This window comes from Arvicanthis niloticus, chromosome 3 (genome assembly GCF_011762505.2).
Source record: "Arvicanthis niloticus isolate mArvNil1 chromosome 3, mArvNil1.pat.X, whole genome shotgun sequence".
Classification (NCBI taxonomy): domain Eukaryota; kingdom Metazoa; phylum Chordata; class Mammalia; order Rodentia; family Muridae; genus Arvicanthis; species Arvicanthis niloticus.
This window is the reverse complement of record NC_047660.1, coordinates 102958148-103030236: the sequence shown is the minus strand read 5'-3', so window position 1 is coordinate 103030236 and position 72089 is coordinate 102958148. Positions and strand designations below refer to the sequence as shown.

Below are 72089 nucleotides of genomic sequence, written 5' to 3'. Positions count from 1 at the left end.
AGAAAGGTAGCTGAGCAAGCCAGGAGAAGCACACCAATAAGCAGAGTTCCTTTGTAATTGCTGTTTCAGTTTCTGCCTCCAGGGACCTTGCCATGGCTTTCCTTAATGGTGTATTGTAAAGTGAAAGATAAAACAAACTCTTACCTTCCCAAGTTTCCTTTGGTCATGGTGTTTATTATAGCAATGGACCTAAACCAGAATATATATGTTCTCATTGTCATACCTAAGAGAAATGTCATTCTCTGGGAGGAGATTCCTTTGTTTTAGTACTATTGGTTATGAACCAGGCTCCATGAACTTCTAGACTTTTGAAATTAGAGAGAAGCAATATATTGCAGAGATATCAATGAATAGATAACCAAATGAGTAGGTAACCCAGTGAATGGGTAGCCAGGTGGACAGGTAACTTATTGGATGGTCAATCAAGTAAAGAACCAAATGGATAGATGCACCGTGAATAGGTCACCCAGTGAACTGGTACCCACTGAACCGGTAACCCAGAGAGGATAAGTAAACCAGTGGATATGTACTCAGTGGATAGATGACCCAGTGGATAGACAGTAATCAAATAAATAGGTAACAGGTGAATATGTAACCCAGTGAATATTGCCCAGTGAATAGGTAACACAATGAATAGGTACCCAGTGAATAATGTATTCAGTGAATAACTAACCCAGTGGATATGTAACTCACTGAACAGATTACCTAGAGGATAGGAACCTTTGTGGCTGTGGTCTTGTTTCACTGTGAAGCATGTACACACTTCTTCCTGGCTTTTGGAAGCTTATTTCATCATGTTTTCTCAGAAAGGCTGTTTTCATCTCATTTTCAAAAGCGTTGTCGTCTTGTATTTCCCTTATTTGTGAAATAAATGAACAATTCACTGACATATATACAGTACTCTATACTTATTGGATGCTTTTAGCTATTTAAAACTTGACAATTTTAAAGACATTGTATTTACACTGAGGTTGCCAGGGATGATACAAGAATGTCTCCTCTATTTGCAGTCTCAAGAGAAGATTGTTTTCATGAAGTAAGAGAATAGAGACAGGAAGCTTCTCTATATCTGTGAGGCTTCTTTGACCTTGGCACTTAGCAGAAAGATGAAACAAAATTTTCTATTAAAAGCAATTTGTAACAAATCAGTTACCTTGAGATAACAGTATAAGCCCAGCAAACTGGCAAATTAGGATATAAGATTTGTTGCTTATGACAACACAGCCATTCTGTACTCCTGTATCAGTTATGATGTGGCGGTTGCAAGTGACAGTACTAACTACCTTTTGAATGTATTTGTTCCTTGCTTCCCCTTTGTTCTGGGAGATAAGTCTAGAATGTTCCTTTCTGAAGGTTGTCAGAGGATCATGTGTGATAGAACATTCAGGAGTCACTTGGTTTTCTGTGGTCCTGAGAGTGGTCAAGGTGCTTCATGGTGTGGGAAGGGACAGATACTAATACTATATCTGTATAGTATTAGTATACTATACTAGTATAGTATTAGTATACTATAAATACTAATACTATATCCTGAGGTCCAGCCTCAGCATTAGGAGAGTCCTGAGAAGGCTGGAATGGGAATGACATTGATTCAATAATGATTCAGACTCAGTAGTAGATGCAAGCTGTCAGGCCAGGTACTCTCTCTATTCCCTAAAGATTCTCATCTTTCTTTATTCTTTTCCTTTCTGACCAGAGAGCCTGAACCCAGTCTTTTATTGACTAAAGTTACATCATCAGATCTTTGATCATTGTTATTAATTTTTAAAAAATTATTAAATTTACATAAATTCTATCAATCCCAGATCAATGGTCCCAGTCCCCATTGCTTTAGAGCATAAACTAAACACAAAGCAAAAGCACATTTCTTTACAGGTTTACACCACCTGTTCTTCATGGTAAGTGGGCACAGCTCTTGTGGTTTCCTGATACAACAGACAGCAGTCCTTAGAAACTATTTTCATGTAAAAAACAGAAAGATGACAGACTAATAAAGTTAAAATGATTTCATACAAGGTTTTGAAATTTATGTAAGTAAAGCAGTTGGCTCTCTCTAATATCTTTCCAGGAATTATCATCTCCAATTCTTCAAATAGCTAAGAGAACAAAGTACTAACTTTTCTATATACTTCTATATCATCTTTTAATTCTTTAATCTTTGCTTCTTGATCCTAGCAATTCCATAGCATCCTGTACTCTCCTTCTAATGTGATTTATTCCTAAATCACATATAAATTCATATTTTGCTATCCATGCCTTTTCCTCTTTAGACCACTTTAACTCTTTATCCTTGATGTCCCCAAATTCATCCTGGCTAATTAATGCAGCAGTCATTGGAATGGAGGGTACATATGTCTTTTTGTAATTCCAAATTTTAAAGACAAGTCTAGCAATGAATTATTCCTACAAAGGACCATGTAGGCTTTTGTGGCCTCTGTGGTTATGTTGTCTAGACCCTTTCCCATGGCCTTGAAGGTGAAGCAGAGAGCTTGTTCCTCATCCTCTACAGCCTCATAACCATCTCCATTTCTCATTCCTGAGAACCACATCTGTTTCATTTATTATGGCGTGATTAGCTCTGAGTAATGGGGTAAGTATAGTCCCCAGAAAGAAAGATTGAAAGTAACATAGTAAAGACAGCAGATCAGCCTTTCTGACCTGTGCCTTCCCTGGAGCATATCGTCAGTTTGTCTGCTCCTCTGAAGACCATACAGTCTGACAGCCTCCCAGGAGATTAGAGGCACACAGGGCAACAAGCAAAGGATTCTCCCAAACAACCACAGAGCTGGAAACCTCAAAGAACCCAGCAGACTTGGGACCAGTCCCTACCCCTTCCCCTGCTCCAACTCCACCCCCTTCCTGGCCTGAGCCTTCCCTGGAGAGCATATCATCAGCTTGTCTGCTCCTCTGAAGACCTCACAGTCTGAAGGCCTCCCAGGAGACCTGCAGCAACCCAGGGACACAGGAGGCAGGCTCCAGACAAAATCATTCAGGCTAGGTAACACCAGAGATAATCAGATGGTAAGAGGCAAGCTCAAGAACATAAGCAAGAGAAGCCAATATACTTTGGCATCATTAGAACCCAGTTCTCCAACTACAGCAAGTCCTGGATATACCGACACACCTGAAAACCAGCCGGCTGACCTAAAATCTTATCTCATGAAGATAATAAAGTCCTTAAGGAGGATATAAATAACTCACTGAAAGAAATACAGGAAAACACAGGTAAATAGGTAGAAGCCCTTAAAGAGGAAACAAATCTCTTAAAGAAGTGCAGGAAAACACAATCAAACAGGTGAGGGAATTGAACAAACTGGACCAAAACCTAAAAATAGAAGTAGAAACAATGTAAAAATGCAAATGGAGGCAACTCTGGAAATGGAAAACCTAGGAAAGAGGTCAGGAGCTACAGATGCAAACATTGACAACAGGATACAAGAGACAGAAGAAAGAATATCAGGCAAAGAAGATACCTTAGACGATATTGACACAATGGTCAAAAAAAAATTAAACAGAAAAAAACTCCCAACCCAAAACATGCAAGAAATCCACAGCACAATGAAAAGACCAAATCTAAGAATAATAGGAATAGAAGAGAGCAAAGATTTTGAGATCAAAGGACTCCAAAAACGCCTTCAATAAAATCATAAAAGATTTCCCTAACCTAAAGAAAGAGATGGCCATAAATATACAAGAAACCTATAGAACATCAAATAGAATGGACCTGAAAAGAAAATTCTCTTGTCATATAATAATCAAAACACTAAATGCACAGAACAAAGAAAGAATATTAAAAGCTGTAAAGGAAAAAGGCCAAGTATAAAGGCAGACCTATCAGAATTACATCAGACTTCTAAACAGAGACCCTAAAAGCCAGAAAAGCCTGGACAAATGTCATACAGATTCTTAGAGAACACAAATGCCAGTCCAGGCTACTACCCAGCAAAACTCTCAATTATAGATGGAGAAACCAAAATATTCCCAGGCAAAACCAGATTTAAACAATATCTATCTACCAATCCTGCCCTACAGAGGATTCTAGAAAGAAAACTCAGACACAAAGAAGGTACCTATACCAAAGGAAAAAAAACTAGATACTAATCATCTCAGAACAAAACCAAAAGAAGAGAATCACATACACTAATGCCACCTATAACAACAAACATAATAGGAACTAACAATCATCTGTCTTTAATATCTCTCAATTCCCCAATAAAAAGACATAAGCTAACAGACTGGAAACACAAGCAGGATTCATCATTTTGCTGCATAGAAGAAACACACTTCAATGACAAAGACAGACATTCCCTCAGAGTAAAAGGCTGGAAAAAATATCTTCCAAGCAAATGGTCCCAAGAAACAAATGTCAGTTGCTATTCTAATATCCAGTAAAATAAACTTTAAACTAACAGTTACCAAGCAAGATAGGAAGAATCTCAAGATCCCAAGAGAAATCTCAATTCTGAGCACTTTTAAACTGGTGGACTATGAAGAATAGATTATCCTGTTAACATTGGGCATTTTCTACATAAATTGCTACTTCATTAATTTTATTCTAAACAGAATAATTTTTTCTTCTTTTGATAAAAAAGTCAACTGGTGGAGCAAGATGTAAATTGGGTGAAACTTGCTAAATAGGAAGGGCCAAGGACATCTCAAAGGTGAATTTATAGACTAGTAAAGCACCTCAGATTTACTCAAAAGTTTCCAACTAGCACCTGTATTTATGAGAGTCATAAGTATACTCATTTTTTGTGGCTTCTCGGACTAAGACATGGCCAGATCTCCCTGTCTGTTTTGGCCAATAGACTTTCCTTTTAAGATTCTATAACTGAACCCAGGCATCATGCATTCTTGGATATAAACCTGACATCTTTTTATTTCCTTTCTCTTTCTTGTTTGTTTGTTTGTTTGTTTGTTTTCCTTTCAGAGGCTTGTTAAGTTGCACAGACTGAGCTTGAACTCATTGTAGTTAAGGCAGGCTTTGAACACGTAATCGTCCTGTGTGAGCTTACTGGCCTATGCCATGAGGGCCATATAATCCTACTAATTCCTTCACCTTCTCTAAGTTATTTTGTCATTCTTTACTTCATTCTACTTATTGCTTGTCAATGCTAATACTGGCTCTTGCCCCTTCCATTTTCAGTTGTTGTTATCTTTTGTTGTTGTTGTTGTTTCTTTATTAATCTTAAAGTTTAACACATTATTGGAGTTTTGAAATCAGCCACTGTTCACAGAGAATTGTATAAGAAGTCTTCATGAGCCTCCATGATAGCCTGTAAATTCACACTAAGAAAAAAGAATTGGGCAGCCTCTTCCATTGTCTTGGCTTATATACCCCCACTCCCCAGTTTCTTTTCATTGTTTCACAAGGTTCTTACTGGACACATTCAGTCCAGGGTAAGGTAGATGGCATCATTCCACATAACATAACTCCCTCTAGCTGGATCTTCCAGCACGGCCTTCCTGTGCATGTCAGTCCATTTAAATAAATCTATAAAAAAGACTTCATGGCTACTGACCATGCCATGTATATTCTTTTTACTCTTCAGAATTTGTGAGACTTTAAAACTATTATAATCCACTAATGTTCATCAGGAATAGATATAGAGAATTCATAATGACTTAAAATAAATAAATATTTAGTATCAGAATCTATGTATTCCTGCTGCATATCTTTTGATGACATATCTACAGATAATTACATGTCATATCAGAAAAATTGTATCTGCCCATGCACTAAATTCATTTTGGGTGTTCCTGTTTTTTCTAAACAGAGTTTGGTGAATCAATCAACTCATGTTGCCAATATATTTTCCCAAGAATTTTGATATAATTTATTTAAATGTCAAAACCAGAATAATTGATAGAAAGTTCAACTAAACAGGCCGTCATGAACATGGGTCAGATAATATGTCTGCATCAGTCTACTTAATTATCCATACTAAGTTTAGGGACCAATTTATTGGGCAAACCATTAATCAATTGGCTGAATTAGATTATTTTCATCACATGGATGGCCTTGGAAAGTAGATTAAGTGATAACTGGCTTATTCACAGGAGTGAGGTAAAGGAAGACAGCAAAAATCATGACAAACTGAAGAAGGATGGTACTAAACAAAGCTTACAGCCACCATTCTGGATGTCCTTTGGAAGTAGGAAAATTGCTTTGCCAAACTTTTAGCTTTATCAACAGCCAAAAATTTAGTGTTTAGTTAAACCGTGTCAAATTTCGAAGTAGTTAATAAATTTATAATTTTTAAATTTTTGAGATGGTTCAACAAATAAATGGCTTATGATCATTTTTGCCTTTTTGTTTGTTTATTTCTGATGAGGAAATAACCAGTGGCTTTGCCAATAAACATATTAACAGTGTGAGCATGTGCATTTTCAATAATTTTATCTGTACTATAAAGAAAATATAACACAATTCTAAATGGACAGTATTATGGCTCGAGAGGGAAAGAAAGAACCTGTCAACAAGGCTGATGAACAAAATTTATTCCTTGGGATTCATGTAGTATAAAGACAGGGCCAGCTTCCATGAGCTATCACGTGACTTCTATCACATGGTTTGACATGAGTTCCCAAATAACGAAATAACAATTAAATAAATGACATTCAAAAGAATCTTAGTATGAAGGATGTTTACATGCATATATATATATATATATATATATATATATATATATATATATATCATGTACACATGAAATGTACATTCATGGAAATGTATATAATTCAACCTTTACCATAGCCAGAAAAGGAGTGAATACAGAGGGTAGCTCAATTAAACAATATATGATTCTTATCTGGCAGTAATAAGCCATGTAAGCTCTTTATATAGCATATATTATATTCCAAATTTTCTTATCACAGTCTTTTAATATCTAGTTGCATATATTGTCCCATCCTTCTTTATCCCCTTTATTATAAAAAGGCTACGATTCTTATTGAAGTATCTTATGAATCTAGTGGAGCTGGCCAGGTTTTCACCCTGCTCCTTTGGTCATAGAGCACAGCATTTGAAATAAACACCCTGTATGACACCAAAACAGGTGGTCCACCAGCACATCTGACAAATGCAGTGTGTGATCCTTCTATTTCTTGCCCACACATCCTACTTTCTTGTGCCCATTTTCATGCCAACTCCCCATCCTGTAACCTGAGACTCTTGTCTTTTCCCACTTTGTGTAATTCACATCTGTGATTTCCATGCCTCGTCTGCATTTCTTTACCTCTGTGCCTCTGACAGCATGCTCTGCAGCTAGGTCTACCAGTTTCAGTCTTCCTGAGTAGACTAGTTGCTTGTTTGTTTGTTTGTTTGTTTTGTTTGTTTTCCCTTATTCTATTGCACCCTTCTGACAATCAGAGGTACCCCTGATTCCTTACTCCTGCAGTTCAGAGATGAGCCACATCCCTGGGCCTCTTTCTATTTTCATCCAGTTCATTTGAACTCTCCAGGCTATGGGACAGTTCAGCCTTCCCTTTTACAAAACAATTGCAACAAAAAAGAAGCACCTCCGCTTTGCCTAAGCCCCACAGCCTAATAATAATGCTGCTAATTTTACCAACCCAGGAAAAAACTTAAGAAATAGAGAAAGAAATGTTACCATTAACTATCATGTACATTTAAAATAGCTTATTCTCACTCCACTTTTTCCCATAATTTATTTTTATTCACATTACATGCCAATCACAACCCCCTTCCTCCCCTCCTCCCAGTCCAGCCCTTGCAAATTTCTAACCCTATTACCCACTCCCCTTCTTCTCAGAGAAGGAAAAGTTCCCCCTCACAGTGCATGTGCATACCAACCCACCCTAGGACATCTAGTCTCAGCAGGACTAAGCACTTCCTCTCCCACTGAAGCCCAGCCAGGCAGTCCAGGTAAATGAAGTGGATCCAAGGGCAGGCAACAGAGTCAGAGACAGTCCTCACTCCAAATGTTAGGGGATCCATATGAAGACCACACTGCACATCTGCTACAGATGTGTGTAGAGCCTAGGTCTAACCCCTGCATGCTCTTTGGTTGGTGGTTTAGTCCTTATTAGCTGCCATGGGCCCAGGAAAGAGCTAAACCAAAGGAATGTGTCCCAAGTTGGGCCAGTCAGTGGTTAACCATTTCCGCAGACTCTGCTCCATTTTTATTACTGCACATCTTGTAGACAAAAAAAAAATGGGTTGAACGTTTTGTGGGTAGGTTGATGCCTCCTCTCCTTCCACTGGAAGTCATGCCTGGCTACAGGAGGCTTTATCCCCCACTAGCAGTGAAGACCCTCCATACTCGGGAGACCCTTCCTCAAGTCTCAAGAAATCGCGACCACCCAAAGATCACAAGAAACCATACCTGGATGCAATCAGCAGAGGTTTATTAGAGAAGAAGCCTGGCAGCCATCGATCTCACCACGCATTCCCGCAGGAGTGGGGTTCGACCCCCACATCCAGTCCGTGAAGCGTTTTAAAGAGAAAAACCACAAACCAGGGGAGTGGGACGGGGGTGAGGGGGTTGCCAAGGATACATAACATAAGAATAGTGAAACATTCCAGAGAAACCCACCCTGAATGGTTTACCATGTTACTGTGTCCCACCCTGTCATTTATCAACTATTTCAGATTAACTATCTTTACTTCTTCCTGCTATAGCCCCACCTAGGTGGCAGCATCTTTATCTGTAGTCAGGAATGCCTTCCTGCCTTGGGCCTCTCCCACCCATAGGTGGGAGGCTTGAGGCTTGAGGAATGTAATTTATCCAGCAAGTGTCCTGGGGTAGTGAAAATCTTACATTCAGTTCCTCTTTCTGGAACTTACATTCTTGTTCAGGTATAGGATAAAGGAAAAGCCTGTATATATAATTTTTCACTCTACAGCAGGAATATCAACTATGTCCACTACTGCCCTCTCAGCCCCCAACCCCATAGACTCCCTGTAGCCTCCCTATCCCAGTTGGTCCCAGAAATACTGTGCCGCTGATTTCCGTTCTCACTCACAGTCCTCTCCCACCCCCTCCTCACACATGGTTGCCATCCCCATACCCTTCCTCACCTCCTCTCCCACCATATTCACTCTCTTCATCCACCTCTCACACAGCCTCGCTTGGATACTCTTTATACCCAGTTTCTTTGGGTCTGTAAATTATACCGTTGCTGTCCTGCATTTTATGGCTAATATCTGATTATAAGTGAATATCCATCACACCTGTCTTTCTGGTACTGCACTACCTCACTCGGGATGATATTTTTAAGTACTGTCCATTTGCCTGCAAACTTTCTGATGTCTTTGTTTTTAATAGCTGAATAGTATTCCATTTGTAGAGTGAAAAATTATAAAGACCATTTTATAAAATATATACAGGCTTTTTCTTTACCTCTAGACCTGAGCAAAAGAATGCAGGTTCCAGAAAGCGGAACTGAATGTAAGATTTCAGGCCTTCACTGCCCTAGGATACATTCCGGGGGAGTACATTATCCCTGAGTCAGAGGACATTTGCTGAATTAACATTCCTCAAGCCTCAGGGAAAAGAACCCACCTGTGGGTGGGGAAGGCCCAAAGCAAAGGAATGTGTATTCCTGAACACACACACAAAAAAGATGCAAGTCATCTAGGTGGGGCTGGGAAGCTAGTAACCACGATGACAGGGCAAGTGACAGGGCACCAACTGAGAAATAGTTGAGCAAGTGACATGACAAGACCATATTTTTTAGAGAAATGGGTATACAGAGTGTTTCCCACATGACCCTGATTCACTTAGGTTGCATTCCTCCGGAATTCTCCATTATTTTTATTGTTATATTTCCTTAGTAACCTTTCACCCCCTCCTCACTCTCCAGGTTTATGGTTTCCTCCTTTAAAACCCTTCTCAGACTGACTGGCTTTGTCAATTCAGCTACTGCATGAGTGAACCAAATTGACCTTGGCTAGCAAACTCTCCCTAATAAACCTCTGCTGATTTCATCCAGGAAAGGTATCTTGCGATTTTTGGGTGGCCGTGATTTCCTGAGACTTGAGTAAGGGTCTCCCGAGTTTGGGGGTCTTCACAGTGTGTAAATGAACCACATTTTGTTTATCTATTCTTTGGTTGAGGAACATCAAGGTTGTTTCCAGTTTCTGGCTATTATGAATAAATCTGTCATGAACATAGTTGAGCAAGTATTTTGTGGTAGAGTGGGGAATCTTTTGAGTATATGCCCAGGAGTAATATAGGTGGATCATGGGATAAAACTATTCCCAAATTTACTAAGAAGTGACCAAACTGATTTCCAAAATGGTTGTATAAGTTTGCCATGCCACCAGCAATAGAGGAGTGTTCCCCTTGCTCCTTATCCTCACCAGCTTGTGCTGTCACTTGAAGTTTTTTTTATTATTATTTTAACCATTCTGACAGGTATAACAATTTCAGAGTCATTGTAATTTGCATTTCTCTAAACTAGGGACATCAAACATGTCTTTAAGTACTTCTCGGCCATTCGATATTCCTCTGTTGAAAAGTTTGCTCTTTAGCTCTGTGCCCCATGTTTTATTTAGGTTACTTGGGTGGTTGATGCCTAATTTCTTCAGTTCTTTATATATTTTGTATCTTTTTCTGTAGGACACATGGACTGTGCTATCAGACAAGCATAAGAACCGATGAGGTGGGGCATGATCAAACTCTGGGGATCTCAGAGATCTGAGATGGCAGGAGTGGAGCTACCCCTTCCCAGCCTCTAATTCCGACTCTGGAACACATAACCATGACTACAAACTCAGAGAACCATGGGCACTCAGTCATACAGCACAGCACCTGGAGCTCTTCTCCATGCTAATGAGGTATATAGATAGCCTTCGCCTTCAGCCAATGATCTTCCTTCCTGAATATTCTGGCAGCCTTCCCTCAAAAAGTATATAGTACTTGCTTTACCCTGAACAAAGTGTATGTATCCATGTCCATCCCAAATAAAGCAATATGAACTAACAAAGATAGTCTCAGAGAGCCAGTTCATTAATGATCACCATTGGGAAGTGTTAGACATCCACGCATGGCTTAGAAGAGACCAAACGGTTCCAAGTGGGGTTTATTCAGGAGATAGGGCAAAGATGAAGGGCAGAGAAAAGTAGAGGAAGAAGATGGAAGAGGAAGAAGAGAGCGAGGTCAGGGAGTTCTGCCTGTTTTATATGGGCAGTGATGTAGCCTCTCCCAGGTAAAGGTGATGTAGCCAGGTGGATTCTGGGAATGTATGTCTGTTGCCTTGGCAATGATGTAGGGGTTGCATAGATGTGATGTCACTGGTTTCAGACCCTGATACCAACATACTTCCCCTTTTCTTATTATAAAGAGAAGAAAAGAAGGGGAGGGGAAGCTGATGGTGAAAGGGGAGTCGGGTGCCATGTCTCTTAAACTATTTCCTGCTGTGTAGAGATGTAGTCCATTTTGGGGTGTAGCTGGCTTTCACAATCAGGATCCACTTGGTAGATATGTGTATCAGGTTCCTCTGTAGACAGCGGCTTGTAATCCTGTTATAGGAACTGATTAATAGTTTGGTTAGAAATAATAACACCAGGAGGATGACTAAAAAGGGTGTTACAAAGAGAGTATCTACTTTTATATGTTTTTTTTTTTTTTTTTTAAGAAAAAAATCTCAGAACTGGAGGTCTCATGTTCTGTAAAAACAGCATTCTTCTTAGAGGAACCTACAAAGGACCTTCTTCTTTTGCTGTCAGGACATCTAGCCCCCATCCGTTCTGAAGCACTGAAGCTAGAATCCCGCGGGTCTTGTATGTAGAAAATTGTCTTGTGGTGTTGGTAGAAAAATGGTTGGTCTGTGATCCTAGCATATGTATCTGACAAGACCAATATGGGCAGCTCCCATAATCATCTGGCCAGTTTCTACAATAATCTTCTATCTGGTAGAGTCCAGTAACTGGATGACAACACAAGAATGATGTTTAGCAACAGAGGGGTTCTGGATTTCCCAAACTCGGGGGTCCACCTGAGAAGCTGGCAAGAGAAATAACATGTTAGTGTTAGATGTGATATCACTGGGTTCGGAACCTGGTATCAACAGGAAGGCCTTTGCATAAACAAGCTTTGCCTAAATAACATGAAGACTCCTGAATAAGACATTTTTCTTCTCCTGCCCCTCAAGTATTCAGCACTTGCTCCCAACTGAACCAGATCCTGCTCTTCTCAAGCCATTTTCTCTCTTTAGGTCTGGCATGTAGCTGCTGTCTCATACCTGGAAGGACAACACATGACCCTCCATTCCTGACTGCTTCTCCAAGTGATACACAGGCAGCACCCAGATAGGAGACAGGGAACCACAGCATTTGTCCCAGGCTCTGCTTTCCTCTCCAGGTCTTGTAAGCAGTGGCCCAATGTAAATGTCCAGAATAGAAAAGCAGGCTGAAGACTCTGCCTTCTTCTCTCTGAGCGAATAAATGGCAAAACACAGATATCACTGAAAAGAAAAGAAAAGGAAAAATAGAGGCAGAACACAGGACCCACAAAGAATGTGTTGCTCACATTTTTCCATTCTGTAGGCTCCCATTTGTTCTATTGATGATGTTTTTAGCCTTGTAAAATCTTTTCAGTTTCAGGAGGTCCCATTTATTAATTGTTGATCTTAACACTTGAGCTGTTGGTGTTCTATTCAGAAAGTTGTCTCCTGTACCAATGAATTCCAGGAAGTTCCCCACTTTCTCTTCTATTAGAGTGAGTGTATCCACTTTTATGCACTTGGATTTGAGTTTTATGCAGGGTAATAAATATGGATCTATTTTCATTCTTCTACATTCAGGCATCCAGTTAAACCAGTACCATTTGTTGAAAATGCTTTCATTTTTCCATTGTATGGTTTTGGCTTCTTTAAGAAATATAAGATATTCATAGGTATGTGGGTTTATTTCTGGGTCTTTGACTTTATTCCATTGATCAGCCTTTCAGTTTTTATTCCAACACTATCCACTTTTTATTACTATTCCTCTGTACTATACCTTGAAATCAGGGATGATGATTTCTCCAGAATTGGAGGATTGTTGTTCAGGATTGTTATAGCTATCCTGGGTTTTTTGTTTTCCATATGATATTGAAATGCTCTGCCATTCATATTGAAATGCTTTTTCAAGGTCTGTAAAGAATTGTGCTCAAATTTTGATGGGAATTGCATTGAATCTATAGATTGCTTTTGGTAAGATGGCCATTTTTACTATGTTAACCTACTGATCCATGGGAGAACTTTCCATATCTTCCTCACTTTCTTATTTCAGAGACTTGAGTTCTTGCCATGCAGAACTTTCACTTGTTTAGTTAGAATTACACTAAGATATTTTATACTATTTGTGGCTATTGTAAAGATAGTCTTTTCCTAATTTTTTTCTCAGCCCATATATTATTTGTTTAAAGAAGGGATACTGATTTTTTGGGGTTGATTTTCTATCTAGCTACTTTGGTAAAGCTGTTTATTAGTTGTAGGAATTCTATGGTAGAATTTTTGGGGTTGCTTCTGTATAGTATCATATTATCTGCAAATACTTTGACTTCTTCATTTACAATTTGTGTCCCCTTGATCTGTTTTAGTTGCCTTATTGCTGTAGCTAGAACTTCAAGTACTATGATAGGAAGAGAGTAGCCAGCCTTTTTTGTCCATGATTTTAATGAGATTGCTTGAAATTTCTCTCCATTTAATTTAATGTTGGCTATTGGCTTTCTATATGTTGGTTTATTATGTTTAGGTATGCACCTTGTATCTCTGATCTCTCCAAGACTTTTAACATGAATGGGTGTTGGATTTTGTCAAAGACCTTGCATTAGATTATCTTACTAAAGTAAGATGATTGTGTGGATTTTTTTTTTGCTTATATGGTAAATTACACTGATGGATTTTCATATATTAAACTATCCCTGCATCCCTGGCATGAAGGCTACTTGATCATGGTGGATAATGCCTTTGGTATGTTCTTAGATTCGGAATGCAGGTATTTTATTGAGTATTCTTGCAAGCTTGAATCTATAGTAGTCTTATAAGACACAGAGATTTAGTTCAGTTTTCTGGAATTTGCTGTGGCCTTCTTTGTGACTGACTATATGGCCACTTTTGGGAAAGAGTTCTTGAAGTGCTGAGAAGAAGGTATATACTTTTTTTCAGTGAAATGTTCTGTAGATATCTGTTGGGTCTATTTGATTCATAACCTATATTAGTTGTATTATTTTTATGTTCAGTTTCAGTGACCTGTTCCTTGGTAAAAGTGGGGGTATTGAAATCTCCCACTAGTAATGTGTGGTGTTTAATGTGTGGTTTGAACTTTAGCAATTTTTTTTTACAAATATGAGTGCCCCTGCATGGGCCATATATGTTCAAACATGAAATGTCATCATGAGGGATTTTTCCTTTGATGAATATGGATTTTCCTTCTCATTTCTTTTGATTGATTTTGGAACAAAGTCTATTTTGTTTGATATTAGAATTGCTACTCTAACTTGCTTCTTGGGTCTGTTTTCCAGCCCTTTCTCTGAGGTAATGGTTGTATTTATTGCGTGTAACAGAATGATGAGATCCTGTTTACATATGCATTCTGTTAACCTCTGTCTTTTTGTTACAGAATTGAGTCCATTGATGTTGAAATATATTAATGACAAATTATTGCTAATTCTTATTATTCTGATGTTGACAATGTTAGTGTGTGTGTGTGTGTGTGTGTGTGTGTGTGTGTGTGTGTGTGCGTGTGTTGTGTGATTCAGATACATCTGCCTTTCTATGTTACTTGGCCTTTTTCTCTTCCAGTTTTTAATATTCTTTCTTTGTTCTGTACATTATTACATGCACAGGAGAATTTTCTTTTCTGGTCCAATGTAACTGGTGTTCTGTAATCTTCTTGAATGTTTATAGGCATCTCTTTCTTTAGGTTGAGGAAATTTTCTTCTATTATTTTGTTAAAAATATTTTCTTGTCCTTTAAACTGGGACTCATCACCTACTTCTATTTCTACTATTTTTAAGTAATGGCTTTTTATACTATTCCAGATTTTCTGGATGTTTTTGTCAGTAAGTTTTAGATTTAACATGAAAATATGCAGCTGCAGGGGTGAGGAGCCTGGTGGAACCTAGAACGTCCCAAGATCTGGAATATGAGAGGCTCCCAGGACTTAATGGTGATGACTTTAGCCAAAATGCCCAACAGTAGAAAAATAAAACCAGAAGAGACCACTCCAGTAGATAGAGAGAGCCCCTAGTAGAGGAATGGGTCACCAACCCACCTTCAAAATTTTTGACCCAGAATCATTCCTGTCTCAAAGAAATGCAGGGACAAGTTGGAACAGAGACTAAAGGTAAGATGATCCAGTGATCAGCCCAAATTAGGATCCATCCCATGGACAGCCACCAAAACCTGACACTATTACTAATGTTATGGTATGCTTTTTTTTTTTTTTACTTTACATGTTATTTATTTATTTATTGGATATTTTATTTATTTACATTTCAGATGTCATTCCATTTCCCCTCCATAGAAACCCTTTATTCCATTCCCCCCCCTTCTTCTTTTTGCTTTTATGCCATTTTTTTTTCCCATGAAACTTGGGCAGAGTCACACAAGGAAAGCGGGATTCGAACTGGGAGAGACAGAGCAGAGGGCACGGGCTCACCCTCTGCAGGCGGCTACCTTAGCCGCTGCACCACCGCTGGCTTGCTTATACCATTTTAATAACATGCAAGTATTAAGGTCAGTACTAGGTTGAGGAACTAACAATACAGTAGATGCAAATAGTCAAGGAAAAAGCAAGACAATAAACACAAATAGTTAAAGAACAAGCAAGGCAGTAAACAAAGTTCCATGAACACTTCCATGATCATTGTTTCTAAGGGTTTATCAGAATGACCAAAATATCTGAGCCAACTTCCCTGTACTAGCCCACAGTCATTTTTATTTCTGAAGCCTACTTCCTTGTTCTAGTCTAAGATTTAGACTCCTGCCTGAAATTACTTCTTTGCTCTAGTCTAATGTCAGATTTCTGCCTGAAGCCCACTTCCTTGTCCTTGGCCAATGTCATATTCCTGCCAAGCAGTTCATTTCCTTGTCCTTGACCCATGTCAGATTCTTGCCAAGTAGACCCCAAATCTCTCTGCCTCTCCCTCTTTTTTATTTCATAAACAAGACTGAGCCTGTCTTAGGTCATCCTGCCAAGAATAACTTTCTTACGTACATTGTGGAATATGCATTATCAAAAGATATGCACTTCTGTCTTACATTGGTATGGCTCTGTTCAGAATCTCACCCGTCCTTCGCATGCCAGCCTGTTAATTTCATAACTCTGACTGGGGATCCATTTTCAGTTTCAAGCCATGTACTTTGGCTGCCAAAATGGTGATGTTGTTAAAGACAAGCTTTAACACAATGGGCAGGAATAAAATTATTCCCAGGACAAAAAGGGCTAGCATGATCAAGCTATATATGCAATTCTTGAAACTTGACCAAAATAGAAATACTAACCTCAAGCCATGGATAATTTTATCAGCAGTATCTGCCACATCAAAGCTCACCAAAGCATCATTCTTTAAATTAATAAGCTCACTATGCAAAGTTAAAACCTCCACAAAGGTGTTAGAATTGTCCCAAATATACTGCAAGTGTCTTTAAACTTTTTCCTAATTATAATGACTATCACTGTAAATTTTAGAATTAACATGAATCCAATGGTATTTGGCATGGCACTTGAGATGGCTCCTTACTCTTAAATTCTGAACCTCCTTCTGATAATTTGAATAGGATAAAGAGTGTCAATCCATTGTTCCAAATGCCTATCTAAATCCTCTTGTATATTCAACACATTAGTAATATTTTTTTGCTAAATGATTAACAAAAATAGCTGTCTTAACTTTTTGTATCAAAGCAGGTGCTACACACATTGTCTCCATATTTGCTTCTGTGAGAAGCTTTGCATGGCTATTCTGAGAGGCTCTGCTAGTATCTGACTGACAGATACAGATACATACAGCCAACCATTAGACTGAACTTGGGGACCCCTATGGAAGAGTTAGGGGATGGAAGGACTGAAGGAGCTGAAGGGGATCACAACCCCATAGAAAGACCAACAATATCCACTAAAGGTAAAGGGGAAAGGCATAGGGCATACAAAGATAAGCAACTATGCAGGAAGGACCAGTAACTCTCTGAACAATAGCAACAGTGTGTAGGACCCAGTCATAGACAACAATGTTTGTCATTTGGTCTGGATTTTCCTCTGAGAAAGATGAAAATTCCTTGAAAGTTTGCAGCTAGTGGATATCATGTATTGATGTATATGAATGGATCACCCCAGCCAAGAAGTAAAATGTCAATTTAATGTGAGTAGATATAGAAGCAGAGAGCAGTTAGGAAGCTAAGAAGGGTGAGGGCAATGAATTAGAATGTGTCTGTGGTGGAGCAAGAATTCTCACTATCTTTTCAAAGTACAGTAAAATGAATTTCAGAGGAAAGAGAGTATGATGCTAAGTGTCTGTATATACATTTAAAATACAGTCACTACTATAGTAAGCATTAAAATAAAAAAAATAAACAGGAGAAAGGAAATCAGTTTGAACCTATTGCATTTAATATAAGTATTCGGCATATAGATGGAGATCACCGTGAACAACTGCATTTACAACCTTGATGTCAGAAAGGGTAGAATATATAAACCATATGCTGCTATCCCATCAATGATAGTCATAACCCAAATGATGGATGAGAACACCTGGTCTTCACCAGAAATGAAAAAGCTACTTCAGCGTTAGGAACATGAAGGCAAGAAGGAAGGAACAAAAGAGGACCAGCAAAAGACAGGATGAATGGAACTAAGGAAGTATTGGTGGCCAGAAGACTCAGACACTCCAAACATGTTTCAAGAAATTTGTCAATCACATTGACTATAAGAATCAAAAATTGAGCCTTGGCCTTCTGAATATGTCAGGCTTTGGGGACTTAAAGGAAAACAACTAGAAAAAAGGGATGAGGCTAAAACCTGTATAGCTTCCATTCAAAAAGAACAGGAGCTTCGCATAATGTTAGCATTTTGTAACAACCACCTCATTACCTTGAAGCTTCCTGAATCCATGGTATTCCAAGGCTCTGTCTGAGAAATAGATGTCATTCGTGTAGAGTCATAAGTACAATGAGATGCTCTTGTGGTACTTAGCACTGGTGAAACTCATAGCTGAGGAATAACCACAGCCATTAGTGCTGTGAATACTATGTGCCACTTAGGGACTTGAATCAAATTTAGAGCCTCATGGTACTACATTAGCTGCAAAGAGAGGTTGTCTGCAACTACCACTTACTTTAATGAAATTAACTATAATCTGATTTTTTGCTAAAAGTAGCAACCAATTATTTTATAATCCAAATGCATCTTAGGTAACAGTAGGAGAAAATTATTACATGATGTTCTCTTTGGCAACTCGAAGCCAATGAAAGCTTATTATCCCCCGTGAAAGGCTCAGAGTCAATGCAGCCTGTGAAGCAATGGTACATTGACCTACAGCTGTTTCTCCCTTTCAGAGTCTCCAAATGTCAAATTTCAATGATCAACTCTTTAAGTGCCATGGAGAGAAAATAAGAATACTTATATAAAAAATGAAGTGTCCTTTCACGAAGACCACAAAAAAAAGCCATTACTGCTTCCTACTAAATAAGTACATTCTTTGTGGGTTATAGAACAGAACAGCAGGCTCTTTGCTCTTTTTCTGGAACCAGCATGGTAGAGAATCATGTCCATTAAAGTCCTCATAGGAGAGAGCACTACACTATGCACATATACCTGCACTGCTTGCGGTTTCTCTCATTCCTTTAATGACTCCTCAAAACCAAAATTTAGGGTAAACCACTTTGTTGCAGGATATTTGATCACTCTGTGAACCCTGGCATTGTGTTAGTTACTGAAAAAAAAAAAAAAAAAAAAAAAAAAGAAGTGCTTGTGTGATGTGGCTCAGCCCTTAGCATGCACCTTTAACCCCTCTGGCTGGAAAACAGACATGCTCTTAGTATACACCTCCGATCACAAACAATGAAGGTAAAGTTAGTTTGTAGAAGGAAGCACTCATGTTTGAAAGTTATGTCTAATTGAGTGGCAGACAAAGTGACAAATCAGAGAAAGATTTGACACAATAGGATATGCCCAACTCTTATGAGAAAAGGAAAGGGAAGGTATTTATGAGAGAGCAGAGAGAAAAAAGAAAAAGACAAAAAGGAGGCAGTTTTACTGGGAGAGTTTTACAGAGACAGGTTGCAGAGAGAGAGAACAAGCTAGACACAGGTAAAGACAGAATGAGCCAGAGACTGAGAAGGAGCCAGAAGATTAGAACAGATTAACAGAGTTAGTATGAGGCCAAGCTGAACAATTCAGGAGAGACTGAGAAAGAAGCAAGATTGAATCAGACAACTTGGAGAGGAGTTGAACCAGAACAGAGTTGACCAGCCATCCAGAGTTCAGAAAGAGCTAGAAAGGATGAGCTTATTCAGCAGTAAGTCTCAGAGGTTGAAAACATTCTAGACCTATGTTATACTGTATGGAGGATAAAAACTTCCAGAACTCAGCCTAAGTTAGCACTTGGAAGCAGTAAGCCTGGGAGAAGACAATTAAATTAGGTAAATATAAGTTACTTTTACACTACACAGTCATCCAGGATATATTAGCTCTGTCACCATACTGATGACCCCAAAACAAAGGAAATAAGAGGACTTCAGATGCAGTGGATCAATAACTAAACTGCTCTTCTGAATAGTCAAACTAATAATGTTTCTTAATATTCTTTATGTATACAGTAGCCTTAGCAAAAGAACCCTATTATAGAAGATTTTAAGTAAATAATTCTTAAATCTATGCACCTGTAAAATTGTTTTTTGGGCATACCAGGTAACCTGTGTGACCATCAGCATGTTAAAATTTTTCAGCATTATCACTGTGTTGTGTGAGGTAATAATTTCCTCTACTTGAAGGCCTCATCCACTACTCTGAACTGGAAAGCACATGGCCAATGAAGAGAGAAAGGGACAGTTTTCAGACAAAGATGTATTGAATTAATTATTAATTAATAATACCTGGCTCGTAAGCCCTTTCTCTGAAACTCGTACCCTTTTGACCCTCTGCTGCATGTGAAAGGTTCAACATCTTTTCTCCAATACCCAACTTTGCTGTGCGCATAGACCTTTGCCAGAGCCCCAGCATAGGGACTATGTTCTTCATGCTCCTAGAACCTGAGTTTCTGAGTGACAGTTCTCCACATATAATAGGTTAGAAGTAACAGAGAACAAGTCCCAAGTTAAGCAACTGATCCTCTCATAAGGCCAGCATCAGGATGATGAGAAGTCCAGTTTCTCAGTCATATTCTGAGATGCTGGGTCTCAGAGCTTAAACACAGGAATTTGGAAGACATAATTCAATCCCAAATGGACTATTGCACAGCATTGTGCTGTGCTAGAACCTAACATATTCTGTAATCCTCTGGCCACCTATTTTCTGAATTTTCTTTCATTTCTTCTGCTCACCAACATTATAAAAGTAATGAACATCAACGTTCAACTCTAAGCACTCCTTCACTCTGGTTTTACAACTAACCCCCATCCTCACCATGATGACTTGTCAAGATTCAGAGGCAACTTTGCTTATTACCACAACTGAGAAGGATGTTTCTAACATCCACGACCTGCAAGGGATTGGACAGTTCACCACAAGTGGAGGGCTATTCCATCCAGCCCAAACTGTCAGCAGCCCTATGGCAGAAAGGCTGTGTCCTTAGGCAATAACCAGAAAATTCCTTGTTCCATGGCACTAACAACATGTTTACATCTGAGCTGCAATTCAACATTTATGTCAGATTTTGCCACTCTTGTTTGATTGCTCTGAAGTCACCTCAAACTCAGATTAGCTCATCAAACATGCATATTGGGTTTTTTTTTTTCACCCTGGTTTCATTTATGGAAAAGGTACCCAGAAACCCGGAAGCAAGCTCCAGCACCTGCTGCTCAGCCCCGATGCCCATTGCTGTGAGCTACGACACTGACTTTCTGAACATGGATTTGCTTCAGCCATTCTGCTCATTTCCTCTACTGACCCTTCCTCCTTCAACCTCTCCTCTGTATCTCCCTTGCAATTATATCTTCGACTATGCCAACTGGCAATCAATTACGTTCTGTCTGAATTATTGAGCATTCCATTATGAAATACAGATGTAAATGTGACACTCCACTGACTCAGAACAACCAATATTCTCCATTGTTCTTAGAAACTAAAACCCTTACAATAAAATGGCTCCAAAATGTATGAATGTACTGTCAAGCCCAAGTCATTTTTAGCAGAGATTCTCTTGATTCTTGCTCTCTCTCTCTCTCTCTCTCTCTCTCTCTGTGTGTGTGTGTGTGTGTGTCTGTCTGTCTGTCTGTCTGTCTGTCTGTCTCTGTCTGTCTGTGTCTGTGTGTCCGTGTGTTTATATATAGTGGTAGTGATGATGGGAATGTTAAAAATTACTTCAGGGCAATATAAAGAGGGTCAAAACCAAGGCAAAACACTGTCAATAAGTCTCTAGCCTCTGCCTCCTTTCCAAATGTCATTTTATGTAATTTAATCTTTTCATCCCACACAAGTCAAACAAGTCTTCTGTATGCTCCATATATGCCATGCGGCCTTTAACAGACTTTGCTTGTGTCTTTCATTCTTCATAAAGACGGTCTACCCTATCTTTTAAAATTAATTACATCCTATCATATTTCACTATTTCTTGAGAAAAGTTAACTCCAACTCTTTAAAACACCTAAATTCCCCTCTTGCCTATCTCATATGTCAACCTGTACACTCCATACAAAAGCACTTAGAATATAAACAGTACCCTAGTGGCATGGTTCTTTTATTTGTTTGCTTAATTTTATTATTTGAATTGTTTGTATTTATGAATTCTAGGTTTTGTTTGGCAGGTGATCCTTGGACTAGAAAGCTGATGAGTTATGTCATATCATGTCAACATGATACTTAGGAATAAAAACTCAAGTTCATGACTCCTTCAGTCAAGTGCTATGGTTTGATGTGAGCTAGTTCATTTTTTAAAACTGTGGTTTCAGAATGTGTATAAGTGGATATTGATGGAAGGTAATAGCTCCCCATTTACGTATTTTATCTTCCTGTCTTTTTAATATGACTCTCCTGTACACCCTAATCCCACCATGATGCACCCCACCATGATGATTTCACCTTGATGTCATTGACTGTGAGACCATCCAGGATGTCATCCACTATGACTCCTTTATAATATAATTCACCAAGATGGCTTTACTCTACAATACAGGCATGACGCCTCTCTCACAGTGCCGTTATTTTAATGTCTTTACCATCACATCATCTACCATAATAACTTTATGATGATATAACCCATTATAATGCCTTCATTGTGACAATGTCCACCAATATTGCTATCTACTGTAATTTCATATTACATATGAAGCACTATAACTTCATAGTTATGCAATCTACCACGATACCTTCATCATGATGCAACCCACCATGAAATCTTTATCATAATGATTTCACCAGGATGTAGCCTATCATGCCACCTTTATTACAGCATATATCATGATGCCTCAACCATGACACCTTCACCATGGTGGCTTCACCATTGTATAATCTATCATGATTATTTGAGCATTATTGTCCCCATCATGATGGCTTCCCTGTGATGTCACATACCATGATGCCTTCACCAAGATACCTTCACTATGATGGACCTTTCCTGTGATGACATCCATTATGGGGCTGTCTGGCAAGAGGCTTTCCATTATGATGCCACTATAATTTTTGGTTCCCCCTGATGTCTTCCACCATCGTGTTACCTACCATGACATCATCTACCATATAGTCTTTACTAGAACAGAACAGATAGATAGGAGCGCCATGCCCTTGAGCCTTTGCAACTGTGAACTCAATCATTGTTTTAAACTTGCCAAGTTTTATAATATCGTTTTACTGCAATCATAAAAAGAGCTTATAAACTTCATATAATAAGCAAAAAACAGTCTACATCCAGTGGACATATGGAACAAACTATTGCTTCTTTCTGCTGGACTTTGACAGAAAAGACACTACCCTGCATATGAATACATCTGGAAAGTAACATTGTAACAGCACTTTGTTAAACTTTCAAAATTAGCAATGAAAAGAACTAATGTATTTCAGTTACATTTAAATAAATCAGGAGTGTTCTATTTACAGACAATAACTGCTCTTAAAGAAGAAATCTGAAGCCAAATCACAATATGGAAGAGTTTCATTGTTTTTGAAGATGTGTTCAAGAAGCTGAAGAGATGGCTCAGCAGTTAAGAACACTGGTTATTCTTTCTGAGGACCAAAGTTTGATTTCCAGCACCCATTGGGTAAGCCCACAGCTTACCTTGCATACATAAATCCAGTTTCAAATGATCTGACTCCCTCTTCTGGCCTCCATAGGAACTGCATGTATATGGCACACAACCATACATGGCAGCCAAAATACCCACACATATAAAATTAAAGGATCAAATTCAAAAAGTAAGATCTATTAAACTGTATCTTCATTAGTAAAATGTATTTTAATGTAGGAAATATGGTAATTTATATTTTTGTTTAAATAACTGTATTCTGGCCACTGAATGCCAGCAGACAGCCTGCTACCACCAGTCGGGTATTCTGCAGCTGCTCACAACTTCGAGGTATGATGAGATGCCAAGAAAATACAGCGAGACAAATGACAAAAGACTAAGAGCTCTTTTAATCCATACCATGCACTTGGTAAGAATTTATTTCTTATAAGAATCTGGTCATTGTACAAAATGTCAAAGCATGCCTTTAAATTTAGAGTAATTTAATTTCCAACATTTAACACAAGTGCTTAAAAATGAAAAGGAACAAAGAAATTATACTTAATTTCATGGTTTCAGATTTCCCAAAGCCATTATATTCTTCTTTACAATTGAAGACTTCCAATAAGTGGGGGTAGGGAGAAAAAAAAATCTGTGAAACTTTTCCTATTCTTTGGAACAAAAACAGGAAAAAAATATGATGCTGCTCCTTGAAACTTTGCTGGAAAAATGTCTACAGCAATCCTGTCCCTCCTTCAAAACATAGGAACACTCACAGAATATGGTCCTAAAGCTATAAGCAAGATTCTTCATAAGTTTTCCTTAAATTGAAAAAAAATTCTCAGAACAAAATTGTCTATTGTTAGTTGTCTCTTTATACCTCAAAGATAAAGCACTGGATTGTGAATTTTTAAGAATATACCCAGAGGTGAATTAATGGCTGTCTAGAGAGAGTAAGAGGCCATATAAGGACCTCTCTGCCTGTTGTTATTATTATTATTATTATTATTATTATTATTATTATTATTATTATTATTTTATTTATTATTATTCTTCCTAGAGGGAAGCGCAGGCCAGGTGAAGTAACAGAGCTTTCAGAATCCAGGAGGCAGGACCCCCATTCTCTTCCTGAAATATACTATCTTCTGAACACTATTTTCATCTATGAAAATTCTTCTTATCATTTTTAAAGGTTCAACTAAATTTCACAAGCCCTAGAGAGACTGGATGGGAATAAATCACTATAAGTTTTCATAGCAATTTCTACCTTATAGTGAATGCTCAGTGTGTTTATCTATATGTACCTTAATAAAAAGTAAATTAAATTGCCTTTTTCATATCCTACAGATATGGTCACACACAGCAATCAAATTTACCCAATATATTTTAGTTGGTTGAGTTTAGCAGTGAATCTGTCCAGGAATTTTCTTTGGGGGAATCATAATTACTGCTCTAAACTCATTGCTTGTTATGTATCTATATAAGTGTTTTAGATATTTAATTTTGTTAGGTCTCATATATAAAGAAATTGATCATAAGTCTTCTAGAATTTTAGACTGTCCACCCTTGTAATGTATATATGTTCAGGATTCTGAACTAAGGAGAGACTGAGTACATTGAAGACACCAAGATCTGAAAGGACAACTGGAAGTTGCTGATGCTGTGGCTGGCGGGGTTTGGTGGCAGGAAGTAAGTGAAGCATATCTTTGGAGATCATTTCTTTCCCTGGGCCCATCCTATTACTGGGTAGCCATGCTACCTTCTTACCATGAGATGAACATCTCTGTTCAAGATGCTGGGGTAGGCTGAAAATATAACACGCACTAAGGAGAGCATCTGCCCTTAACTTCTTTTCCATCAACTATTTAGGCCCAAATATTCAAAATACAATCACTGATTAAAAACAGTTTTTCTTTTACTATAACTTCTACTTGTTTACTAGAAAATCCCTTTATGTTATGGTTTGGTGTTACACGCAAGCAGATTTTTCACAAGCCAGCTCTCTGAATGTAGGCCTACTACAATATATTGGTTTGAATAGGTATGGCCCTTATAGATGCATGTGTTTGAATGCTTGGCCCAAAAGGAGTGGCACTATCAGGAGGTGTGGCCTTGTTGGAAGAAGTATGGCCTTGCTGGAGGAAGGGTGTCATTGTGGGGGGAGGACTTTGAGGTCTCTTATGCTACAGTTGAGCCCAGTGTAGCACACAATATCCTGCTGCTGCCTGTGGATTCAGATTTGGAATTCTCAGCTCCTTCTCCAGCACCATGTCTCCTGCAAACTGCCATGATAACAATCATGGCAGCCATGATAACAATGGACTAAGCCTCTGAAAGTGTAAGCCAGGCCAAAAGAATTTCTTTTATAGGAGTTGACTTGTTCATGGTGTCTGTTCACAGCAATAGGAGCCCTAACTGAGACATACGATACACATGGCCTGTGAAGCAGGGGCAGTTTACCTTTCAAGCCAGTGTCTCTGCTGCATGTCCCTGAATTCCTTCCCTGTTGTTCACATTTGTGCATATGCAATCGCTTAATCCATTGACTTCTACAGAGACAACAATTAGACCACACTGCATAACTAGCTGTACTTAATAGACTTTGTGAGAAAAGGTATTTAATCATGACGAAGGACTGCAAATCATAAAGAAAAGAAGTCTCATGCGGTATTCCTGTTCACAGTGCATGTGCTGGTGAGCTTCCACCATTTGTAACTGGATCTTGTTGCAGACAATTGAAGTTCTATGAGTTCTGCTTGGACTCTGAACTGATGTCTCTCGCCATGACAGAATGTCCAAATACATGCCTCTATACATTCATCAGGCTTGGAGTTTAATGCTGACAGCATGGGTTTCTATTTTGAAACATAACAAATTACATTTTTGTTAAGTTGCTGAACTTTGATGAGAGGTTGTGAGGACCATCACACACTTTGGATAAGGCATGGACTGCACATTATACTGTCATCATTTCATATTTTCATCTCTTGATGTGGCTTAGTAAATGGGAATATAAACCATTGCTCTGTTGCAATGACGCTGACCATAAAGAGATGCCTCCATATTTAAATGTCTCATCTGGAAATAGTAGAATGGATTTGTAACCCGAATCACCTTAAAGTCATTAAGGAAATTCAACCCACGAGTTTATCATAGCCCATAAACATTTCTTCACAAGGTTTTAGATGAGTTCTTAGGTCAGGTATCTCTCACTGTGCTCAAGGGCCTTTCTGAAGGAAGTGTTGAATGAGTCTATTGTAAGTTTGATACTCCAACCAGGCAAAGGCAACAAAAATAAAATCACCATCCCAATTTACTCATTATTGTGTGGTTTTCTGGCTAAACTATGAATAGAGAAAGGTTTCCACCCAGAATTTATTCCAAATAATACACAGCATCAAAGTAGGAGAAATCTGAGCAGACAACTTGGGAATAAGATAAGTTGGCTTCCCAAGCTGGGCCAAATCCCTCTTGAGAGAGTCAAAAAAAGGAGACTGGTTGAGTTTTCCCTGTTTGAGGTGCTACTAAAGTAAGAATTTCCACAAATAGGGTAAACTTGTGTTGTATGAATGAATTTCCTGCCTGTCCCAGAGGAAAGTGAGTCCTCACCATTATTAGCTTGACGTAGGTAAAGCAACTGGTGATGACTAAATAGTACTGCAAGTCAAATACAAAAACTTGAAATTAAAATTCCTCCTTCTAATTCACTCTTAACATACTAGTACTTCTAACATGCCAGCAGGGATCTTTCTTATGAATCAAATTTTGGTGAATATTTAAGCATATTTTAAGAAATGGCTTCAAAATGGAAATGAGAACAAATACTAAGCTAAATGGTGACATCTGATAAATTACTAATGTAATTTATTAATCAATGAAAAAAATAGTCAATACAAAGTGTACTTAAAATGTGTACTTAATAGACAGGTGCTACTGTAAATGTAGGAACAGAACAAGATGTACACTGACTCTAGGTATTGTGAATGTTGTGAGATGATTTTGTGTCACACAGGATAAAATGACATAGAAATTGCAAAGGAAACCTGGCTGCATTCATGTCTATAAAAAATTAATGTCTATTAAAATATTCCAAGATAATTTACAGTTATAAGAATTACTGGGTAAGCTCAGCCAAGCAAATAAACAGGAAATCAATAGTTGTTAATATCTCTAATCACCCATAATAAACTAAAAGGAGTCAATAGTAGAAGAATTTATAACAGCATAAAGTATAAGAAGTGTAAGAATAAATCTAACAAATGTGTATGATCTTTACAAAGAAAATTATAGAGCCGATTAAAAGATTCTACAAAGGACCTAGATGACCAGGAAGACACAGTACATCAATAAGAAGGAAGACTGCATTGTAAAGCTGTCAATTCCTCTAGCTGTATTTCAGGATTGAAATTAATTCCTGTCAAATCCAAATAGGAATTTAATGGAATTCAACCAACTTACTCTAAATTTTATTTGGAAGTGCAAGCATTCAAAAAAGTGAAGACACTGACAAAAAGGGGGCAGAACAGGTGGCTCACCCTTGTCTACCACATTCTAGGGATCATATAGAGCTATAGTGACTAAGGCAGATTTATTCTGGAATAAGATAGACATTACAGGCTAATGAAAGAAAATCCCAAAACCTCAAAATAAGTCGACAATGGGCAATGCAATGATATTTGATTTGTGATGAGCATAGACTTCCTGCAAGGTAGTAAGTGTGACTGAGACAAAAGCAAATGCACATGGGGACAAAATGATGTCATCCTGTGCAAAATCAGTGCACATGGATGAAAAATAATAAGAAAATAAACCTTTTAAAATATAGCAGATATGCTTACAACTTTTCAAACTGAAGCATTTATTGACCATTAAGACATGTACTCTCACTCGCTGCCCTGGAGGTAGAATTCTCTGAAATTAGAACATGAACATGGATGGGATAGCTTTTTTCAGCTGTTCTCCAGCAGTTGACTGTTGAGGACAGCCTTCTGGCAGCAGCTTTAACAACTGAGGTTAGGGGTGGAAAATCCTGATGAAGGGTGGGGAGACCAGAGATTTAGGCCTAAGAAGATCTATACTTAAAGTCTACTGTGGTTTGGGGTCTGGAATGCATCTAGCATCACTCCCTCAGTGCTGTCACATCACTTAGCATGCCTACAGAAGAAACAGGGTTAGGCCTGGGATACCTGCCAGGGACTTGTATAGGTCTAGTCCCACCCTAGAATTGGCACATTGCCATTTGGCCAGGCTTTGAGCTTGGGGGAAACAATTAGAGCATGCTGGTGGAGACTGTATTTTGGCAAACTCTATGTCCCTTTCAGTGGCCAGTCTCACCAAGCCCTCTGCACTTGCCCCATCTCTATCCTGGCAATGGTGTCAATGGCTTATCTCCCCCAACCCCATTCTGTGCATATTGGAAAGAAAAGTGAGGCAGGCTACAGTTCTGGAACATAACATCATGAAACAATAATCTATTTTTAACACAAAAGTCTAATTCTCTAGGGTGTTTTAAAAATAAGATCTATTTTTATCTGAGGTGGTAGCATCTAAAGTGTTCATTTACAAAAGACTCTTTAATGCTAAGAAAGTATATTAAATTACAATTGTTAGGTCCTCGCAGCATGTAGATTTTTGATCTCCAAACAGGAATCTGTAAACAGAGTTGAGGTTTGGGAGAGAGAACAGACTAAGTGACTCTGAGGACATTCCAAACCAAGCGGGAACAGATCAAAGAAAAAGACACCAAAGCCCTGAATTCCTTTGTAATAGTCTTAAAATGCCCCAGACTTCAGGCTGAAAATGTGACTTCCTGGATAAAGGAGCCTCATGTAAAAAGCAAGTGCCCTGTTTTCCTGACTCACCCGTGGGGAAAGGGAAGAACTGACTCACCAGGTTCTCTTCTAACCTTCACACATGCATTACACACACATGAACAGGTACACACACACACACACACACACACATAAAAATAAAAGATAAAAACTTAATGTTCCTGGCTTTGAGTGGGATAGTGTCTGCATTTCCTTGAGGACTCATATTGGGACTTAAGTCAAATTAGTGATACCCAGAAAACTAGCAAGGGTTAAAAGGGGGAAAGAAGTGAAAAGGTGACATTCTAGCATTCTATGAAAACTGGAAACATTTTTTTTTCTTATAACTAGATCACAGATGAATAATTTATCCTTTGGCTCAATGCATCTAAAGCAGCAGATAAACTCTTCAATTAGTAAAATCAGCCAAGGAGGTGATGCAGGGCACTTTGGAACAGATCTACTCTCAGCCAGCAATACTAGAGGAAGTGTGCTGCATCCCATTAGAAACTCAGAGCCACCTTGGTCCTCACACAGAGGATACATTTAGCAAAACAAGGAAGTCAGAGATGTGTTTCCTGCTTCCTCTTCTATACACTCTCTCACTGCTCTCCTTGAGAGAAAAAAAAAAATGGCAACTACATACATGCTGAGCTAAGGCCAAATCCTTGTCTGTGCTGTGAGCACAATCAGCACCAGGACCAGAAGACTGCCAGTGTAAGACTCTGGAGAGTCCTAGCTTACCTGGGACACCCTGAGTGAACCATGCAGAACATGCCGAGAATCAATACAAAATGCAAGAGAAATTTATCGTTCCAACACATTGGGGTCATCCTGCACTCGAAGTAGAGGCAGCAACCCCAGGCAGCCCATTTGGCCAGTTTTTATATAATTTTTAGAGGTAGAATAGAGAAAGAGCAACTAGACACAATATGATTGGCAGAACAGTGTGACTATTAAACTGATTGGTCTTTAAGGAGTGAGGTGGCAAGGACTTCCCTTGTCTGTGGGTGGCCAATGGTCAGTCCTGTGGAATGTGTCCCAACCCACAGGTCATTCTCTCCCATGTTGTCTGAGGAATGTTAATTAGCCTCTCCCTTCTGGAGGACCAAGTGTTCCATGATGTTTCCAAAGTTCCTGAGCTGACCTCTTCACAAGCATTGTTGTTAAGACAGCAGAGAGGAACCAGACATTGCATCCATTTGATTGGCTCTTGCTTTCCTATCTGGATACATATAAAAACAAGATAGAATTTAAAAGTTGGTATTTTTAAAGATTTCTTTAATTTAGACTTATTTTCAAAGTCTGTGTGTGCCTGTATGGGTGTGTGGGTATGTGTACCTCAGAAGCCAGAAGAGGCTACTGGATCCCCTGAAGCTGAAATTGTAAATTATTTTTAATTGACCAAAATAGGTGCTGAGAACTGACTATGGCAAGTACTTTTTACCTATGATCCCCACCAACTGACATTTTAAACACAGTTTGATCATGATTTTACACCATTCCTATCTTTTCATCTCCTCTGAGCATCTTACTCCCCTCTCATCACCTTCCACAACTAAAGCCAGCTTATTCAATCATGCCTGCAAAGAACTCACATAATCCCCAGGCTACAAAGATTGCTCAGTACATATACTGCTCTTCCAGAAGAGTCAGATGGGGAACCTGACACCCTCTTCTGGCCTCCAAGAGCACCCACATGCAGACACACACACACACATATATACACACACTCATTCACACTCACACACACATTCACTCTCTCACACATACGCCCACAAATACACAAAACAAATAAATCCTATAATCTCATAGATTTACATGTAAAAAGCAAGTGCCCTGTTTTCCTGACTCGTAAACCAAAAGCTTTGTTTGTTTGTTTGTTTAATCTGCCATGATGCCTAGAATAATTGTATGTGTTTCACAGATATTCGATATGATGTGTCTAAAACAATAAGATAATGCCCCTCCCAATTACAAGGTAATATAAATTAACAGGATGATCGAATTATTTAACAGTGATTCTTCCTTTAACACCTCACACAAGAATGACTAGAACTGAATTTTACTTGGTCTGCTAAATTCTGGATTCAAATCACAAGCCACTGATGATTAAATGGCCCAAAATAAAAGGTACTTAATTTTATAGCTTAAATATCCCAGAGAAAAATTTCTGAGACAAGATCTAGAGGACAAATATTTTGAAGGAGTTCAGAAAACAGGAATGGAAAGTGTTAAGAAAAAGAATACTGATGAAGAGACAATGAGGTGCTCATTATTACATAGACTGTCAGTCTCTAACCTAACTCTACTGGAAATTCCAGGAGCCACCAGTAAATCCTGTCAGCCAAGACAAACAAAGGTGAATTTTCCAGCACTTTCATTGGCTTAGAGTTAGAGAAAGTAAGTTTTGCCAGCGTATTAGCTGGAGACAGCTTGTAAAATAGACAACAACAACAAAAGTCAAGGTTATGTGGCTATACGTGCAAGCAAGGACCATCAACGTAGCACCTAGAGCTGGCTAAAAACAGACCTCCTGGTTATCTCATTTGCTCTTTGAAAGCAACTTAGCAGACAGCAATCCACTCTATTTGGTCTCATGAAGTGACAGTGCTCTTATTATGAAGTAAGGATTATTATTTTTCGTAGTGTCAAGCCAAGCACATAAGAAGACAAGCATCTTTTCTGTGAGAAGGAGGACCATAAGGTAAAATTGTGCCTGGTGAGAAGTGAGAAGAGGTTGTGAGCAAACACAGTCCTGTCTGTGACTGTCCTACTGTGTACACTATACAGTAGGTGTTCAGAAATTGCCATTGACCCAAAAGGGCATGCATTGTATGTACTCACTGATAAATGAGCATTAGCCAAAAAGTACATAATATCCATGGTACAACCAACAGACCCTAAGAAGTTCAAAAAGAAGGAAAAGCTGAAGGGAGGATGATTCAATCCCATTTAGAAAAGAGAACAAAACAATCACAGGAGGCAGAGGAAGGAAGGGATATGAGTGGAAGAGGGAGGGAGAGGAGAAAAAGAGCTGAGGATCATGAATTGGGGTGAGACAGGAGGGAAGTCCTGAGACCCAGGAGAATGAATGGAAATATACAGCTTCTGGGAGTGGGGGATGGAAGGAACCTCTAGAAACTCCCAGAGACCTAAGATGTAATAGGCTCTGAGGACTCTATGGGGGTGAGCTTAACCGAAATGCCCAATAGTAGGGAGATGGAACCTGAAGAGAACACCTCCAGTAGATAGACAAGATCCAGTGGAGGGATGGTGTTACCAACCTACCCTCAAAATTCTTGACCCAGAGTGGTTCTTGCCTAAAAGAAATGCAGGGACAAAAATAGAGTAGAAACTGAAGGTTAGACCATACAGCTACCAGTTCAACGTAGGATCCATCTCATGGGTGGGCACCAAACCTTGGCACTACTACTGAGGCTATGCTCTGCTTGCAGACAGGAGCCTAGCATGACTGCTGTCTAAGAGGCTCTGCCAGCAGCTGACTGAGACAGATGCAGATACTAACAGCCAACCATTGGACTAAACTCAGGGACCTCTATGGAAGAGTTAAGGGAAGGACTAAAAGAGCTGAAGGGGATGGCAACCCCATAGGAAAACCAACAGTATCCACTAACCCAGACCCCTGGGAGCTCCAAGAGACTAAGCTACCAACCAAAGAGCATACAAGAGCTGGTCCAGGGTCCCCAGCACATATGTAGCAGAGGAGTGGCTTGTGTACTCTAAGTGGGAGAGAATATACCTAATATTATAGAGACTTGATGTCCCAGGGAAGGGGGATGCCCAGGAAAGGGTGGCACCCCCTCAGACGCAAAGAGGAGGAAGAATGAGGTGAAGAATTCTGGGAGGTGGGACTGGGAACAGCAACATTTGGAATGTGAAAAAATTAAATAATTGAAACAAAATAAAATAATGAAAAAACAAAACAAAACAAAACAAAAACGCCTCTGAAAGGATGAATGGAAACAGCAGTCAATCATTAACATGTCCACTAGAGTGTCCTTGTAGACAGCCTACGACAGATTTTCAAGCTCCAATGGCTTCAGAATCATCTGGAGACACTACATCACATGTCTAGCCCTTCCTCAGAGGAGATTAGCTGAGAATTTACAATTCCATTGAAACTCCAGTTGGCACTGTTTCTGTCAGCCTAGTGTCCACCCTGTGAAAATCTTTTCTCCAGCTACCTCTGCACCACAAATCTGTTTTTCCAAGTGTCCAGATGTCAAGTGTGGCCCCACGGGGCTGATGGAACACTTTCAACTTTAGGCTAGAAATAGATTCCCCAGGAACTGAACTGTAGTTACAGGTCCACCTTGAAAGCTGGATTTTTCAAGCTTTTTTATTTCTACCAATATGTTCATACATACACATGAAATCTAATAGTCTCCCTTGACACACCCCCTTCAAATTGCATCCATTTAACTTGGTTCAAGAAGGGGCAAGAGAGCCTACATTACCAAGTGAGGCTGAGTGATCACTATTGTTGTCCCATGAGTTCAATAAGAACAAGCTTTATTTTGTAAGACCCTGAAGTTCAGGAATTTTTGTTTGTTTTACTATAAAACTATCTTTTACAATATTGTAATACACATAAAAAAAAATCATGACATTGCATTATAAAAACTCCAAACATGGGGTTTGTGGTGGTTTGAATATGATTGGCCCAGGGAGTGACACTATTATGAGGGGTGGCCTTGTCACTGGGTGGGTGGGCTTTGAGACCTTCCTCCTAGCTTTCTGGAAGTCAGTCTTCTCCTAACTCCCTTTGGAGCAAAAGTTTGAACTCTCAGCTCCTTCAGCAACATACCTGTCTGGATGCTACCATACCTGCTGCCATAATAATAATGGACGGAATCACTGAACTTGTAAGCAAGCCCCAATTAAATATTGTCATTTATAAGAGTTGACATTGTCATTGTATGTCTTCACAGCAATGAATCCCTAAGACAGAAGTTCATACAAGGGACTAGGGTATTGCTGTGTTAGGCCTGATGTTTTCGTTTGGAGGAATGTGGATTTGGGGCTTTGTATTTGGGAAACAGTGGAATGTTTTAAGTGAGGCTTAATGGACCATCCTAGCAGAAATATGGAAGACATTGGTGCTGAGGATGATTTAAACTGTTCGAGAGTTTTCACTGGAGAAGAATATCAGTATGTCACCTAGAGATTTTTTTGTGATATTTTGGTGAAGAATATGGCTGCTTTTTTGCCATTGTTGAAAGAGTCTGCCTGAGGCCAAGGTGAAAAGATTTAGATTGATTGTTTTGTCAAAGGAAGTCTCAAAATAGCCTGGCATAAATTCTATTGTGTGGTTACTATAGTTCATTCTTATGAAGAGCATTTTGATGAAAAGGAGTTTGATGAAAAGAAAAGTTTATGCTTTTGCAGTTGAACAAAGAACTTGGTTTTTATTTTCATCGGGACATTTAATCTGAAATTAACTACAATCCAGAAATAGAAAGCTCAACTATGCTCCAGATCTTGAGGCTAGAAGATTCAGGCTTTTGAACTGGAGCTTGAGGAAGAGTGGCCATGAAAAACTTAGGCCAAGGCAAGATGTACATACCTTTGATCCCAGGAGACAGAGGCAAACAGATCTCTGAGTTCAAGGTCAATAAACAGAGTAAGTTCCATGAAAGCCAAGCTTAGGCAGTGAAGAAGTTGGAAAAGAGCTGGTAATAATGTCATACAAAAGGGGGCCATGTTCCAGCTCCAGTAAGCACCTTTGAGTTCTCAGCAGCTTCTGCCATGTGTCTCTGGCTTTAGAATCAAGAGTAGAGGGATACTACCGGGAAAACTGATGATAGTGATTAGTTGGAGCTAAAAACTTAGCAGTGGTTAAGAAGAGACCAACATTACTGAGAGCAAATCTTCTGGGAAGTGTTTTCTGGGAGCACAAAGAAGCTGTGTCTCAGAGATAACCAGGGTTGTACTTTGTGTTACAGCTGGATTTAATAATGTCCAGTATTGCCCAGGTAGTACAGCATAAAGGGACCATGGACAGTAGCTGAAGCTTAGCACTGTGAGAGGTCGTTGGTGAAAAGTGCAGCCTTGATTTCAGTTAACAGCCCAGGACTGAAAGGGTCATGCAAAGAAGTTGAGGCTTAGCACCATAAAGGAAGCCTATGAGAGGCTACTGATGAAGCCTAGTTGCAATGAGAAACCACAACATGTTAAAGATGCCAGTACCATGGGATGACCACCAGAAACAGCAGTAGTAGTGGAATAGACTCAACCAGTCCCTGGAATGCTACAGAGAGCAGAGATGCAGATATGACTCAAGCCCTTTGGAAGAGCCCAGAAGATAATGTGTGGATCCTAGATATTCGAACAAGAAACTGTAACACTGAAGTGAACAATCCTGTAGGGGCCAGGGAGTGGTACTATTAGAAGGTATAGCCTGGTTGGAGTAGGTATAGACTTGTCAGACAAAATGTGTCACTGTGGGGTTGGGCTTTGAGACTTTCCTCCTAGTAGTAACAATAGAGTTGTTGCTGTATTAACAATAGAGTTGGAGTTACACATAAATAAATTTAAAGAACAGATTAAATTAAATTCTAGCAGATCTTGGGTGGCAGCTCTGCCCCCAACCTCCAAGAACCCAGAGGAAGCAGGAATCCCAGGCGCTCTAACTTGGACAGTGTCTTAGAAACTAGTTCTGGGATTTGAGGCCTGGACCAGACCTCTGCCAGGTCTGCTGTTGTGTGGACCCCGGATTCCACCTGAGACATACTGGAAGGTCCAATCAACCCAGAGCCACAGAGGAACAACTGAACTCAGAGTGTCAGACAACATATCCTGAGATATTCTAGAGGAGACACTGCACCCAGAACAGCAGACACCTAGCTGGACTGCTACCTTGGAGGCACCATATCCTGAGGCATCCTAGAGGTACCACTGTAATTAGTGCAGCTGGAAAAGATCACAGAGATATCTGGACCCCTAGGAGATCAGACACAAGCTAGATAACTGGAAAGACAGGCTTCAGTCAGAGACAGCAAGTATAGGCAGCACTAGAGTTAACCAGAGGGCAAAAGGCAAGCACAAGAACATAAGCAACAGAAACCAAAGTTACATGGCATCATCAGAACCCAGCTCCCCCATCAGAGCAAGCCCTGAACACCCCATCACACCAGAAAAGCAGGATTCAGAATTAAAATCACTTCTCATGATGATGATAGAGGGCTTTAAGAAAGACATAAATAACACTCTCAAAGAACTTAAGGAGAGCACTGGTAGACAGATAGAAGCCCTTAAAGAGGAAACACAAAAATCCCTTAAGGAATTGCAAGAAAATGCAACCAAACAGGAGAAGGAATTAGACAGAACCATGCAGGATCTAAAAATGGAAGTAGAAACAATAAAGAAATCACATAGGGACAATAACCTGGAGATAGAAAACCTAAAAAAAAAGATCAGGAGTCATAGACATAAGTATCACCAACAGAATACAAGAGATGGAAGAGAGAATCTCATGTGCAGAAGATACCATGGAAAACATTGACACAACTGTCAAAGAAAATGCAAAATACAAAAAGCTACTAACCCAAAATGTACAAGAAATCCAAGACACAATGAGAAGGCCAAACCTAAGGATAATAGGAATGGATGAGGGGGAAGACTCCCAACTTAAAGGACCAGTAAATATCCTCAACAAAATTATAGAGGAAAACTTCCCTAACCTAAAGAAAGAGATGTTCATAAATATACAAGAAGCTTACAGAACTCCAAATAGTTTAGACCAGAAAAGAAATACTTCCCGCCATATAATAGTCAAAACATCAAATGTACAAAACAAAGAAAAAATACTAAAAGCAGTAAGGGAAAAAGGCAAAGTAACATATAAAGGCAGACCTATAAGAACTACACCAGACTTCTCACCAGAGACCATAAAAGCCAGAAGATCCTGGACCAATATCATACAGACCCTAAGAGAACACAAATGCCAGCCCAGACTACTATACCCAGCAAAACTGTCAATCATTATTGATGGAGAAACCAAAATATTCCATGACAAATCCAAATTTGCACAGTATCTCAACACAAATCCAGCACTTCAAAGAATAATTGGTGGAAAACTCCAACACAAGGAGGGAAACTACAACCTAGAAAAAGCAAGAAAGTAATCTTCCAAAAACCACAAAAGAAGATAGCTACACAAACATATCTCCACGGATGTTAGCCCAAAAGCTTGGATTAGCGAAGACTCAACCCACAGACCACATGAAGCTCATGAAGAAGGAAGACCAAGAGGGGATGCCTCAGTTCTACTTAGAACGAGAAACAAAAATGCTCAAGGGAGCAAATAGGGAAACAAAACATGGAACAGAAACTGAAGGAGGGGCCATCAGGAGACCATTCCACCTGGGTATTCATCCCATGTACAGCCACCTAAGTGAAACACGGTTGTGGATGGCTGGAAGTGCATAATGTGAGGAACATGATATAGCTGTCTCCTTAGAGGTCTGCCAAAGACTAACACACTCAGAGGACAATGCTCACAGTTAACCACTGATATGATCAGGGGTTTCCCAATGGAGAACTTAGTGAGAAGACTGAAGGAGCAGAAAGGGTTAGTGATACCAGGTGGAAAGCAACAATACCAAACAACCAGAGCCCCCCAAGGTCTAAACCACCAGCCTGGGAACACATAGGGAGGGACCCAAGACTCCAGAGGTATATGTAGGGGAGGATGGCCTTGTGGGACATAGGTGGGAGAGGAGTTTCTTGGTCCCATAAAAAAAAAAAAAAGAACACAAAGTGGGGGGGGGATGTGAGGGCGGGGAGAGGATAGTGGGGGGGGTAGTTTCGGTCACTGCCTCATAGAAGCATGAGGAGGGGGATGGGATAGGAGGTTTCTGGTTGGTGGGAGGAAGTAGGGTAAGGGGATAAAATCTGAAACGTAAATACTACAACCAATTTTAACAAGCAAAAAAAAAAGTTGTCAGAACCAACATCTTTAAAAAAGAAAATATCAGCCCCCTGGGGGGGATTTTTTTTTTATTGATACTAAAACTTGTTCTGAGAATTGTATATTGCAGAATACACAGCCTTGGTGTATCTACTCATCAAGCATACTGAGCAGACCTGCCCAAACCTCCGATGTCCTGGAATTCCATCTGGATTCAGTGAAGACACAGCATCAGAGGCTTATCAACTTACTCTTCCCCCTACCCCTCTTCTAAAATCTCAACGCCCTTAATCAGCTTGAAGAAGCTAAAGAAGAGTCAGTGCCTCTATTCCCTGAGCTTTGGGACTAATGTGGTTAATAATGGTCTGTCTTTCTAGGGAAAAGTAGTGGTTTTGTTGGAACAGGGGGGATTAGCTAGGACTTATTGCATAGCCATAACCTATTGGTAGAAATCTGTATAATTATTATCAAGATGATGTTATAATTTCTTAAATGGTACAAAATTTACTTTGATTTCAAATTTAAGGTTTTCATTGATAGAGCCTCTTAATATAAAAACGAGATGAATATTGATACTCTCATGGGCATTGTGCCTGTATAACACATTTAGGAATACAAGGCCTAGACCCAGCCCTTTTTTAACTGATTTGGGACAGTTAACCTATGAGTTAAGGGACTATAGCAAATTCATGGTTTTGAGTTTATTGTTAGGGTGTTTTCCATATTTTATTTAGAAACAGCTGAGAGGAGTGAACAGACAACAGTCCAGGTTACCTTACATGGATAGTTGGTTTTCAAAACACCAGAAGTCCATAGAACTGATGCTACAAATATTTATATATTAATGATCATTTTGACTAGAGACCTGTCTGCTCCTGACAGCTTCCTGTCGTGGATTGTAAGAAGAAATTGAGCATCCTCGGAGTTACTCCAGTTGTGTGGTGACAGCCACTAGGCAAGAATTGCCTCTCTCCATCTACAGACAAATTACTGTCCAGAAAAGGACACACATGCAGAATAGTCGACTGATTATAACTGCCTAGACAGTAATCAGCCCTTAATAATCCTGCATCACTAAGGTCTGTCAGATGATTCTGGGCCAGAAGGCTGAAGATTTGATGGTCCAACGTTCAGTAGTATAGGGGCTTTTCAGGTGTTCAACGGTCTCTATAAATTGGCTAAGTTTTAGAAGTTATGTTTAGTGCTTCCCATAACTTCAGTTAACTCAGTCATTCTGGATTTCTGATGAGGTTGAAGACCTATAGTTTCATAGCCAATCCTGGCTATTTACTTTGAGAGAAAAGATCTGAGTAGATGGTTTTGAGCTGACATTCATTCTAAGCCAAAAAAGCCAGGATCAAAAGTAAGTGTTTTAGTTAGAAGAGATGACAGAGGTTCTGGTTAGTCAACAAAATGATGGACTGGGTATTAGGACTATCTTGTACCTCACTGGTACAATTAGGAATAAGTATGCTCTAATTGTATTTTGAGAGAAAAGTTTTACTTTAACAGGAAGACTGATATGTAGGAGGAGTTAAGTGGGAAGGAGTACTGAGAGGAAGAGATGGAGCAAGGAGAGAAGATGAAGAAGAGGAGAAGCTAGGTGATGAGAGAGAGAAAGAGAGAGGGGGCATGGAGGCAGATGTTCACATGTCTCCACCAAAGATAGTTTTTATATCTCAGTTGGGTATTGGGTTATGCTTCTGATTGAGCATTACCAAACTTATAAATCCTTTGATTAACATTTTTAAAAATGTATAAAAACAAAAAGGAAAGGGGGTGTGGGATAGGAGTTTTCTAGGGAGGGGAAATGTGGAAAGGGGATGACATCTTAAATGTAAATAAAATATAAAATAAAAAAAGAAAAAAATTACAGAGAAAAAAATTAAATTCTAGATTTAAATGCTTGTTTTAAAGAATTCCCAATAACAATTTCACATCTATGCATGAAAAGCTACATAACCTTACATAAAAATATCACAAAGCCCCTTTATACACTTCACTTAATGCCCAAGAGGCAAAAATCAATATTGCAAGTCCATCACATATCTTTTGAAATGCATCTTTTAACAGAAGTAGCCATGTGAAAAACCTGCATTTCATTGTGAATTCTGAAGAACGAGGTGGTGGCAACTATACTCTGTACCACATTGGCAACACACCTTACCCGCAGGTGCATCATAAGTGTATAAATAACAGCAGCAATGATGATGACAACAACAACAGCAACAGCAAAGACAACAACAGGTTACTCAAAGAAAGGAAGCAAGACATAAGTAGCCTAAAATTATAAAACATGAAACTGAGCTTTTAGACATCTACATAGAGTGTTAAAATGTAAACTAAAAATCCCAGCACTTGGGAGGCAGAGGCAGGTGGATTTCTGAGTTCGAGGCCAGCCTGGTCTACAGAGTGAGTTCCAGGATAGCCAGGACTACACAGAGAAACCCTGTCTTGAAAAAAAAAAAAAAAACCAAAAAAACAACTAAGCTTTCACATAGTATAGCAAATAACCATAAAGCATAAAACAGACTGAAACCACTAAAACATTTCATATATGTGTTTAGATCATCAAATTTCTATAGAAAAATATAACAAATGAATATTCCAGTTCATAGAACTTAGAATCTTAGAAAGGTTCATGTATTATTACCTATCTGTCCATTCTATTTGCTCACTAACCAAATTAGAATTGAGGGTTAATTAAATTATTCCAAAATCTAGCATCCTTCCATCAGTTAGAGAGAAACAAGGAGAAAGAGAACTTTCATGGGAAGTCTAATGAGGAAGTCTCATTAAATGACATCTAATTAGAGTCAAAGATTTTGTTTCCTTTCAAACATTCTCACCAACATTAGAAACAGTGATATTTTAGATGTTAATGTTTCTATGTGAAAATGTTTTAACTATATAGTCTTAATAATTGGAAAAAGGATTCCACATTTATGAATGAGTTCTTTTCAACAGCAACAGATAAATATAAAACATCAATACTCAGATTCTATGGTCAGTCTTTCCTGCAAGACCTTTTAATATGGTGATTAGATCACAGCCACCTCTCAAAGGTAACCATAAGGAAAGTGGTATGTACCTCCAGGAGTCATAGGAAGACAAGAATGCACAAGGATGATTGTGCCTCATGCAAAATTCAAACCTCACAATGCAAACACCTTTTAAATGAAGATGAACAGAAAGGCCTAGCCTCTGGGAGCTATAGGCTTAACTGCTCCTCAGAAGGTAAGGTCAGAGACACTATATATGAGGGATTTCTCTGTCACATTCTAGAGTGATACATGCCCACATCGGCATTCAGAAAATATCAGTAGAATCACAAGTATACTGAAAATCAGTCACACGCTCTGATGTAGTCAGCCAGTCAGAAGGGGAGAGAAGTTGAACAAGGCTGTATGGAACTCACAATGAAAAAAAGCTGAGTGGGTTGAGTCATCTGTCACCTGTAAAGTCAACCACAGTCTTCAGGAAAAGTATCTAACTGCCCCCACTCCTGATTGTGTAGAGGAAACAGGAAGCAGCACATGGATTGCTGTCTTGCTTCTGAAAAAAACGACAAGGCAGAGAGCTCCTAGTGCAAGATAATTTCTACATATAATATTTCCAGTAGTAAAAGTGAGATGAAAGAAATTGTTGAATGTTGTCTTAGGTAGGGTTACTACTGTTGTGGTGAAACACCATGACCAAAAAACTTGGGAAGGGAAGGGTTTATACAATTTCCACATGCACACATTACTGAATACAGACAAATGCACTAGCACTGCTCTTTTTGTAAAGCTCCCAATTTTTGCTCATTTTTAATAGGCCTTTTTTTTTTTCAGTAGCTCTCAGAAAGTAGGCCTTTCTGTTCATCTGCATGAGGAAACTGGGTTGCTTCCCCTGACTTGCTCAGCCTGTTTTCTTATAGAACCTAAGACTACCAGCGAAGGGATGGAACCACCAATACTGGACTGGGACTTTCCCTTCAATCACTAATTAAGAAAGTGCTTTACAGCTGGATCTTATGGAGGTATTTTCTCAGTTGAGGTTCCTTCCTTACAGATAACTCTATTTCGTATTTCAAATTGACACAAAAACAGCCAGCACAGACACACAGAAGGATGGAATTTAAGAATTCCATTATTGTCATACTAATTACCTAAGGAAATTAAATAATGTGACCTCACAGTAAGCTTATAGAGTATGATCCATGCTAATTAAGAAAATGAAGACAGAAAGCAGCCTGCACAGGCATGTGTTGATTCATCTTCAGTTTCAGATCCAAGAGTTTCAAATCCACTCAAATCCACTTCATAGTGGCCAGAAAGCAAGGGAGTATAAGAGTAAGATCATGGTTGGCTCCAATAGTCCTACAAGGGTACATTGCAAGTGACCTTGCTTCTTTCCAGTAGGCACTGAAGTATCCATCACTGTCTTATAGCATTAGTAGGTGGAAATGAAGTCTTAAACACATGAGACTTCATGGATATTTAATATCCAAACAACCATAAAACCCACAAATAAATCAATTTTTAAATAGTGTGGCATGTGCATGTGTGTTTGTGTATGTGGGTGTGTGTATGTGTGTGTATATACATGTGAATGAAATAAATTCACTAAACTGTTTTTGATCTTGTAGATGACATAGACTTGACCTTTTCTGTTTATTTCATTCTACCTCACTTTTCATGCTCAAGCTCAATAAGCAGGCTTTATAAACCACGGTAAATTGAAATCAGCTCTAATGTGATACAAAACAGCAAATAAAAAGAAAATTTTTTACTGAAAAGGTGTTTTCACAAACTGTAGCATTCAGGAAAAAGACTTCCACTTTGTACATTTGCATTCTCAAGCAGACTTTTCTCAAAAAGGAAAAAAAAAAAACAGAGGTGCAATTGAACCCCATCATGTACATCATGAACAAGACTTAATCTCTAGAAGCCCCAGGAATTCTGTTCTTTCTCTCTGTACGTATGCCCACCTGCCACTGTTCTGCCTGTCCCACAGACACCTCCACATAATGCCTCACTGAGTTGAAGCTGTCTCCACCCAACACAGAAACATTGACGTCAAATCTCTTTGGAGTGTCAGTCACAGCTGGTGGTGTATCTCCGAATCCTACACGTCCTGGGTCCTCACATAAGACTAGGGAGGGTGGAGCTGTGTCTGTGTACCCAGGTAGTATGTGTTGGAGCCTCAGCAGTACATCGCTCATTTCTACCATCTGGCATGAACTCAGGTCTGTGATCTGAGCTGGCTGTAGGCTCTGAAACACTTTAGACTCACTCCTTTTTAAATAGCACTTTGCTTTCTGGAACAATGCTATGGCAGATTTTTTACATTTCGTCTCCAAGTCTATGATGATTTTCTGGAGGCTACAGAGGTGCTCACAAACCCAGACTTCACTGGCCTCTAGTTTGCCCGTATTCTCGTTCCCCAGGTGGCTAAGTCTCTGTAACATTTCTTGGGACTTCTGCATGAGCTCAGGACCAAACTTCATCAGTTGGTTCTAATTAGGTCTTTTTAACTTCAGGTCAAATTCACAAGCTAGCAGTCCCAGGAATAGAGCTAGATTTCTATAACAGAAACAACAAAGGACCTAAAAACTTGTGCAAACTGAATAACCTTCTACTCAATGAGCGAAATAAAGGAATTAAAGACTTCCTAGAATTCAATAAAAATGAATGCACAACATACTCAAACTTATGCAACACAATGGAAGCAGTGCTAAGAGGAACGTTCATAGCAGTTAGCGCCCTCATAAAGAAAATGGAGAGCCGGGCGGTGGTGGCGCACGCCTTTAATCCTAGCACTTGGGAGGCAGAGGCAGGCGGATTTCTGAGTTCGAGGCCAGCCTGGTCTACAGAGTGAGTTCCAGGACAACCAGGATTACACAGAGAAACCTTGTCTCGAAAAACAAACAAACAAACAAACAAACAAACAAACAAAAACAAAGAAAATGGAGAAATCTTATTATACTAGCAACTTAACAGCACACCTGAAAGCTCTAGAATGAAAAGAAGCAAACACACCTAAGAGGAGTAGACAGCAGGAAATAATCAAACTTGGCTCTAAAATCAACTAATTAGAAACAAACAGTACAACAAATCAATGAAACCATGAGTTTGTTCTTTGAGAAAATCAACAAGATAGACAAGGCGTTATTCAAGCTAACTAAAAGACACAGAGAGAAAATCAGATATAAAATTGGGGAGATAACAATAGAAACCAAAGAAATCCAAAGAGTAATTATGTATTACTGCAAAAACCTGTACTCTAAAAATTGGAAAATCTCAATGAAATGGATAATTTTCTTGATAGATACCAATTATTAAAGTTAAATAAAGATCAAATTATCAATATAAATAGACATATAATCCATAAGGAAATAAAGCAGTCATTAAAAGTTTGTCAACCAAAAAAGCTCAGGAGCAGACAGTTTTCGAATAGAAATCAATCAGACATTGAAAGAAAGGCTAATACCAATGCTCCTCAAATTATTCCACAAAACAGAAACAAAAGTATCATTTTATGTGGTCATAGTCTCCCTAATACCTGAACCACACAAAGACTCAACAAAGAAAGAGAATTGCAGATAAATTGTTCTCATAAACATTGGTGCAAAAAATACTCAATAAAATATTTGTGAGCCAAATCCTAGAACATATCAAAAAAATCAACAACCAAAATCAAGTAGGCATCATCCCAGAGATACAGTTATGGTTCAATATACAAAAATCTGTCAATATAATCCACCATATAAACCAACTGAAAGAAATAAAAAACATGATCATCTCATAAGATGCTGAAATAACATCTAATTCAAAATTCAACACTCATTCATAATAAAAGTCTTGTAAAGATCAGGGACACAGGAACATACTTAAATATAATACAAGCAATCTATATCAATTCTATAATCAACATCAAATTAAATGGAAAGAAATTCAAACCAATTCTATTAAATTCAGTAACAAAACAAGGCTGTCTACTCTCTCCATATCTATTCAATATAATACCTGAAATTCTAGTTAGAACAATAAGAAAATTAAAAGAAATCACAAGGATACAAATTGGAAAGGAAGAAGTAAAAGTATCACTATTTTCAGATAATATGATAGTATACTAAGTGACCCCAAAAATTCTACCAAGAACTTCTGCAGCTGATAAACACCTTCAGTGAAGTGACTGGATAAAAGATTAACTCAAACAAACAAACAAACAAACAAACAAAAAAACTGCCCTCCAATTTTAAAGGACAAATGGGCTGAGAAAGAAATCGGGGAAACACCACCATTCACAATAGCCATAAATAATATAAAATATCATGGAATAACCAAGCAAGTGAAAGACCTGTATGAAAAAAACTTCAAATTTTTGTAAAAGCAAATTGAAGAAAATATCAGAAGATGAAAAGATCATCCATGGGTCAGTAGAATTAACATACAGTTCTCAATGCAGGAGTCTTAAATGCCTGACAAATACTTAAGAAATATTTAACATCCTTAGCCATTAAGGAAATGAAAATCAAAACTGCATGAAGATCCCTTCTTATATCTGTTAGAATGGCTATGAGCAGTAACACAAAGGACAGCTCATGATGGTGAGGATTTGAAGCAAAGGGATCCCTCCTCCATTCCTGGTGGGAGTACAAACTTACAGCCACTATGAAAATCAATATTGCTATTCTTCAGAATATTGGGAATCGGTCTATCTCAAGTACCAGCGATACTACCCTTGTGCATATACCCAAAGGACATCACATCATACACAGAGAAACTTGTTCAACCACATTCATAGCAGCTTTATTTGTAGTATCTATAAATTGAAAGCAACCTAGATTTTCCTCAACCAACAATAAAGAAAATGTGGTGCATTTACACAATGGAGTACTATTCAGCTGTAAAAAACAATGACATCATAAAAATTTCAGGCAAATGAATGGAGAAAAAAAAAAAACCTTATCCTGAGGAGGTAACCTAGACATAGAAAGACAAACATAGTATGTACACACTTGGGTATTAACTGCAAAGTAAAGAACAATCATCAATCATGTCACAATCCACAGACCCAGAAAAGCTAAGTAACAATTGATAACTTAAGACAACATGCATGAATCTCCCCCAGAAAAGAAAATAGAATAGATATTGCAGATAGACTGAGGGAGGATGGGGACAGGAACAGGAGGATTCTGGTTGGAAGAGTATGAAGGAAGAGAATACTCAGAAAAACAACTGAAACTATGGTCAACTCGGGGGCAAGGCAGAAACTGGGTGCCTTAGAAACTCCCAGGAATCTGAGGGTGGTTTTACACAAGGTATCTAGTAATGGGAAATATAAAACCCGAATTAGCAATCTCCTATAACCAGGCAAGACTTCAGTGGAGGGTTTGGGACATCAACCCAGTCACAAAATTTTCTACCTACAATTTGTCTGGCCAGCACGTTGTGGAGGAGTAAAGACTATACATAAATTATGGGAGTCACCAACCAATGAGGCAGATAGCATGAAAGGATGTGTCACCCCTGACACTCCTGGAAGAGCCAGAAAACAGAAGCTGGTTGGCCCAGTACCTAGGATAGAACCAACCATGACTAGAAAAAAAATCAATGAAAGTATTTTTAATAATATTCTACCATACTCATAGCCTAAGCCAATTTTCATCAGCGAGCCTTTATCCAGCAACTGATGGAAACCGATGCAGAGACCCACAGCCAAACATTAAGTGGAGCTTGAGGAATCCAGCTGAAGAGGGAAAGGAAGGATTGAAAGATCCAGAGGGGTCAAGGACACCACACGAAAACCCACAGAATCAAACAACCTGGACACATAGAGGCTCACTGAGACTGAACCAACTATCTGGGAGCCTGCATGGGTCTAACCTAGGACCTTTGCATACATGTTACAGTACTATAGTTTAGTGTTTTTGTGGGACTCCTAACAGAGGGAATAGGGGCTGATTCTGATGCTTTTTCTGCTTTTGGGATACGTGTCCTCTTAGTTGGTTGGCTCATCATGATGGGAGGTGCCTGATGATATCATACCTTGATGTACCATGTTGGGTTGATATCACTTCTTTGAAGGGAAGCAGAGCAGGAGTTGATTGGGAAGGAGGAAGTGGAGGGGAGAATGGAGTGCGTGCAGGCTGGAGGGAGGGAAGGAAACCTGCTGTCATAATGTCATGATATAAGAGAATAAACTAATAGGAAAATAAAACTTTTTATAATTTTTGACTTATTTTTCCTTATAGAAATTTGGATAAAAGGCGAAGGAATGTGCTGTGCTTTACAACCTCATAAAATTACCAGAAAGATGGAAACATTATACACCCAGCATTCATTAATGACAGAGCCTCAGTTGTCTTCTCAGTTATGGAGCATTGAGAAGAGTTGACAATCCTTTTCACTATTCACAAACTAAGCGGCCCCTAAATTTCTATCTAACACAGAGACACATCTAAAGATTCAGGGACAACAATGCATTGTTAACAATCAGAGTCCACATTGTCTGCTCATTTGGAAGATCAGTGAGCATCTGTGAGATAAAAATGTGCTGAAGAATGGTTGGTTAGAAATACATGCATATCCAGAATATACAGTCTGGTGAAATTATGAAATATGTACTTGAGAATCTCATCAACCTCTATGCCATCATCCTGTCCCTCATCTTTCAGCTGACCTCTGTGTTCTTGGATCAACATCACTATGTTGCTATTATTGTGACAACAGGGAAAACTTGAGGACACATGCCAAGTAAATAGGCAAAACATGGGGCTATATATAGATCTTTATAAACCAATAATGGCTTTATAAATGTATACTTTATTGTGGCGTGAAACATAAATGTTTTTTGCTTGACTATTTTAAAATGAGTTTATCTTTAATATTGACATCTTGCCATGCAGTGATTTTTGAAAGTGGGTGCTTAGTGAAGTCAGGAAAATTTCTGACTGAAAGATCAAGATCTTTATCTTGTTCTAGCAAATAATTTTATATCTTATATCTCTGTTCTACTGCATTCAGTTTTAATAGCAGAAAGGGCAGGGAGGTGACATAAGCTTATGATTTTCTCTTTCAGGATCCTGACTATCCTTTTATGAAATGTATGATGGACCGGTTTGTTGTTGTTGTTGTTGTTTTGTAGATTGTATTTTTTTTTACCAGAAATGCCATGTAATAATGATCTATAAAGTTTAGAACAATAGTTTTAAAATGTGCAATATTTTTAGCTGCTGGACATGGTGGTACCCATCCTTAATCCTAGCACTCAGGAGGCAGAGGCAGGCAGATCTCTGAGTTCAAGATCAGCCTGATCTACAGAGAAAGTCCTAGGGCTACAGTTCCAGAGAGACACTAGGGCTACACAGAGAAAACCTGTCTCAAAAATCCTTGCAATGTTTTTACCCAGTGAATGACTTTTTGTGTTAATTATCTGAAAATATACACACATTATTGGTAGTATCACTACATAGTGAATGCAGATTTACCCTTTAAAATATGCTAACAATGTTCCTGAAGGATAAAGCAGACTGCAGTAGAAACCATACCAACAGTTGTTGCATTGAGCTACTTTATGCAGAAGTGATCGTTGAACTCACTGTCATTGCCACAAGCACGCAGTACTACATAGCTTTACATCAATATCAGCTCTTTGCCTGCCCCTAGATTCACCATTAATAGAGGAATATAACTCATAGAAAAATGTGTGTGTGTGTGTGTGTGTGTGTGTGTGATATTCATTCTATGGTTCAGATAGCCATTGCTATAGCTGTCTCCTGATGGAAAACCAACGTTCATTCCAAAAGGCTGAAGGTCTCAGCTGATCTTTAGTCTACATCAAAACCCTAATGAAAGAGGTTCTAATTCTAGCAAAACAATGTATCAGCAGCAGGATGGAATAGATGAGTTTGCCAATGAAAGTGAGGGAAAGCTAGGTACAGCAAGTTTCCAACTTCCATGTCTTTTTTCACCAGCTGCCAACAGAAGATATGGTCTAAATTTAGGTAGGGTAGGACCGCCCATCTCAAATGATCTAATCAAGACAAATCCCTTGTAAGTGTACCCAGCTGCTTGTGTTTTAGTTGGTTCCAGATGTAGTCAAGTTGGAAACCGATATTAGCCATCACATCTGGTGACCCATCTAGACTGAAAATCTGAAGGGCTTTTCTGTGCTCTCTAGATGGAAACACTGCTGATTGACTGGGTACATCTGTTAATCTCCGCTGTCTTTCTGATGAGTACATTATTGATGCTCACTTACTATAAACATCCAACTTTAAGCAGCCTCATGTCCCAACAATTTGTGTTGACAAGCCGGGCATAGACATCATAGGTGGCTTGAGCACTGGGAACTGCTTTGAAGCATTCTGAATATTTCCAACAGATAAAAACAATCCTTTTAGCACAACATGGTCTTCTGTAAGACTCACAACACTTCAAATTTCTGTGTAAAGATTTCTGAAAGTTGGAAAGTGATCTTTCATACATAGAGCCCTTGGGAAAAATCAAAGAAAATCTCTGGTCCTCTCATGGACCATTGATGCAGAAATCCCCAGAGTTTCTTCACTTTGCCACATCATGATGTCTCACTCAGGGAAACAAAATTCACTCATGTGGAAGGGCCTTGATTTAAAAACTTTTGGAAAGTCCAGTAAGAGAGAGAGAGAGAGAGAGAGAGAGAGAGAGAGAGAGAGAGAGAGAGAGAGAGTCTCTGTGTGAGTGTGTGCATATGCATTGATCCACAAAGCAGCAATTCTCATCTGAGCTGAGCAGCAGAAATAGGGTTATATTCCAATAAACAGACCTTGTATGAAACTGCTTTCAATGTAGTCCTTTCTGATAACTTACTAAAAGTAACTCTTTTCCTTGCTTCTAAATAGAACTACATAGAACAACCATCTTATTTTTCAGCTATTTGTGTTTTTATAACATTTTCTCCATGAAGTTCCTTGGGGACTAAATCTGTAGCACAGATACAGACTGAGAAATGCCATCTGAAAGAACAGTAGATCCTCTTATTAAACCCCTTTTAGTCACTTAGCACCAGCTTCTTCCTTTTATTTCCTGAATCTCATGTAATATCCAAGACAACCCTGTGGGACAACACATTTCTTATTACGAGTCAGATCCCCAGCCATTCCCACAACCACATGTAAAATCTTACTGTCTTATAAACTCCAAACTCATGTTTTTTCTGACATTGCCTCCTCATTGTGCAGCCATAGAATTATAGATTTAAATAGATACAAGAACCCCATAAACAGATGTTTCCAGAGCTGAGAGAGTATCTCTCAGCCCAGAGGGTTATGAAAAACTCAATTGTTTAGGAAAGTGGTTGCTTACGATGAAGCCCTTCATCAGGAATGGGTTCCTCTCTGACCACAGAGGCATGATGCTGTCTTCATTTAACCAGCCTTTCTTGATATTTTATGTGCTCACTGAACTCCCACAGGAAGTGTTATCCACCAACGTCCAACTCTAAGCCAGAAAACACCTAATTAACACTTGATACATAGACTGCTGTTGCTGATGCCCTGGTACAAAAGAGATGTGATCTTTTTAAATTTTTATTTAATAATTTAAGATCCTACTTTATAAAATAAAAAATAGTAAATGTGATTGGGTATAGAGTTGCTATGTAGATTAAATGAACTATTATAGTGGCATACACTGGACTATCATCTGGCAAAAAAGAAGTACTCAAAGATACTATTTATTTCATTAATAATAGGTATTACCAGACCCGTGAGTCTTCGGAGAAGATACAATGGTGGAAAAGTCAGTGTGTCTGCCCTGAATTTTTTGTTCATCTTGAGAATCTTGTTGTCTCTGAACAATACTCAATCTCCTTTATTCTCACATTCTGCAGCACAGTGGAGCTCTAGAAGTGTCACAAATTATATTTCTTTTGTTAGAGTTAAAATATACAGAATCCAATTGAAATTCGAAATATTTCAAAGGAAGATGAAAAATAAAAGTTTAATCTAAGTGGGTGATTAATCTTGGTTGTCATCTTGACTGGATCTGAAATCAACTAAAAGTCAAGCTGTGAGGTACTCCTATGAGGGCCATTCATGACCTTATTGTTTGAAGTAGGGAGCCATGCTCCGTGTGTGTCAACTCAAATGAAAGGACATGAATAAATGAAAGCTTTGTTTTTCACCTACTGGTTGCTGTCTCTACTACATTCCTTCTCTGCTATTAGAACCAGTCCTCTTCCCTTTCAATGTAGAATGAAGACCTGTAGTTTTCTGAGAATCTTCCAGGCAGGCCTTCAATGCCAGATTGGGCCTGATGAGATTTCCAGACTCATGGACTGAGAAACTACCAGATTCTCAACTTCTCCAGTGTGACTCATCCATTGTATTATGTAAACCATACTGGGCGAGAAAACCTAATAAATTTCTTTTTAGCACATATTCATTCTATTGCCTCTATTACTCTACAGGACCCTGCCTAATACTCCAAGCTAATGCACTGAGGTGGTGCAAAGCTAGAGAGTAATTTCATAATCATTGCTTCTGAAACTCCATCTTCAAATGTATCATAAAATACATGTGCTATATTTATTTCCATGTAAATATTGATGAATTAACTTTTACATTCAGCTCCTCAATTTTACTCACCACATTTCAGATATTCAGAGTTTCAAACTGCTGCAAACTACATTTAGAACAGTGAATATTTCGACCATTTCTATCATCACAGACATCTCTGCTAGGTATCACTATTCTAGAGAGAAAGTAAATTTGTGGAAAGTTTGAGGCTCCCCGGAGAGAAAGTTCCAAAGGTAGATTTCTAAGAAATCAGCCCAGACGATCAGATGACTGAACATAAGCAAGAGATCCTCTACATTTAGGCAACTATGGGTATTGTGTACAAAAGATCATTGCCTATGCTTTTCTCATAAACTGACTTCTTTTTTACTGCTCCAGCTAAAAGACAGCATGTCACTCTGTTGTCTTGCCAAAACTACCATTAACTGCTCAGACTACATGAATGTCTTAGTTACTGTTCTATTACTGTGAAAAAACACCATGACCCAGGAAACTCTTAAAAGAAAGCATTTAACTGGGCTATTTCTTACAGTTTCAAAGTACTTAGGCCATGATCATAGCAGGAAACAAACTGGGATACTGATGGAGCAGATTTCCATCCTGATCCAAAGGCAGCAGGCAGGCTGAGAGGGTCACTAGGCATAGCATAGGCATGTGAAACCTCAAAACTCACCTTCAGTGGCACACCTCCTCCATGATTTAGCACTTGAACTAATAAGGGACTTTTGATAGTCAACACAAAATACTCCATGTATGTGTTAATTAGCAATGAAAGCAGGGCTGGAGGAAAGTACTGGGTCTTTTTATTTTGCTTTGTGACCAAGGATACCAACTCTGAGTTTCATGACTTTGTGTGATTTTAACATGTTATAATCCCACAAAACTCCAGCTTTTGAGGTAATTAAATGTAAGTGTGTAATTGTTCTGGATAGAACTTCAAGTACCTTATTGAATAGATAGTAGGCAGCCTTGTCTAGTCCCTAATTTTAGTGGGATTGCTGCAAATTTCTCTCCATTTAGTTTGATGTTTGCTATTGATTTGTTGTATATTGCTTTAATTATGTTTAGGTATGGGCCTTAAATTCCTGATCTTTCCAAGACTTTTATCATGGAGGGGTGTTGTATTCTGTCAAAAAGCTTTTTCAGCATTTAATGAGATGATCGTGTGTTTTTTTTTCCTTTGAGTTTGTTTATATAATGGATTACATTGATGGATTTCCATATATTGAACCATCCCTGCACCCTTGTAATTAAGCCTACCTGATCATGGTGAATGATAGTTTTGATGTGTTCTTGGATTTGGTTTGCAATAATTTTATTGAGTATTTTTGCATTGATATTCACAAGGGAAATTCTGACATTCTTTTTTTGTTGAGTCTGTGTGTGGTTTAGGTATCAGTGTAACTGTGACTTCATACAACAAATTAGGTAGTGTTCCTTCTGTTTCTCTTTTGTGGAATAGTTTGAAAAGTATTGATATTAGGTCTTCTATGAAAGTCTGACAGAATTCTGTATTAAAACCCTGTGGTCCTGGGATTTTTTTGGTTAGGAGACTTTTAATGACTGCTTCTATTTCTTTAGGCATTATAAGACTGTTTAGATGATTTATCTAATCCTGATTTAAATTTGGTGCCTAGTACTTATCTAGAAAATCATTCATTTCAACTAGATTTTTCAGTTTTGTTAAGTATAGGCTTTTGTAGTAGGATCTAATGATTTTTTGAATTTCTTCAGTTTGGGTTGTTATGTCTCCTTTTTGGAAAGAAAGAAATCAAGATATCACTACTTGCAGATGATATGATAGTATACTTAAGTGACCCCAAAAATTTCACCAGAGAACTCCTACACCTGATTTAAAAAAAAACACTTCAGCAAAGTGGCTAGATATAAAATTAATTTAAACAAACCATAATCTTCCTCTACTCAAAGGATAAACTGGCTGAGAGAAAATTAGTGAAATGACACCTTTCATAATAGTCACAAATAATATAAAATTCCATGGTGTGACTCTAACCAAGCAAGTGAAAGACGTACACAACCAGAACTTCAAGTCTCTGAAGAAAGACATCAAAGAAGACTTCAGAAGATGAAAAGATCTGCCATGCTCATAGACAAACAGGATTAACATAGTAAAAATGGCCATCCTACCAAGAGAAATCTACAGGATCAATTCAACCACCATTAAAATTCCAACTAAGTTTTTCACAGAGATAGAAAGAACAATTCTCAAATTCATCCAGAATAGCAAAAAATCCAGGAAAGCCGAAACTATTCTCAACAATAAGAGAACTTCTGGGGGGAATCACCATCCCTGACCTCAAGCTGTACTATAGAGCAATAATGATAAAAACTACATGGTATTGGTACAGAAACAGTCAAGTAGATCAATGGAATAGAATTAAAGATCCAGAACCAAACCACACACCTATGGTCACCTGCTCTTTGACAAAGAAGCCAAAACCATCCAGTGGAAATAACAAAAGCATATTCAACAAATGGTGCTACCTCAAGTGACAGTAAGCATGTAGAACATACAAATTGATCCATTCTTCTTTCCTTGTACAAAGCTCAAGTCCAAGCGGATTAAGGACCTCCACATAAAACCAGACACACTGAATCTAAAACAAGAGAAGATTGGGAAACAGCCTCGAACTATTCAGCACAAGGAAAAAGTCCCTGACCAGAATACCAATGGCTCAGGCTCTAAGATTGACTATAGACAAGTGGAATCATAAAAAATGAAAACTTCTATAAAGCAAAGGACACTGTCAACAAGACAAAATGGCAACCTATAGATTGGGAAAAGATTTTTCATTCATTTGATACCACCATCATTCATTTTCTTCTAATATGCATCAGTAAGTACTAGAGATAGAGCAATTGCTAATATATACTCTCTCCAATAACCTTCCTGGGGTTCATTATAAACAACTTAAATAGTTAACTTCTATGGTTGAATTTTCATAGGGAAATATAGACTTTTTATGAGCTTACTTAAATTTCCTATCAGTTTCATACCAAATACTATATTTCCAACTCTGTGGTGTCTGGTTCTTCTGTCCGATGTGTCAGAAAACTGCCAGTACACTGTCAGGGCAAAGTCGAGGACAGGGAGTCTGCAGTCTGCTCCTCTGGAGTGTCAGATATCTCTGTACCAACAAGGGTGAAGCAGAGCCTGGGAGGGATAGATTCCATAAGGGATCTGGTCGATCCGTGGGCAGTATCAACTGCCACAGCTCTGATGTGAGCCTCTCCACTCATCAAGAGCCTGGTCAGCCAAGCAGATCCAAGATCCAATGATGAGTGTTTCAAGAGAGAGAGCTCTTCCCCAACTATTACAGCTCAGTAAAGAGTGACTCTTAGAAGATCCTCCTCAGTGAAATAACATGTGCTTTATTTCATGTGGACAGTGATATATGAACCTTGGAGAGTATGATGGAATTTAGGGGCTACCTGTTTTCTATGGTGAGTTTGGGATATTGGTGATGTTCTATTTGCATAGGGAAGAATGTGACTGAGTGCCCATGGTCCTCCCATATGGTGGTCAAGGTTACATGTTCCAGACTAGGCATTAGAGGCTGGAATGGGGCAGCTCCACTCTTACCATCTCGGATGTCTGAGATTCCCAGGATTTGAGCAAGCCCCACCTCACCAGTTCTTATGGCTGTCTGACTGCCAGTCCATGTGCCCTACACAACTATAAATGCTTTTTCTCCACGTCTCTGTACTTATTCATACATTCTGAGGATTCCACTTAGATCTTCACATTTTTTTTTCATAAATCCGTAAATGCACAAAGGGGATTAATTTTCCTGCTTTGCTTCTTGTACTGGTTATTTCTTATCAATTTAATATAATCTAAGCCATCTATTGCAAAATCTTCTGCACGACTAGATGAGTCAAAAAACAGAGCAGGGATCAAAAATACAAGTCCATAAGGCAGAACGTATAGTACTTTTCTATAGTAAGAAGAGAGATCTTCTGCACTTCAAAGGTTTTCAGACGTTAAAGAGATGTCTCTAGTGTTACAGATCCTACATCTGATTCATGATCTTTTACTGTGGAACATGAACGTTAGATACAAGGTGATAATAATCTGAATCTAGCTACTGTGAACAGAATATGGACACTTCAGTTATTGTGTGAGGTTGGAATATCACAGGTCCTAGAGCCTAATTACACTTATCTTTGTTCTCTAAATGGCCATTCCTTGCCCACCTTCTTGTTGGAGCTAAACTCTTGTGACAAAAAAGAAACCATTTGAAATACACTAATAAAATCCAAGTCTCCACCAAGCATAGGGCTAAGAGAGCCATCAGACAGATCTGAGCCTACAAAAGCTTCCACCACTTCACTGTGCTCATCCACTTAATGCTTCCCTCAATGTATTTGAGAAGTGGCTCGACTTTCCAATCCTGTAAAAGTTTCACCAAACTGTTATCACATTGGGATATGTAATTCCAAGCATTCTTTTTGTGTTCCGGGACCATGGTCACATATGCTTGTCTCCATATAAACTCTGTTCCCTCTTTGAAATTAGAGCTGGGTTTTTCCGCTGACACTGTGAAAAACTCCCTCATAGTTATCCTCAAGTACTGATCCTCACTTCACATCCTGAAAACCCTCATCCAGTTCATCCCCAAACCAACCAATTCCACCTCATATGTGTCTCTTTAGTTGGTGTGGCCCCCATCCTTCAGCCATCACCTTACTTCAAACTATCAATTTCCTTACCCAAATTACTTCCATGATCTCCCACCTGTATGCTCATCTTACCAATCCTTCTGTTCTCTTTCCCCCACAGAATTCACAGTGATTCTATAAAACTAAAGCTACAACATCTCTGCCCTACTCAACCCTTTCTGGTGCCTTCCTACTGCTCACTGAAAAATTACAGTTCTTAATTTGTCATAGACTATCCACTGATCTTTTACCTTCTGCTCCTCCCAAACTTGTCAGAGAATGTCACCACTCCACCCTGCCTTCTGTCACTGTTCTGCTTTGTAAACCCATCAAAACCTTCACACTGCCCAGCTTAGTTCCACCCACTGACTGCTAATCTTTATCTTTCTCTTCATGCATGGGTTAAAAAAAGATGGCAGAACCATTATTTTCATATCTGCAACCATCTTTTCAAAATGAAATACTATGAGGAGCTATAAGTTCATCTGTAGCATTGTTCACACAGAAGGCATTTTGCATCCCAGCTCCCCCATCTGCTTTTGACTTCGTTTCCTCCAATTCCACCTGTCTTCCATTAACCCCTAGAAATATCTTAGTTCCTTTCTTCCCTATTCTTTATTCTAAAAGCCTTTCTGGTCCCATTCTTTGGGTCCCCTCTCTCCATGTTACTAGCTAAGCTGAAGATGTAGGAAGAATATAGGGAATGTAAAAGTAGATCTGCAGAGCATTGAAATGAGTGCCTCTTTGGTATGAAGAAACTTGCTTTCCTCATAATGAGTTTTCTGATTGCCATTTCAGTTACCACATGACTTTCCTACATCTCCATGTAGACACATGATCCATACTGTTACTTTAGCCAGGGTCCCCCTTCCCAATGCTTCTTTTGTTGTTTTGCTGTGGCTTTGGATGTCTTACATGAATGGTCATTCTACAGACTCTTCCTTAGATACATGTCACCTATCTTCATGTACCCTATGCATTGTGCATGTCCCTTATCAGGACATTTAACATGTTTTTTTAGAATGTATTGTCTCTCCCTAACTCTCAACTCTAAAAGAACAGGAGAGATTAAGAGAAAAATATACAGGCTGGAGAGATGGCTCAGCTGTTACAGGCTAGAGTCACAACAACAAAAAATATATAAGAGAAAATATACAAATGATCAGTCAACGTAGATTGAGAGAATAAAAATCCCAGATCTATAAACTCAACAAACTGTTGCAGGACTGATCCATTATATAAATGTGGTAAATTCAGTACCCTGAACGAAATAGCTGGCTTTGCCTAACATATAGCCTCATCTCAATGTGTACTTATGACCACTACTATTTTAATATTCTTATCTTTTATAGTACTATGTATATATTAGGTTAGCAAATCCAAATGAATTTCCATTAATGTGACAAAATATCTAAAAAGTAATTTAAAGGAAGAAAGACTTAGTTTAGTCATGGACCAGAGGTTTAGTCAATGGTCCCTGACTCTGTTGTTTGGGGCTCACAGTGAGAGACTACATCATGGTCAGATTGTAAAGTTGGGCAAAGCTGTTCACCTCATGTCATACAGGATACAAAAATTGTTACAGGAAAGGACATAGGACATAACCCAGTAACCCGCTTCCTCTAGCTGGACCCTGTAGGACCATGAAAGGATGATTTGTTCTCCAGTAGAGCACTGGTTTGAGATAGCCAGAGTCCCAGTCATGTGGGATGCAACCCCTCCAAAAGGGCACAGGCAGAGTGCCTGTGACTACAGGCCTCACCTTCAAGAGATTTACATACTAATGAGATACCTGAAGGCCAGAGGGCATAGCCAATTAAGCATTCTTCTCAAGCCCATCCCCCTTTCTCCTTCCCTATTTAACTTAGGTCTGCCTTGAGTTTCAAGGGGGGGAGGGGGGTGCACATCCAGATTCAATAAAGCCTGTAAAACTCATGGACTTTCTCATGTTATTGGGGCTGCTCCGTGAGGAACCGTGGAGAAGGCCTTTAATAAGCCGCTGTAGCAGCGCCTAACTTCCTGCCTGGAAACACTCTCTGTTCTCCCAGTCACCCTACCCACAGGACCACATCCCCTAAAATTTCTAATATTTCTCACAATAGACACATTAACTAGGAAACTATTCAAACTGTCATTTTCTGCCTTTGACCAACAGCTGTATCATAATAAATGCCTTTTTCCATTTCCAATAACTCCTGACCTCTTAAGTCACCAACATTGTGCAAACATTCAAAATAAAAATCTCCTAAGACATGAGGCAAATTACCAGCTGTGAGTCTCTATAAAAGAAAGAGAGAGAGAGAGAGAGAGAGAGAGAGAGAGAGAGAGAGAGAGAGAGAGAGAATAGTATACTTCCATTATACAGACTCGGAAAGTTTAAATTTCCATTGTCAATGGGAGAAATGGGATGGAAATAAGGACAGTCTTCTTAGACACTGGTAGTGCAAAACATCTGACCCCAACCCCCAGGCTGTCCTTGAAAATCTGAGTATAAATTCCCATAATGCTACTACTCTTGTCTTCTGTTTGTCTGAAACCCAACATTGTATGAACATTGGTCATATTTTTTGTGATCTTCAATATTAACCAGGGGGTAAGCTTGAACTATGAATGCAGTGAACTAGAGAGCTAAGTGCACAGAAAGACTTCCCTGTGCAAAAGAGGTGCCCTAGAATCCTCTTCTCGAAATAAAATCTTTGGAACATGTTTAATACTCTACACCTTTTAATCAGCTGTGAGTGGGAGCTGAAATATTCCTGAAGTATGCTCAAAATATCTTACCTATTACTCCTATGCAAAACACCTGGCTTCATTTTAGTGGTCCCCATTTTTAACAACTACCTTTTTCTTATGTCCAACTTTAAATGTACTAATTTTCTGGATAAACTGAAAACATTTCAAGTCTTTCTGACTTGAGTTTGGCTTCTAATTTTTCACTACAGATTTACTGGGTAGTTACCAATACATATGGAATACTCTAGACTGTGGGCTACCTAGAAACTTCTCAAATAAATTAGCCTATCAGTTTTAAGTATGAATGTTAACAAAGCCACAGGTAAGGAAATTTTGTTTTGTTTTGTTTTGTTTTGTTTTGTTTTACCAAAATGAATGTAATAGTCACAGCTTCTAGTCTAATTCTCAAAGTTCTTATTCCGTCTGAAACCTAATGAGGATTTGATATGAAGCAAGAAATAGGGCAGAGCAGAAGATTGTCTTTTTTGGTCAAATTCATTTAATGATAGCAGCCACAGCAGGGATTCTACCAAGAGAGACTCAGACCCACAAGACAAATGACATCTTTATTCTTAAAAGTTTCTTTGGGAAATGATGGGACTCCAGATCAAGATGAATCAGGCTTAGTTAATATGTGACATTAGCTGTGTGATTTAGAAGATAGAAATCACAGACACTCTGGATAGGGGAGTGGTGCTGGTTAAAGTGTAACCATAATCAAGCTGCCCCAGATCCCATGAGGAAGGAAGGTATCTTAGTTTCTTTTCTATTGCTGTGACAAAGTATCTTGACAAAGGCAACTTTTATAAGAACTAATGTATTGTTTCAGAAGGTCCATGTTAGATGAGCAAAAGCACAGGGGCAAGAACAGCTGAAATAGCATATCTTAATTCACAAGCAGGAGGCAAAGAGAGGACACAGGGAATAGCTCAATTCTTTTGAAGCCCAAAAGCCCACCCCTGTGACACATATTCCTTCAACAATGCCACACCTCCTAACCTTTCCTAAATATTTTCAGATGGGGACAAAGTATTCAAACATGTATTCCCATGGGGCATTCTCACTCAGACTGCCACAGGAAGGAAAATGGTATAGATTCTTGTGGGAGGCATGGGTGGCTTGTCAATGACTCCTAGCAATATATGGAAGGGAAAGAGACAACAGAAGTATGTGGATGCCTCATCAAAACAGCACCTTAAAGGTCGAGTCTAAGAATACTCCTAGACTCCCTGAAGCTTTCATGAGGGTGCTATCCATGAAGACAGGAGGCATGGAAATGTGAATGGTAACCCTCGCATAGCACAGCAGACAGAAGTCTGCTGAAATGGACATTAATTTTGTGGCTGCTGCTGAGTCCTTTTGGTATTTATGTTTTTATTTGCTCATTTCTCGGTAGTCCATCAGAGTTTCTCTTTTACCAGAGCCACATCTGCCATATTGATGACATTTGCTTATCAACCAGCTGTGATCTCACTCAGATGTGGTCACAGTGCAGAAGAGAAGCTAATTGAGTCAGCAAGCTTCAGCTCACTTAAAGGAGCTGACTGCTAGGTTTTTGGTCCATTGCATCTGTGGCTTCTCCCCTCTCTGTTTCTTCTCCCCTCCTGTATCCTCAGGGCTCCCATTAGCTGCCTTATACTTCCCCAGTAATCCTCTGTCAGCTGTCTGTAATTGTTTGTGATCTTTTCTCCCACTGAAGCCCAGTTTTATTTCTAATGCTACACAGAAAACATCCTGAACAAAAGGGCAGGGAATTTTAAATTAAACAATATGTAAACAATATATCAAAATGTTTGAGCATGTTAATAAAAATAACAGAGAAGGTGAAATGATATGATTTGCCCTGAATATCTGTTTATCAGAATCTTGAAATACAGTTGTTGTCACTTGTGTTGTATACCAGCACCACCACTGCCTAAAGCTAAACATCTATCATCCATGTGGATACCATCATGTTATTGCATGCTTGTGAGTGCATGAGCATGTGCACACACACACACACACACACACACACACACACGTTTTTATTTCTATTTGTTCTTTGCGAATTTCATACAATGTATGTTGACCATATTCACTCACCTCTCTCAACTCCTCCTAAACCCAACTTTCCTTTCCTATTTGGCCTAATTTGTGAGCCTTTTAAAAATACACCAAATACAGTTTGTGCTACCTACATATTCTTGGATGCATGGCCTTCCACTAGAGCGTCATAACTGACCAACGACCACACCCTTAAAGAAAACTGATTCTCCCTCTCCCAGCATCTATAAATTGCCAGTAGCTTTTGGCTAGTGGTAGACTACATGTCTTCCTTCCCTCTATATACTGAAATTGTGTTTAGCATAAGCTTGCATGAGAGTTCTGCATGGTGTCACTACTGGAAGTCATATATGCAATGCTCTGTTATGTCTGGAAAATGTTGTTTCCACACAGACATCTACCATCCCTACTCATACAAACTTCCCACTTCCTTTTCCTCATTAGTCCCTAAGATTTGGGAGGAGTGGTTCTGATGTTGATGTTCAGTTTGGACTGAGCAGTTCATAGTCTCTCATCCTCTGAACTTGCACAGTTGTGGGTTGGTGTTATTTACCATAGTGCAGAGAGAAGCTTCTCTAATGAGAATTGAAGAATATGCTAATATATGGACATAGTAATAAATCATCCAAAGCCTATTAAATACCATGTCTGCTGAGTAGGATAACAGTAGATAGAGCTTGAGAATATTTCCCTCACTGATTCTCCTTTCTCCGTCTATAGAGCTTTTAGGAAAACAACGTGGATAACAACTGGAGCAAAAGGATGGTTCCAAGGGTTAAAGATAGAAAGACAGAGTAAAAGAAATACTTACACAAAGTGGCAAGCAGTGAAGAAAATCAAAAGGCTAGTTTAAGTTCATTGTCCTCAGGCCAGGAGTTTCACTGTTCCCTTCCTTGGGAAAAGGTTCAAAATGACATTGCCTGACTCCTACCTTAGACTGAAAGACTTGGAAACTTGGTACCTGAGCAACTGAGATTTCTTTGTTAGGAAACAGTAGCTAAAGCTCCAAAAGAAGACAAAATTAAAAATGAAGTTGATCAAATAATTCTAGCTTTAAAATAGCAAAATAAGCAGATACATGCCAGTGAATACCCCCTTTGGGCACATTTTCCTGAGCTTTTTTATCTTCTATTTAATACTTGAGGGAATATGTACTTTAAGACCTCTGTGGCTCAAACCTCCAGTGGTAAAGAAGGAATTCACCTCATTAAAGATAAATAGCCATAAAGAGATTTAGAATGGATTGTATACATCAGTGCTGAAAGTCAAAGGGATAAAATCATGAAGAGATATGAGAAATTGTCCCAGAATGCACTTAAAAATGATAATGAAATTCGCAGGCAAATGGATGGAACTAGAAAATATCATCTTGAGTGAGGTAACCCAGTCAGAAAATACCAGTACACATGTTATATACTTATTCAAAAGTGGATATTAGGCAGAAAGCTCAGAATACCCACAATAAAATTAACAAACTATATGAAACTCAAGAAAAAAGACGCAAGTGTGGATGCTACAGTGCTTCTTAGAAGGGGGAACAAAATAATCAAGGGAGGTAAAAGGAAGGAGGGACCTGGGAGGGAGAGAGGAGGAGGAGGGAAAAGGGGGGCAGGAGCAGGTGTAAGAGGAGATAGGTCAGGAAGTTGAACAGAGGTGTGTAGCAGTGGGAGATGGAGAACTGGGGTAGCCACCAGCAAGTCCCAGATACCAGGAAAGCAAGAGGCTCCCAGGACCCAACAGTGATGACATTAGCTGAAGTACTCAACAAAGGAGAGGAAGAACCTGTAGAGACCATATCCAGAGGTTAGGCACTGCCACCAGTTGAGGGAAGATTAAAGCAACACCTTCCCAGGATGTAATTTCACCTGAGGTCAGAAGAGACAGGAAAAGTGAGGGGAAGGGAACATGTAGATAACAAGCTGTCTTTGCAATTAGATATCAGTGCAGCTGAGTGGAATGGTGAGTCTACCTTGTATGTCTCTATAGTGTCACGTCTGTTGGCCATGAGGACTCAGTCTTAAAAGCACTCGTACCCAAAGTTCATTGTCAGTGTTATGATGACAACAAATTGTCTCCTGTTGACTTTAAGAAATCAAGACATAAATTATTAAGAGGAAATGTAATAAAAATGCAAGTCAGGTTAGCAAGATGGCTCTTGAGTGAAGGCACATGCCACCAACACTAAACTCCTTCCAGGCAAGTAGTGCTCACTGTGTATTAGTGGCTCTATTACTATGGTGTAACCAACTGTTCTCTAATTGTGTTTGAATACTGTTATATGGGAGGAACTTATGTATGGTACTATAAACCTTGTCAAACACACAAGGTAAGAGTTAACTGGCTTTAAGGTGGAACAGAATATTCTGGTTTATATAAATTTATAGACTCAAAGTGCCCTCTAAACATTACTCTCTGCCTTAATAAGAGAAGCCTCTCTTCAGTGAATGATAGATACACATGACGTTGAGAATAAGTTATAGATGAAGATTAGCCCAAGCTAAGAGGCTTATGTCATTCACTCTAAGGCTAAGAACAGAATTTAAAGAAAGGTCAGAAAGCAGGGAGAAAGGCCATCTTTTGTGTATGGCACATCCAGTGCAAACAAGTGTCTCTGTGGATGCCTGCACTGGGGCTTTTCAATAATGGCCCTGTCAACAGGGAAATAAGTATGTTGGAACAATCCAGTAGTTATATCTCACTGCTAACCTACTTGCTTCTGATAGATTCAAGACAATTAGAAATCACTGGCATATTGGTGATCCTACTAGACTCCAATAAAATATCTCCAATCTAATTATCACAGAGATGGCCTTGGTTAATTTTTAATATGTCTCAAAATAAAATCAAAACTCATAAAACTAGGGAAGGAATTGATAAAGATGTTGGATTGGGGTTAGAATCCACAGAGGTGAAAGAAAGATAAGAAAGTTGTTTTGAGAGAATTATCAGGATGTGTTACCTTTAGATAAATGAAAAATCTTATACTTGTGAATATGAAAATACAGTCATCCATAAAGATGAGTTTTTGAACTTCTTATTTTTTTAAGATTTTCTTTATTTATAATTATGTTCATGTCTGTGTTGGGGTATGTGTGCATGAGTGTGTGTAAGCCAAAGGTTTTAGAACCCCTGGATCTTGAGTTACAGTTGGTGGTGAGCCGCCAAACAGTCATGCTGAGAATTGAACTTGGGTCTTCTGGAAGAGTGGTTTGTGCTCTTAACAGCTCAGCCATATGTCCAATCCTCAGTTTCTTCTTTTACTTTTTTTTTACTTATTCACTTAGTTTCTATATTTCTTAATACAAGAATGTGTTACTTGTTTGATTCACAGGCTGTGTCTACCCATAACTCCAATCACAGTGCCAGAAGTAGCTCCACATACTCATTCAAGAACAGTTATATTCTTTACTTAGAAACACTAAATTTATTCTTTTCATTCCCTCTACCTCCAGAGAAAACACCATAATTAAATACTGTAATTAGCTTTAAAACAGTCCAGTTCTGCCCATTTCCTCCTTGTTATAGCTACCATCCATAAATAAAGAAGGTCAGCAGATAAAACTTCTTGAGGTACAGCTGGCATCAAGGCCTCTCTACAGAATAGGTACTTTCCAAAACTCCGGTAAAGATGACAAACTGTAAGATTTCTTTTGCATTTGATTTTTCTCAGGCATGGTCTGAATAAACAACATAAATTCCTCATCTATTTAAATCTACCTTCCTCTTATTCTTCAGGGCTGCCTATTTTTGGGAAAATGACTATGAAATACTCAGTTTTATTTCTCAAGAAGAGTGCATAGTTCTCATCTTGTGCTGTGCTGGGAACTCTAACTGAAGTTCTTAAGTCAGGAATTTCAAACATGGTACATCAATAACCAACTGTAGGTGACTGTTAGCATCATTGTAGATTGACATGTCAGTGCTAAGCTCTGGGCTATGTATGAAACATACAGGGGCTTTGTAAATACCTGTAGCACTCTGAGTTCAGCTATTATCCACAGTTTACACAAATCAATGCATGGGATTTCATTTTAAAATTCAACAAGGTACCTGAAACATAGAATCTCTATAAGTGCTATTCTGCTTTTATAATTGTATAGTTATTTTTCAGATATTTTAAAGTTTTAACACTGCAGCCTAGTTCAGTGAAGGAAGCACTGAGAAGAACTGAAATAATATGCTCTTAACAACCTGTGGTGAACAAGGTTATGGGTAGGTTTGGAGTACCTAGAACAGAGCTTTACTTCCTGCTTCCTCCATAAATAAAGTAGCAACATCACTCTCTCCTCATCTTCTACCTCATCCCTATTATCTCCTGGACTATATCTCCATATTGATGGGGAGAAGGCACTGCCTGTTGTTGGATCTCTGATCCAACCCAGTAACAAAGTCCACCAGAGGCAAGGAAACAGACTCTGGGAGTTAGGCAGGCTCACTCACTGGTCATCGGATGGATTTGGGGTAGATACTTAACAGCTACTCAGAACCCTAATTTGCCAGGCTGTAAGTCTCAAATAGCTTCTTGTGCACTCACACTCACTTCTCCTGCCCATTCCTTCTTATTGCCCTTCTAAGGTTTTCCAGATTGTTTTCTCCCAGAAACAGTTTACACAGGACTCTGCCCTTGAGTCTATTCTGAGAGATACAGATGTGATAATTAAATGTAAATGAAGTAGACGTTTCAATTCTAAGGTATTGAGATTTGTTGAAATAAAATATAACTGATTTATACTGCATAGGTATTTTCATTTTACTAACTTCTAGCTTGCTTATGATTTTCAAAGGGAATCAGTAACTAGGGGAAAAGAGCAAATAATTGGCTAGAATGGTTTATACAAAAGGAAAAAACCAGAATTCTTTACATTCAAACTATGTTCCACTTCTAGCTGTAAACCCATCTGCCTGGCTCAAAAAGATAGAGCCATTGTTTCTAGGTTAGGGTAGCTTTTTGGTATGCCTGTGTGTCTGTATGCAGAAGGGAACTTCAAAACTTTGATGGTTCCTTCCATAATGAATCTAAGTGAATCTGCTTCCTGAGTTGATGGCACTTATGCAGAGTAGTCACATTTCAGTCTTTAAAGTTCCACAATAACACTTCCAGTTGCAATCCTTGTCTCAGCATTTGCTACTCACAGAAGTTACAACCTCTCCATACCTAAGCTTTTTTTCTGGGAGGTGTTAAGCCTGTATATACCCAGTGTGTGACACACAGGTACCAAAAAGTTGAGTTCCCTGACCTCTTTCCCTATCTATGCCCCTGGATATACTTAGTTTAAAAATCCTAAAGAATCTTAGTGCAAAAATATTTCCCAAAGTGGCCCCATGTCTTCCACTGGTACTTGGATATCCTCACCATTCTACTCTGAAAGAGAAAAAAAATAGAGGCTCATATCTCGTGTTTCTTCTGTCTTTCTTTTGATTTTCTGTCTCTGTGCCCAGACACTTGAGATTCTTCATCCTATACCACATCAGCAGTTCCCTCAATCCCTAGTAAGTGACTATCCTCTATAATTCAAATACTTGGACTTCGTTCTTGAGCAGGTAGGGGAAGGTACTTGGAGTTGAGAAATCTCCATCAACTTTGAATTTAAAAACATTTCTTGGCACACATGTGGATTAGCTCTAAATCTAAATGCAAACTAGTATTTCTATTCCTCAAGTTCAGGACCCAATGAGCCCAAGGCTTATGAAGAACCAAACGTTACAAGCCAACACAGTCAGAGAGAAAAATGAAAATCTGCCAGTCTAATTGTGCTTAAAACACTGTCTGTGTCATATATGCAAAGGACCTAGAACACTACACGGCTCATAGCAAGTGGACTCTCAGGTCCAATGCCAAGGTTGAAAAAACTAGTGATGTTTGGTTTTGCTTTAAAATTGACCCCTGAAAGCATGCATGCATAGAATTTGGAAACAGAAACAGGTCCAAGAAACAGGAGCACTAGAAGGAAAAATGGGGCATGAAATAGGAACCGACTCACCAGAAGAGTTTGAATGTTACAGTAAGAGCTTTTAACACTATTTGATAGAAAATGATGGACACTTAAAACAGGTCCTTGAGCAGTGAAATAGTGCTTAGAGCTTCATGATAAAAAAAAGACCAATAGGAAAGCAGTTATTAAGGGAAATTGTATTGTTGCAGCATTAGTATTGAAACAGGCAAGATCCTAAAAGAGAGTGATGCCTAGGTAAGACAGTCTTTTACTGTCACAATTACTATTGAATTAAAATAGAAGCAACCCTAACAGTGGCTGTCTCTATAAAAATAGACATCTGCACAGATTATAAATAATTGATTGAAGGAGACTATCATTATTCTCCACTATCTAATATGTTTTCTTTAGTGAACTGTTTTTACTGTTTTATAGAATTTTGCAAATATTTTCAATTCTAAAATGTTATTAAGAAAATACCTTAGAAGCAACCAACAACACCCTTGGTGATTTTAAACATTCAACTATGCCATCTGTCTAAATCCTGTAGCAAATTAGCTCAGCCTTAGTGGTTATAATGAAGGCAGATATTTCTGTGCTATCAGAAGACTTAAACCAGTGAAAGTGAGATCTCACAGTTTTTAACAATGTACAGAAGACATCCAATAAAGCGGAGTGTATACTGCTATAAATATTTTGCATATTAGCATTATTTGCTAGAAAGTAAATGTATTTGTATCTTGCATCACTTAATAGAGCTTTGGCTAATTTATGATTTCCAGCTCTAAAGGTAAGGCTGTAAAAATAATGGTAGGATCTAAGCAAATAGAGACCTCCTGTAACATCATGTGGATCTCTGGCATCCTCTCATGTGGCAGTGCAGTCTAAGCTCACAGTCCAGTTACTGAGTAAGAGAATGCACTCAGATTCATGAGTATGAATGCCTGCTGCCTTCAATTAAGTAAAGTATAGACCAAAAGGGCAAACCCAACGCCAGCACTACCCTCTGGGAATCAGTGGGCTGTACTGTCTGCACTCTGCCTTCAATGTCTCCCTCAGCCCAATCCTACCTTCTTCTACTCTCCACAGAAGAACCTCCCCCAAACCATGCCTTAATATTTCATCATTTTTGTTTTTCATATGAACAACCAATCTTTTATTGTCATGATCACTCACTGTAGGTGCCTACTGTGTGCCAAGCATACTTGTAAGTGCTGGTTATGAGCAATGAATGGAAGGACTCTGCCATCATGGAGCTACTGGGTCAACAGAAAAAAAAAAGCCATAACAAATAAGCACATGGTTTAGTGCCAGATGGGAAACTTACCTAACAGAAAATTAATTGAATTGGAGAAACATAATTGGTGGGGAAAATGTGTTATTCGGATGGGAAAGACTTGGGGTAGGGTCACTGAAAGAAGTGAAACAGAAGCCATACCCCAACAAAGTATCAGAATGAAGCACAGAAGCTAGAAAGAAGCAGAAGTCAATGAATAAAAGAAAAGTGGAAAAGTTCCAAGGCCAAACAATGTCTCTTAAGAATGGTAAAGTGGCAGGGTTAGGGTGGAGGGATAGGAAATGCACTCTCAGGGGGAGGGGCCAACAGGACTACAGGATAGGACACACATTTTATTTTGAATGTGATAAGAAGCCACTGCAGCATCCTGAACAGGCAGGGCATGAGCAACAGAGACAATTGATGTTTTGAAGGATGACTCTGGCTGTTGTTTTGAAAACAGATGGTTGGGAACAAGAGAAGAAGCAGAGAGACCTCTTCAGAAAATGCTGCATGTTACCCAGGAAACAGAGCTTCATTTGGGCTTCACAACATCTCAGAAAAGAAGCGAGGATACCAGGAACACACAGTGTGCCCACCGGGCAGACTCTAATTATGTTGTCCTGTGTTCTTTTTGATCCTCCCTCGTTTTCTCCTTCTTTGCTTTAGAAAAAAGTAGCCTGTTCAAATGGTGCAAAAACTGCCAGCAAGGCAGGAAAGGAAAATTTAGTACTCAGCACTTAGAAGATCTCCCACAGGAATCCAAAATAGCTGAGGTCATGTCTCCAACACTCTCAAAGGGACAATGAGAATCCAACACAAAAGAACATCGTCAGTTACAAACAAAAGAAATGAGTCTCCTCTCACAGCTGAGTCCAGCATGGACTAAAGAAGCATCTCAAGGATATTTTTAAGTATTTTATTAGTGGTCTTTTTATTAATTCTGAGAAAAACTTTATGAAATGTATACTTCTGTCATCCTTCAGCACATCTGTGCCCCAACAATCACACCACATACCACTGCTCTAGAAAAATACCACCGGTGAGGGTGGTGCAAATCCACTGAGCTTACAGTTTATCTCTTCAAAAATAAGTATTCTGAATATTATTTTATTTGTGAAGTCACTGTGAATATATTTTTCATTTATTATAGGCTATACCTGAATACAGTTTCCTTGTTTTAATAATCACAAGTAAAACAAGATAGACCGGTAAATAGCCACTCATCAGCAGGAATATTGAGTAATAATTCTCTCAGCAAAGGAAGTCTTGTTAGGTTCAGAGCATGTGATTCCACAATATGCACAGACCTCAAATAATACACGCCTATGCAAATACTTTTTCATTTGTAAACATTTAATCTATAGATAGTGAGTAGGCATTTCAAATTGCTGTTTTATATAATTTCTCCTCAAAGCCCCATTTATTTTACTCTGAGACATTGGCTTGGAGACATAGGTGATTGTTTTTGCCACTGATACTTAAAATTTAGGAATTATTAAAAGGCTTAGTCACGTACTAGCCTCCACTCCTACTGTAGGCAACAGACTCTCATCATGTAATAGATGAGATTTTCTGGTTTTAAATTGTGACTCTGTACTTCAGAGCCTCTTCAAAGATCAAGCACATAAAATGCACTTGATTATATTTTTAGCTAAAATGTCAAAATCCATGAGCAGCTTTTTTGGGTCATTTGCTTGTCTTTATGAAACAGTTACAATGTTACAGTCTCTCATACTTAAAGTCCCTTATGGAAAGTCCTAGGCTTACTTCAACTACACTTGTAAGGCCAGTTCTCACAGCCTCCCATTTTCCTGTCCTTGTAAGTAAAATCTTGATGAGAAATCAAAAAAGATCTAAAAAGTCTCAAAGTTTGCAGTTGCTCATAGCACAGTTTCATCTCAGAGTTGGACAAAATATGAAGCACTGAGCCCAGTCAGAACTTTCCAGATGTCCTGAGTGTAAACCCTCACAACACCACACATACTGGGGAACTTTAAAAGATCTAAATAAAGACACTTTCCACTGTGTGGGGTCCAAATATTGAGTGCTGAGCTAAGCTTTGCAAATCAAATTATGCAAAAGAAAACCAAAGACCTTTCTTCCTAACTCACAATAAAAATGAATAAATAATAAAATAAAATAAAATAAAATAAAATAAAATAAAAAGCAAACAAACCAGCAATAGTTACGCTGGTATCTGAAGACAAACACAGCTGAAAATGACCTCAGCTCTCTCTAGATGGCATCTCTTTAACCATCTGAGACTGACAATTAAGTGCTGTGCAAATTCTCTTTGAGAATTACATCATCTACACACACACACACACACACACACACACACAAAATCAGAAGTCTTCAAAACAATTATTATAAAGAGTTTTTATAGTTGTTACATTCCTTATCATTGTTACCAAATACTTCACAAAGCAAAATAAGGTTTTATTTTTATCAATGTTTAAAGAGATCTAGTCAACAATGGCAGGAAGGCATGGCAGCAGGGTCTCCTTGTGGTTTGGGAGTGAGTGACTCAGGAGAGGGAGGACAAAAAATCTGGCCAGGTTGTCAGTCTCAAAGTCCTGCCCCACTTGATACATCTCCAGCCAGGCCACACTTCGCAAAGATTTTACAATCTCCCAGTGAAGCACCATCATGTGGAGGAAGCATTCAAATGTATGTGCCTGTTGGAATTATTTTACATTCAAACTGCAACATTAACATGATTATCACATTGATGTGAGGAATATTTTCTTCCTGACCCCTGAAGATTTTCATACAGTCTCAGCTATTTGCTCAGGAACTGGAAGAACATAAAAGGCCTGAATGAGTGAGTGAAGGAATAAATGAATGAATTAGCAAATGCATATGCTTTGCACTACCTCTCTTTCACATTTGCTATCCCACAGATGTCATGGGATCTTACAATGATGATTGCTTTTTCTCCATTTCTTCCCAGCCTGTATCAAAACACCTATCTCATCATATACACTGGTAGATTTTTAAACATTTGAAACTGTCACTGAGCTCTTTTCGCTCTGGGGCCAATCAGTGTGTTCTTGGCAAATCCACTTAACAGCTCTGTGATGAGCACACAGACACCCGGGAAGATGTGTTATGATTGCAGACCAGCTAGCCACCTCAGATTTTCCACTGTTGCTAAATGTGCCATGCTTTTCTCCCCATCAAAGATTATAGGATGGCAGGCCAGCACATTAAATTCGTAAAGGCAATTCAGTTTCATGAGTGTAGATACCCTGCAATGGAACTTAGCCATAATCCTGCTTTATAATTAATTACATGTTTGCTTAAGTTCTGAATCATTGGAAGAGGCTTGTCTGTTAATCTGATTTGATTTGATTATAATCATTCTTTCTATCCGGCTAACATTTTAGGGGGGAGAAGAATCCATGTCACTTTTAAGAAAAAATGCCCCCCCCCAAAAAAATCTTACATATTACTTTAATTTCAAGGTCTTATGCTTAGCATACATTCGAATAAAACTGAATAAAGCTATAATTCAAAGGCATAGCATTATAAATTTTCCCCCTCAATAGGCTCTCTTCTTACCAAAATACTTTAAAGAAAACAAAAGACCTACTCAGTGTCACAAAGGTTTTCATATGTTCTATTAAAGACCACACAGCTTAAAACTTATTCAATTTTCCCATCTCACTAATGATTTTTATTTAAATTATTTTCCACATAAGAATTTTTTGCAGTCAACATTCCATTGTGATGAAATACACAAACTACAAAAATAGAAGACAAAAAAAAAAAAAAATGAGGAGTGAAGCTAAAGCTTCTT

General features: G+C 38.7%; 1 pseudogene; it reads right to left on the bottom strand.

The window, feature by feature from the left end:
• Positions 1–41267: 41267 nt before the first annotated feature.
• On the bottom strand, positions 41268–47761 carry LOC117705690 (putative E3 ubiquitin-protein ligase TRIML2; annotated as a pseudogene).
• Between the last annotated feature and the right edge of the window lie 24328 nt (positions 47762–72089).